Source organism: Brassica rapa, chromosome A02 (assembly GCF_000309985.2).
Source record: "Brassica rapa cultivar Chiifu-401-42 chromosome A02, CAAS_Brap_v3.01, whole genome shotgun sequence".
Classification (NCBI taxonomy): Eukaryota; Viridiplantae; Streptophyta; class Magnoliopsida; order Brassicales; family Brassicaceae; genus Brassica; species Brassica rapa.
The window spans coordinates 9,149,171-9,203,772 of record NC_024796.2 but is presented as its reverse complement, the minus strand read 5'-3'; the positions used below and the strand labels follow the sequence as shown (position 1 = coordinate 9,203,772).

The 54,602-nt window shown below is 33.7% G+C and overlaps 5 protein-coding genes across 9 annotated transcripts; 2 read left to right on the top strand and 3 right to left on the bottom strand.

The window, feature by feature from the left end:
* Positions 1-14,641: 14,641 nt before the first annotated feature.
* Positions 14,642-23,581, bottom strand: MYB3 (transcription factor MYB114-like). Of its 4 annotated transcripts, none has more exons than XM_033282894.1 (4): positions 21,104-23,581; positions 16,456-20,678; positions 15,438-15,567; positions 14,642-15,345 (listed from the first exon to the last, which is right to left on the bottom strand). In XM_033282894.1, the coding sequence occupies exons 2-4, from the start codon at positions 16,574-16,576 to the stop codon at positions 14,847-14,849; spliced, it is 750 nt and encodes a 249-aa protein (XP_033138785.1). In that variant the 5' UTR covers positions 16,577-20,678; positions 21,104-23,581; the 3' UTR covers positions 14,642-14,846. The 4 variants fall into 4 exon arrangements, with proteins under 4 accessions (XP_033138785.1, XP_033138781.1, XP_033138786.1 ...); XM_033282890.1 differs by having other exon boundaries at positions 16,456-20,957; positions 21,108-23,581; XM_033282895.1 differs by having other exon boundaries at positions 21,108-23,581.
* Positions 23,582-25,501: 1,920 nt separating this feature from the next.
* On the bottom strand, positions 25,502-27,583 carry LOC103852324 (DELLA protein RGL1). Its single transcript, XM_009129236.3, has one exon. The coding sequence runs from the start codon at positions 27,193-27,195 to the stop codon at positions 25,672-25,674; it is 1,524 nt and encodes a 507-aa protein (XP_009127484.1). The 5' UTR covers positions 27,196-27,583; the 3' UTR covers positions 25,502-25,671.
* Positions 27,584-38,827: 11,244 nt separating this feature from the next.
* On the bottom strand, positions 38,828-40,924 carry LOC103852323 (pentatricopeptide repeat-containing protein At1g66345, mitochondrial). The gene has a single exon (XM_009129235.3). It carries the CDS (start codon positions 40,621-40,623, stop codon positions 39,022-39,024), a length of 1,602 nt encoding a protein of 533 aa, XP_009127483.1. The 5' UTR covers positions 40,624-40,924; the 3' UTR covers positions 38,828-39,021.
* Positions 40,925-45,535: 4,611 nt separating this feature from the next.
* On the top strand, positions 45,536-48,404 carry LOC103852322 (senescence-associated protein AAF, chlorolplastic). 2 transcript variants are annotated; one of them, XM_033285004.1, is made up of 14 exons: positions 45,536-45,748; positions 46,037-46,163; positions 46,197-46,314; positions 46,397-46,540; positions 46,643-46,716; positions 46,803-46,879; positions 46,945-47,016; positions 47,091-47,159; positions 47,238-47,287; positions 47,368-47,476; positions 47,552-47,620; positions 47,706-47,809; positions 47,919-47,994; positions 48,071-48,301. In XM_033285004.1, exons 2-14 carry the CDS (start codon positions 46,061-46,063, stop codon positions 48,224-48,226), a joined length of 1,221 nt encoding a protein of 406 aa, XP_033140895.1. In that variant the 5' UTR covers positions 45,536-45,748; positions 46,037-46,060; the 3' UTR covers positions 48,227-48,301. The 2 variants fall into 2 exon arrangements, with proteins under 2 accessions (XP_033140895.1, XP_009127482.1); XM_009129234.3 differs by having other exon boundaries at positions 46,037-46,314; positions 48,071-48,404.
* A 56-nt stretch (positions 48,405-48,460) lies between these two features.
* LOC103852321 (psbQ-like protein 3, chloroplastic) lies at positions 48,461-49,583 on the top strand. Its single transcript, XM_009129232.3, has 3 exons — positions 48,461-48,970; positions 49,084-49,290; positions 49,372-49,583. The coding sequence occupies exons 1-3, from the start codon at positions 48,707-48,709 to the stop codon at positions 49,465-49,467; spliced, it is 567 nt and encodes a 188-aa protein (XP_009127480.1). The 5' UTR covers positions 48,461-48,706; the 3' UTR covers positions 49,468-49,583.
* Positions 49,584-54,602: the final 5,019 nt, after the last annotated feature.

The following is a 54,602-nucleotide window of genomic DNA, read 5'->3' as shown; positions in this document are numbered from 1 at the left end:
AAAATAAAATAAAAAATATATATATATTAGAGGAAAACTGTTTAGTTAATAATAATTTAATTGTTTAAGAACATTATGGCCCAACAAGATAAGATAACAAGCTGATATAACCCAAAACCTCAAATCCATAGATATGTTCGTATATGTCAAAAATTAAATGAAAAGCCCAAACTAATTCAACACGTAATGTCTAATAGAGTAGTCTGTGTTAATAAATGAAGTTAGTTAGTATCAGTTTCGTAATCCCTTTTTTTTTCCTTTTCTTTTGGTAATAATGTTAAGATTAATTACCGATTTTTCAAGTTTGATACAGAAGAATAGAGGAAACTAGAAGCAGAAAAATTAAAAGAAACTAAACAGACACAGAATCTAAGACACACAATGACATACACAATAGACAACACAGGTAACCGAGACACAGCAGAATCAGACTTTGACGCTTGCCACAAAAAAAAAGAACAATATTTAACACGAGATCCTGAGCCCGGTAGTTTTAATCTTCCCGATGATCAGGTCTTTAAGATTTGGTTCACCAAAAACAGCTTGCGACACACCTCAATCTGCAACCAGCCCATTCACACTGCAAAACCCATGGTCCAGAACACCTCAATCCCTCTTTCAATATTCAATAATAATCATTCATTTATAAAGCTAAGAAGAATACTGGTTATAATAGTGTTTTAAAAGTGGTCTAGGCGGCCGTTTAGGTGGTATTTAGGCACTAGACAATATAAGACCGTGATAATTACCTTTTAAACTCCTTCAACAATTGCAATATTGAAATAATAAATAATATATAATTTATCGTTCATAAATTATAATAATTAATAAATTGTAATATACATTCTTATAAAAATAAAATAATATACATTTTAATATATGCATATAATGATATTTACTATTTTTAGTACAAATATTACATATATTTAATATATTGATATAATTTATAAACACCTAAACTGATTAACTAATAATTTAGACGTCCGCTTAATCATTTTAGACCATATGCGTTAGGTGGATCCGTCTTGAGAACATGTCTCAAGGCACATCTGTACAGGGACCAAATATTTTTTTAAAATTTTAATTAGAATTTAGGGTTTTCTACGAAAATATTAAAACTCATTTTTACAGAATACATGTGTTATTTTTATAAATTTGCACAAGGTCCAATAAAAGAGTGAGACGGATTTTATATAAAATCCGAATCCTACTCCAAAAATTCGTTTTGATGTTTTTCACAATTCTTAAAAAAAAAAAAAAATAAAGAATAGATAATGATGTTGAGAGACTTGCTACACCCATTTGCGCCTGTGATCGAAAACCAGCCAAGACTCGACGTGTGAATTTATTCTTTGTCGGAGGAACAACTTTCTTTTTGGTCTTACCATTGACTTATTTTAGCGCATTAAAATCTGATACGAACCTGGTATTTCGAGGATCATAAGTTTCATAACTAATTTCATCAAACCGACTTTCTGTTTCCACGACATAAATCAAACCAAAACAAGTAAAGATGAAAACTCTTATTTTTTAGGTAGTGAGAGAGTTTATGATACGAGAATGTAAGTTTACAATTCTTACTGTAAAATATATAAGATAGTGACGTTACAATTATAATATTTTATTTATAGAGATATATACTTATTTACAAAATAACTAGATTAAAGTTTTACCACGTATTTAAAGTGGTTATTGTAGCCACAGTTTTGTTTTCGGTTCACGTGGTATTTTATACCCACACTGTATCCATTGTCTTTGTTTTTGTTGTGCTATTTATAGCCGCTTTTTTGTAAAAGATTTTCTTTTGATTAGTTTTAATTTGCCAATTTTATCAAATTATATTTCCATTCAAATATTAAAAACATTGCAGATTCAATGAAAACACAACTTCATATATATAAAAGAGTAGGTTCAACATTACTAAAACATAGATAATTATATCATGTAGAAGAGTTTTAAAGAGTCTAAGAAGACTCTACAAAAAGACATAGTTAAAGAGTCTAAGAAGACTCTACCAAAAGACCTAGAGTTTTATAAACCTTGTTACAAAAGAGAAGACAAGATGAACAACCTACTTCCACTTGCCATTGACAGGGTTAGGCTGAGTAGTTGGGGCTTGAGGCTGAGCAGAAGTCTGTCCAGTAGGTGCTTGTTGGAGCAGAAGTGTTTGGAGGAGCCGATTGACACTTTTGAGGCTTTTCTCAAGACTGCCTACACGCATCTTCAGCTCCAGGTTGTGGGCAAGACCATTAGGAACGCGTGAAGAAGGTACATGCTCCCTGTATTGGGCACTGCCCAGTTCAAAAACATGTCCCCTCTTACCTTTAGCATTCTCTGAGAGGAAAGGGAAAACAGTGAAAACCAACACCAACTTGAACATAACATAAAACAATTTTAATCAACTCAGGTTACAGTCAACTTTGTAAATAAACTGAACATAGCATAAGACATTTTTAACCACATTCTTAAGGAGACTAAGTCATATCTAATTCCACATACAAAACAGAACATAAAACAATTAATAGAATTGAAATCTTAAGTAAACATACCTTCAGATAAGCTTTGTTTAACATAAGGCGAGAAGGAGCCGATGATGCAATTCTACTCCCGGGTGATCTTTCAGTGTTAGAGAGCTGTGCGGCTTCCATCTCTGCTTGAGTAACCAGTTCTTCAGCATGATAGTCCACAAAAGTTCCATCTTTTCGGGTGTGTGTCTTCCTGACTAGGTCAGTGTAAGATGGCCGTTCATTAGTACCAGACTCAATCATCTGCAAAAGAATAACATATTTTACAACATATTAGAAAAAGAGCAATATTTAAAAGTATATACATGAAAAGATACCATGTTATACTCTATCTTTGCAAAAGACCTAGGTCCTGCATTATGCTTGTGGCAACCTTTACCCACAGGATCATACTTGCGGGATTTTGCAGCCTTCTTGCTCTTCTTTTTAGCTGCTTCGGTCGCTCAATGCTCCAACAGGAGTGTCTGTCAGCATCATTGATATACTTTAGCTTCTTTTGTTCACACTTCTTCTTGCTAATCCTTTCACCAATGGTTGTCCATATTTCTTTCTTCCATAGAGCGTAGACCAAGTCATTAAACTCAGAGTCCCAATAGAAATTTTGCTACAAAAGAAAACAAAAGAGTAAGTGATTTAAAAACATGTAAGCGGCATATATAATGTATACTAATATCACTCAAATTACCCTAAGGAGTGATTCGTACTCTCTCAAATAAGAAGCCGAATTGTAGCACTTAGGGATCGAATTCAGAGGGAGTGAGGGCACACACTAGATCTAAATAGTTATTGATTAAACTAGGCTAAGACATTATAAAGAAGTAAATAGCAGAACAGAGTGAACAAGGTAGTTGTTATAAAGAGATTGATTGATGAGTTGATGGAAGGATGGTTGCTAGATCTAGGGTTTCTATTCAGGCAATCAGGATTATAATAGTATAGAAACTAAGGTTGGATATTCTAGAACTCAAACTAATTTATCAACTTCCGTTTGTTTAGATTATCTATTGTCTAAATCTAAGACCTCAACTATCGTTTGTTGTTCTTGAGAAAGTGTCGATCGACGTTATCAATGGATAGTCGATCGATACACCTTTAAGTCCGTCAATCGATGCAACTATGGAGTTGTCGATCAACGTCCCTTCTAGTAAGCTTTAATGAGCGGGTTTGAACGTGTTCACCAGGTTTAACTAAATCAGCGGTCGCTTGTTTCTAGCAATCCTAGCACAATATGAATTAGTTCAGGTAAAAGACCAAGCTTCCGCTTGCACCTAATTATCTAAGATCAGGGTTCTCGTTAGCTAGTATATAACACAAGCAATAAGATCAATTCAATTGATGGATATCCGGACAACTCAGCAGTTCTATATTTTGGGCTAATCCCTCATGACTATCCGAACCCTAAATCTAACAGGTGGATATATTCAAGCATGAATTTTGTCACAGAAATCATAGATGAACAAAAATAAAATAGAGAGCAATGATAAAACCAAAGGAGTTCTAGGAGAAACTCCTTGAGAGTCCCTCCCTTCTCTCCTAACCTAAGAGAAACAATAGAATAAAGCTTAAAGAAAGTGCAGCCGTCAACAATGGCTTAGAAACACACAAAAATAGGATTTTAGATTGTCAATGGGTATTCTGGTAATTTGTGGTTCCTTTTGGGCTTAAGTCAGTCTTGAAATATACTAGGCCCGTGTTCTGGAATCACCGTTGATCGACACCAAGGGTGAACTATCGATCAACGTTCCTTCATTTCCTCGACATCTCTCTCTCTCGAGACAGACTGACCACTCTTCAGTAAAACGGACATAACTTCTCGATCTAACCGTTGGATTGACCTCAAACCGGTGGCATTGGAAATATAACGCAAAGGTCTATCATGTGTCAAAATATAAGCCCTATCGCACTGTGGGAAGGTCTCAATCCATATATAAACATCTGACACGTCTATGCAGTTCTGCATTCAAAAGGCTCCAAAAGACTCCAAAATCACCACTTTCCTCCAAAACGTACCTAAACCTAAAAATATACTAAAAAGACTCCAAAATAACTATAATGTATTTAAAAACACCTATATACCATGGCTAAAAATGGATAAAATCCATGGTATATCATATACTAGTCACTTACCACAAACATTTGCCACCATGACTCCCTCCTTTCATCAGGAACCTTCCTCCAACTCTTCCAAGGCCCCATGTAGTATCCTTGCCAAGTTGCCCGAATGAAAGCGTTGACAGATGGGCCAATACCAAACCTATAATGATAAAAAACATCAGTAACAAAAACAATACAATCCTAAAAACTAAAATATCCTAAGTAACAATCATAAACAGAAACTATCCTAAGCAATCACAGCCACAATTCAAATAGCAGAAACAATCCTAGTTTAAGAAAGAGATGGAGACCAAATGTAATCTTACCATAAAGCTCCATTGAGTTTATTTGGATGGAGATAGGGCTGTGATAGCCTAGCAGGTGAATTGAGCATGGCGTTGAGGGTCATTTGCGGGTAACTATTGGAACGATATGAGGAATCAGCATGATTCAAAGCCAGTACAGTAGCACCAGGAGGCATAGGAGGAGGCACCACAGTTGTCCCAGGGACTCTTGTTGTGTTCATTTGTTCACAACCAAAGAAAAAGAACCATTAGTTAGAATATGTATACAACCGAAGTAAAAAAGACAGAAAAAACAAAATAAGAGAGACAGAGACAAAACCGAAATAAGAGAGACATAGACAAACAAAGAAACAGAGACAAATCTAAGACATGGAAAAATCTAAGAAACTGAGACAAATATAAAATTAAACCTGCAACAAGAACATTTAAGTAGACAGATATTGAAACCCCTAAATCGAAACACTAAAAAAAAAAACGCAAACAATACAAAGAAATGGAACCCCTAAATCAGCAACGAGAAGTTAGGGAAGGAGAAATAGAGGGTTACCTTGAGAGATGAGAGTAGGAGACGAGCGATGTCGAGGCTTGGAATCGGAGACGGCAAGGCTTGGAATCAGAGACGACGAGTGCTTTCGTCGGTGGCGACTTTCTTGTTTTCTTTCTAAGTGTTGAGAAGAAAGGGGAAAAGCGGTTTTAAAACCATTTCAACAGAGCCACAGCGAAACCATAGCAAACTGTGGCTGTATTTTAATAATAACAGCAAAAAAAAAAACATTTGGAGCAAAAAAAACTAAATTGGAGCCAAACTGAATGGTTTTCCAAAATTTCGTCATAGCCGCGAACATCCCACGAATTTACAGTGGCTAAGTTTTAATATCAACCGTGAAAATGAAAAAAGTTGGTGCCAAAACTGAATAAATTGGAGCCAAACCGATTGGTTTCGTCATAGCCACTATCTAGCCACACAATAGTCGTGGCTATGTTCAAATCATGTCCACAAAACCTCTAGCCCCTAAACTATAACACCTAAACTCTTACCCATCAACCTTCTCCTCGTACAAAAAAAACATTTCTCAATCTTTATACATATTCCAAAATCTTACAATATATTTTACAACCTTACAAATTATTTTTCATCCTTACAACATATTTTACAACCTTACAACTTAATTTTTATCCTTACAACATATTATTCAACCTTAGTACATATTTTTCATTGTTGCAGCATATTTTACAAACTTACAAACATATTTTACAATCTTAGAATATATTTGACTATTCCGAATCATCATCTGAATCACCGTCTGATTCTACATCAACATCTGATACATATTCATCATTTGGAGGATTCATCGGGGCAATATCATAATCAGACACATCATCAACAATATGTGTTCCACCCGTAACAATGAACTTTCAGCAACTTGGCCACGTCTATCATCTTGCCACACAGTTAAGGCAATTTCTGACGTTTTTCGGATTCTTCGGGAATAATTTTTGTGCATGCCCACCAGTCATCGCTTGAATGTCGACGTACCCGTGGATAAGGAATAAAACATGCTTGATCAAAATTATCTGTTCATGATACAATGAAATCATAGTTTCAAATCATGGCTTTTCATCGGACATCAAATCTCAAAGAACTATATATATATATATATGTATATATATATATATATTTTTTTTTTACTTACCCAGTAATACAAAAGGATCATATTTTGCATATAGTCTTCTTGGTGAGACATCAACAAGATCAGATAGATGTCTTCTCATACCGTGATTTTCCGTGGTGTCAAACCACGAACATTTAAGGACGTATACCATTAGAGAAAATTCACCTCTATAATAGAATTATTTTATTTTAGAAAATATGCAGAGGACAAAACATAATTGGATTGGAGATGCTCTAAACAATGTTGATTTGTGATTAAATTATCTTAAATTGTCTTACAGATATTTAAGATATTTTTCTCATTTCTAAAAAATAATATAAAATAAATATAGTCGACTTTTAAATTAGAGATATTAATAACGAAAACTAGTATTTTTCAAAAACAAAAAATGAAAACTAGTAATTATAATTTTAATTCACTAGAAATGTATATGTAATTGACCATTGTAAAACTTAATATGAGCATGACATATAAAATATTATTACTAGGCATGGGCAATCAGGATCCCAATCGAGTTTTGGTTTTTTGGGTTTACCAAAATCAGTCCCATTGGGTTATATGAAAGTTTGGTTCGGGACCGGTTCGGGTTCGGGTCGGGGTTAGTAAATCTTCAAAGAACTGGTATAATTCGATGTACTTTCGGGTTCAGGTTTCAATCATTTTTTCGGTTTAAATGTACATGATTTGTATCTATTTTGTAATCAAAACATAAGTAAAATCGATTCTTTCGGTTTTAAAATACTTGATTTGTACCTATTTTGTAACCAAAACATAAGTAAAATCGATTCAAAAATAAGAAAGGAATATCAAACATGATAATTCGAAATCAAACGAGGGTAAATATAGTTATTGATAGAAAAAAACAAATTAAATAAAAAGAAAAAAACAATAACCAAGTTCTCATGTAATGAAAAACATTATTCAATGAAAAACATTATTCAATGAAAACAAAACCAAAATCTTAAAACTTCAGGCTTCAACCGCCACCTTCAACCATATCAACCTTCATGTAATAGATAATTATCTTAGATGTTCAATATATTTTGGATATATATTAGGAATTGAGATCATGTTTGGTACAAGTTTCTTTTTGGTATTTTGAATGTTCCGGATTCTATCGGGTATCCATTTAGGTTCGGATTTGGTTAGGATAATATCCATAATCCAAAATACAATAAAATAAGATCCATTCGGTATTTATGTGGGGTTCGGATTCATTTTTATCGGATCGGGTTTGGTTCGGTTTTACAGCTTCGGTTTATTTGTCAAGCCCTAATTATAACTTAACAAATAATATTAAAGATGTATTGTTTTTTTGAATATTTGATTCATAATGTTTTGTAAAATTTGAACAAAGCATCGTACTTGTACTATATTCATATTGAACGGCGACTACAGAAATGGGAAACAATAATTCGACCGAAACATCTGTCTTTGTTTGGCAATTGGCACAAAGAGAGAGAGAGAGACTGTTAACAAAACAAATCCAAGAAGAAAGGGAGACTCCTAGAAACAAAGACAGATGTTTTGTGTCCATGATAATGGACGGTGAACAGTGGTGGTAATAATATGTAGACAGTTCTTTAATTGCTTTTTGTCTTGACACCGTACGTCGACCTCTTCGGAGTTCACTTCAGTTGGTTTTTCTGTTTCCGTCACTCTCAACGTCTGTATCCGGTAACATAGAAGTTAAAGAAAAGAAACTATAACTTTGGTGAAGTATTTGATTTTACTTTCTAAACTAGGTGTTTGCGCCTTGGGCATGGTGAATTTATATAAAAATTATTTAAAAATATCGTATAGAAAAATAATATTTACATTCTTGATCGAATTCATATTTTTGGCTCTTAAACATTTTTTAAAATTTTTTTTGTTAATTACATAATTTGTTTATTGATTAACTGTTCTCATTTTTAAAAATATTTTGGTCAAAAAATCACTTATAAGAACCTAACGTTTAGGCCAAAGAATCTCAAACCTACTATTTGGTTACAATGAAACTATGTTAGCTCGATTTTATATCATGATTTAGTAATTTAAAAGTTAATTATAGTTTGAAGAGTTCACGTTCACGTGCCAATCCTATCTATCTTTAATTGTTTCTCTTTTTTTGTATTGTTTTTTTTTCATTTTGATTATTGCTTGATATAAATATTGATTTTTGAATTTATTCTCATTTTGTTCTTTTGTTTTGGTCTGAAATATAGAAAATGTCTAAGATTTAAAATGATTAAAAAGATAGATACTTAGGTTAAGATCCGCGTTTTGCGTAGAATAAATATTTTATATTTATTACTTATTTTATGCTTTCTGCATATATGAAATAATAAAATAATAATTATATATTAAATAAATAAGAATCAGTTAATATTATGTAATAAATTGGCGTGCGCATATAAATCAAACGACCACTCTTGTTTATTTGCAATCATTTTAGGGTAAATAAATCATAACAATCAATCATATCTATCGTACATGATATATAATTAAATTTAAATGATATTAACATAGATATATAGTATACTTTTAATATGAATATTTATTAAATAAGGTTTTTACTCATATGATTTTTTGATTCTTTGCATATTTGTGTAACAAAATTTTACACTAACGATTTTTTTTTTTAATGTGAAAAGTTTAGTGGTTTCAATAATTTATAACCATTAAATATTTGTTTTTTTTGCTAACATTTGGGAACCGATTTTTAAGGGCTCTACCGATTTGAACCGGTGACCTATTGATATGAGGTAAATAATTTTACACTAACGAATTTTTTTTAATGTAAAAAGTTTAGTGGTTTCAATGATTTTTGCTAACCATTAAATACTTGTTGACATGAGGTAAATAATTTTTTTTATACAAGGAGGTTTAGAGCCAAAGCATGCCCAAACTCTGAACCACATCATGTAATAATAGTTTTGTCCTATCTATTTTTGTAGTAACACACTATTAAGAGGATAACGTCCGATTCCCTATATATCAAAGTTATGTGAGGGATCATAGCATTAAACCAGTGTGCTTAAGTATGTTAGCCCAAAAAGTATTCCAGTATGTTTGTGCAAATTAGATTGTGTAGATGATGAAAAACATATATCTTGAAATGTTTGTAAAGGAAATACTAAGAGTCGTTTGTTTCATTTTTCTTGTAGAAGAAGGGAAAGGAACGTGCATGATCATCGTCCACGAGCAATTTTCCGCATGAGACATAATCTCATAAAAGCGGTGAGGTGTCAGTCAAGTCAACTTCATATAAAAGTCCCCATTTTATGTCCTTATTGATTTCTTCAAGATTTTTAGTTTGGATTCATCCCATGAAGGTAATCATACACAATAATTATTTTTCCTTTCAAAATGATTGAAATTGATTATACTTCTTAGTTCTTAAGTTTTTCTTTTTCTGACAGTTCTTTACAGCCGAAATATAATGGAATCATTTGAACGAGACTGATAGCAGTGACTTTTTGACCCAAATTTGTACTCTGAAGTAAACATCCAGTTTTGTTGCCTAGTTGGATTCAGTTATATTTTGTGGCATTCTTAATAAAGAAAAATAATTTCTTTCTATTTTAATTTAATCGACTATAGAAAGTACTCGAAGATAGAACTTTATTTTAGATAGATTTTTGTAAGAAAGCCTCAAACAAATCATTCATAGATATCTGTGAAGTTTTCTTATTTGGATGTAGACCAATTTTTAACCAAAAAAAAGAAGGTTAGGCTCCGGATGGTAACTGCGGTTTAAGCGGAGCGGAGTAAACGGTTTAACTGACGGTGCGATTTTAACAGTTATAAAAACGTATAGATATATAGTATATGCAAAGACTTTTGTTATTATTAACTGCGATGCGGGGCGGGGCGGTTTCAAACATTCGAAGCCTGATGATTCTACTTCCCTTATTATATCAAAAAATATGGGATCCATAATTGCGAGAATTTGTTTTCGTTTTTGTTTTGACATCTTATGTTTAATTGATTTCTTCTGTTAATGTAATTTAAATGCGATATGACTTGTAGGTCAGTTCTAGCTCAGAATGTTGAATGGTAATACTTGCTACCTGCGTGGAACCCTCTCCTCCTCATTTCGGGTAAAAACTGTTTCATGCTTGGAAAATGCGCGAAGATACATTTTCTAGAAAAAATAGATTTGGAAACACAATGGAAATATATAGTTTCAATTTGGCACCGTGAAAAAATCCGTAGAGATATACTCTCTTCATTCCTAAAAGATTCATATTCTAGATAAAACTTTTGTTTCAAAAAGTTACATATTTTATATTTCCATTGTAATTTTTGTCAATTAATAATGAAAAATTGTGAAGTTCAAGTAAATTAATTGTATTTTTTAAAATCTTATTGGTTTAAAAATATAGGAAATATAAAATTACAAAAAACTATGCATTTATAACTAAGTTTTAATATGATTTATTAAAAAGTGTGAAAATTCTAAAACATTGATCTTAAGGAATAGAAAGAGTATTTAATATGTTCTTTACTTCAAAATAAAAATCTAAAAGGGATATTAATCATTCAGAGAGATTGACAAAAAAAAAAAAAAATCATTCAGAGAGAAGAAGATAGTCTATAAACAAAATAACGGTGTTCTCTTCGATAACTTTATTGTTTATATTTTTATTCTTGTAGCTTAATTGATTAAAATATATAGTTATTGTATCAAAAACTATGAGTCTATGACCATCAATATATGTAAATATGAATAATCTGAGAGTCAAAATTATCAACAGAAATATAGTTTCAAAAGTATGCATAGTTAAGTTAAGAAAAAAAGTCTGTGAAACTTTGAAAATAGAATTTAGCAAAAAAAAAAACTTTGGAAGTCGAATACTGTACTACTTTTCTTTTACGTTAGTAGATATTCTAAGAGAGAAGTTTCGAGTCCTATTGTTTTTAACCAAACAAGTGACATATATAACCTTTTCATTTAGCAACCATTTTATGTTTGTTTTTCATTTTAGGAAGAGCAATCATATCATGTTACGCAATAGTGTTAACATCTCCGCCATAAAACTGTAAATGGTGACTGTTGTCGTCTAACTGATGTCATCTTCTGATCACTTGTGAAGTATTTATTTCGTCCAAGCAACTTAACTTTTGATTCCAACTTCTTTGGAAAATATCTACTCCAAGAAAATAATTTATTTACGTTGTTAAAAATGCGAATCTCAAATCTTTATGTAGCCTGAGTAGACACGGAGTGGGTACCCAAAATTTTAAATTATTTTTTATTTGCTCGGTACAGTCCGACTCACAACTTACAATTAGATCAGCTTCGCAACCATTCATATATCCTCTACCTCGGTACAGATTTGATCGAATATCCATTTTAGAATATATTTAATATTTTATTTTGTTTCATCTCTAACCAATATTAAATATTACTCCCTCTATTTCAATATATAAGTAGTTTTAGCCCAAAAAAAAATTGTTTCACAATATAAAGTGTCAACATAATGCAAAGTAATTTATGCATTTATTGGATATTGTGTGACCAATCGAATAATTCATACATTTTTGTTATTGATTAAACTTATGTCTTAAAAAAAAGATTAAACTTATATATTAAATGATATTTTTTCAAAAGTAACAATTTTCTTATATTTTACTTTTAAATAAAACTATTTACATATTGAAACAGGGAATAGTATTTCTTTTGTTTGATAAAGTTATGTATACCTTAGATTTTTTCGATAGCAATTGTTTATTCCATTTTGTTGTATCTATTATGGCGGATAAAATTGAACACTTACGCATTTCTAAATCATAATACTATTTTATTGTCAAAATCACGCCATTTTAATGTGATTTCATCACTATAAGAATTCATCTCCAACCAATTCGAAAAGACTATTTTGATGTAATTTTCACACAAAAACTCTCCAACCAAACACTAAAAATTATGGGAAATTTGCCAAACATGACTCATGACTGCAACAGAGGTAGCAAGACAAGCGATCTGGTTACAAGACCTCCTTGGAGAAATCACTGGAGTTTTATTCGACAGAAATGCCATACGAATAGACAATCGATCGGCAATTGTATTCTCTAAAAATCCTGTGTTTCATGGACGTAGTAAATATATACATTTAAGGTATCATTTTATCAGAGAGTGTGTTGAGAAATAATTGCTAGAAGTTGAGCATGTACCCAAGAGCGAACAAAAGACAGATATTCTAACTAAGGCGTTAAGAAGAATTAAGTATAGAGAGATGAAAGACATGATAGGAGTTCAAAATTTGAAAGACATGGAGTTCAAAGCTTGAGTGTCAAGCTATCTTAATCCTAAGTAGTTTAAGATTTTTACAGATAAGGATCAAAGTGTATTTAGAAGTTATCTAAATACAAGTGTTTCTCATTAGGATTAGGAAATCTATAAGCCATATATAAGGCATTGTCGAGAGATGACATTAAGGTGCGAGTGTGTGAGGTTTTGAGAGATGAAATTTTGAGTAAGATTCTTAAGCAATAAGAAGAGTTAGTTCTTATTATTTTTGAGTCTTTATACAACCATTACACAATACGAACAATTTGGTGTTGTGAATCTGGAAAACAGAAAAATATTTATATTACGATTGTATCATATTGAAAATTTTCCAAACGGTATTTTTTGTGTTGTAATTATAAAATATAACACTAGTTCTTTAACAGTATGCATAATTAAATTTACCTTCTTGTTCAGTTAGTCTTATATAGGTGTCTACAAATACAGACAAGCAATATAAAATTTAATTTGTCTGGACCTCATAATTTACGGTCAAGATATGTTATATATTTGCATATTATATATATATATATATATATATATATATATATATATATATATATATATATATATATATATATATATATTATTTCTTACTATTAATTATGTGATGTTAAATTCAGAATTGATAAAGAACACCATTTAGACAGTTATTCAGCAGATTTGAGTGATGCAAAGTAAATTATGTAGGAGTTGTTGTTATTTGATTTTCTTGATGGAATAGGGAGCTGTTGTTATTGTAATATCATACTATTATTTAATTATCATCAAGTAGATATTTCACACTTTTTATTTTAAATTAATGGGTTAATTTAGCAATGATTATTTTTGATTGAACATTAAATATAATCAGGTCTCTACTCTTTAAAATCATGCATAATATTTTCTCTATATATATAATATATAATTTCTTACATGATTGATAGAGTATAATCTATAAAATCTGAAAATTATATTAATGTCCGCATATGAGTTTTAGACCATCCATATAGTTAATTAATACTACTGAAACTATAAAATTTTATTCATAAACAAATAAAATACCATTAAAGTTTATTACAAAATATATTTAATAATGATAGAAAATGAAAAACAAATTTTTTATCAACTTTCATTTAAAAACTAAAAATAATGATTCCTCTCTAAACATCACTCATTGTAAAACAAAACTATAAACAGTTATTATTTTAGGATATTGATGGAGCTGAAATAAATTCAGAAACGAATTAAAAATTCATTTAAAAGGAAAAAAAAAGTGTTTTATCTCGTCATGGCTTTATCCTTCAAAATAAATACTAACAAATGTCAAACCAAAAGAGTAAATAGAAACGTTAAATATGATTCTGAGATATAAAACACAAGAGGAATGTCTGTCACATACTCGACTCACTTTTCTTCTAAAACTCTACTTGTTTTTCTCTTACCTTGATTCATGTAAAGTTATGAAATCATCAATAACAAAAACTATTTGCTAAATTTTTTGCTAATTTTTTTTCCGTTTTTCTTTATTTTGTAAATCTTGGCTTTAGCAACCCTATTGCATATTTATTTTGTAAAATATGACATTCATTTATATTTCACTCTATAATAGAGTAGAATACCATTAAAACAAAAGTTTACTGTATAATAGAATTATTATATTTTTACCAATGGAGATGGTGTGACAAACACAGTTACTTTTGATTTGTTAATTTTTTCAATCGTTTATTTTGTAAACTAACTCTACTTGATTTTTCTTTATTTTGTACACTAACAGACGCAGGTACCTTTGATTTAAAATTGTACCCATATACATAAAAAAGATTTGTTACGTGTAAAAAATCCAAAATTTTACAAACCATATTATCTTTTTCTTTTGCAAAGTTTAAACACGGACACAAATCATAAGCTAATTGGGTTATTAGGAAACAATTGCACACTAAATGCCCAACGTAAGTGCACACACAAAACACAAACAAACGACCTTGTAACACTAATCAAGTTCCACGGTCTCACCATCTAACAGATTCCAAAGTTGCTCAACGTCAAACGCCGAGGTTGCTAGCTTTTCTGTCTCTGTAGATTCTGGAACAATCGCAACTGGTTCTTGGCTCTCCTCTAGCAAACTCTTCCACCACATGTTCTCTCCATCCATTAAATTATTAACGAGCTCATATTTCTCCGCATCTTTTTTATATGTGATACTATTTTCACAAACATTATTAGTGTTGTTTACTCCAAGGAATAGAGGAATAACGTCAACTTTTGGCTGGCCATTGAAATGGCTGCAGCCGTTGTTAACCGTGAAGGATCGAGGTCGAGGTTTGAGAACTTCATTTTTTTGGGCGGGTTGGGTTGAAGAGCAAGGAATGTTTCTCTTTCTCATCTTGGTATTACAGCCTGGTTCATGTTTCTTACTCAAATGGGTGTTCCAGTAGTTCTTGACATCATTAGCGGTCCTACCGGGTAATCTACCAGCAATTAAAGACCACCTAACCATGCATTTGGATGAGTTGGATATATATGACTGAATATTGTTTATTTACACAGGAAATAAAGTTGAATTTATGTTTAGAATATAAACCTGTTTCCTAGAAGCCTATGAAGGCGAAGAAGAAGATCAACTTCATCAGAGCTAAGTTTTCCTTTCTTGATACTCGGCTTCAAATAGTTCAACCATCTTAGTCTACAGCTCTTCCTGCACCGATTTAGCCCTACAAAACCAAATATTTGAAACAAAAAAAAACAAATAATTGATATATATATAACTAAGCCTATTAAATGAACGAACCAAGAATGCTCTCGTGACTGCTAAAATTTTATAACGAAGAATCTACGTAGACCAATAGAAATAATCTCTTGTTTACACGTAAACACACGTGAACGCAAATATTCGTTTGTCGTAAGTAGAATAATACTCTCTACTTGATGTCTCAGGAAAAGAAATTTGTTTAAAACTAGATAATGTTTTAAATTTTATATGTAAAACTTATTAACGATTAATGTTATATAACCAATGATATTCTATTATAATTTTTATTATTGATTGAAGTGTAGTTAGTTAAATAATTAATGATGTTTTTATTTAAAAAATTATCGGTCCATACCTTGTTATTAGTCGGAAAGTATTTCAAACTCGGATCAAACAGTGTGGTACGCTTTCGGGATAGTCCACTATATATCACTATGCGTTTTTTCCAGAGCCGGCTAGATCAGCCGATAGAACATATTAAAAACAATATATATATTGTATAATTAAATATTTTCTTAATCTATATGTATAGTCCTAAAATATCTTTTATTAAAAAAAAGAGGGAATATTAAATATACATATCTTCGTTTACGTTCGACATAACTGAATATGAACACACGGATATTTTTATCTTGAACAACCTTAAAAAGCATGAATAGGGATTTGTTCATTAAAACAAAAGTAAAAACAATTTGTGCACCCTCTTTTTCAAAAAAAAAATAAACAATTTGTGCACCCCGGTTTTAAATAATATCCCGAATAATAGACAGAGAGGAAGAAAATAGTCACAGTAATTGATTACATATATTTGTGTCTGTGTGTGTGTGCGCAATAAAAAAATGTTACATACCTGCTCGCAGAGGAACTTGGTGCCATTTTCCTTCTCCATACTTATCAATGCATTGCCTTAAGAGACTATCTTCTTCAGCAGTCCATGCACCTTTTCTCAACCCTTTTGGCGAACCCTCCATGGACCAAGGATAAACACTAGAAGTATCTAACCAAATTAAAACTTATTGAGGAAGAGGGTTTGCATTTTAGTTTCACGAATCCTTGGAGGCCTTTATTTATACACCTGAGGAGCATAAGTAAGTGACGTGCATGTTTGCTATCCACATTTCATGTTTTTATTGTCGTGCTTAATTTGTTATGTTAGTTAGTCTTGCTATTGATTTAGACTAGAGATAGCACCTAGCTTTTTTCAATACTTCAAAGAAAAACACACGTCTCTCAACAAATTAGGAGAAAGTATTGTCACTGATTGGTGGCAGATATGATTACAAGAGGGGAGCGGCAGTATTTTCATGCATCAAAATTAGAACTTAATATTGAGATAGGGTGGATGCATAACAATTAGTCTTTATTAGGATTATGTTGTATATATGATTTGAATATTGTGATATAAGTATTTTGTTAATATGATTGCATAGTTGAGTTCAATTATTTTTTTGTATTTCTTCTGTAATCTCCTAAGTTTGTACATATATGTATATATCTTCTATAAATAGAATACATACAACATTGGAATTTATCGTTCATAACATTTGTAAACATTTGATTAATAATAAAATTAAGTTTGTTTTGCTTCAGATATGGTTTACTCCTAGAAAACAAATATAGGCAAAAATAAATAAATAATTATTCTATACAACATCCAGCATTGTAGGTGTATATTAGGAAAAATTTGGATAAATACATTTACTTGAGATTTTATTTTGAAAACTATAATTCCATTTATCTATTTTGAAAGCTAGACTTTTATTTAAGTTAAATGACTAAATTACCCAATCTAGATAAATATATTTATTTTACAGATTATTTTTTTGTTTTTAAATAATACTCCTAAATATGTGTATAATATCTTATTATACGATATCTTACATTTATTTTGATGAAAAAACTAAAAAGTTGACGTTTTTCCATTTTCTCTATTTCTTCATTCGTCTCTGGGCCTCCATTTATTTGCATCATCATATTTTTCCTCTAGTTCTCCATTTTTGTAGAGCTTATATGTTTGTGTTATTTTGTTACCAATATTCTTAGGTGTAATTTGATTTTGTATATTCTAGTCATCTAATCTCGTAGACATCGGCTCTTTGTATAGCCAACATCTACGGCTGCAGTAGTTTCATCATATGATTTCTTATCATGTTAAGATTATTATTACATCTTTCAAAAGAAGACCTGAATAATCTTTCTATATAGCCTGTTGCTTTTCTTTTGATTCAGAAAACATCAAAAGTAGTATCCTTTATACAGTATGATAATTTTTGTATATTGTTCGATGTGTCTCATGAGTGATAGATTTTCTACATTCAAATTCTGTATCCCACAGACACCAAAGTAAGTTCCCAAAACATGTTTTGAATGCTCAACACACACACTTTAGACCTGGGAAATTTAGACCAGTTTACTGAGATCATCATACATAAACAATTGGGATACATTTCCTCTGAAATTGACATAATGAAGTAAGCACATAAATCCACTAATTCAAAAATTCACATACTTTGATGCTGCTGTGATAGATTTTTTTTTCTCTCGCTACTGCAAAGATCTACGAGGATACATGAAATCAGGAAAATTGTATTAGCATAAACATAAACAATAATAATAGTAATTTTGAATTTGTAATTTAGTAGTAATTAGAATACGTAATTTTTTATTTAATTTTGGATAAAAATTTCTTATCACATTTCCGAAAGTGTACTTTTCAAAACTTAAAAATATAAGCATATTATTCAAATTTTAAACTATAAGTAGAGTATTTTTCAAATTATCCCTTTATATTATCTATATTAATAAATTTGATATTTATCTTCTATTTATACCACGTCAGGAACCGCAAAAAAGTTAAACACAACATGTCAGCAAAAGTTTTATTCTTTATTAGATAATATCGGATAATCCAGATAAATTTTAATATTGAAAAAAACTATTTGGATAATTCTGTTATTTCGGATAACTCAAATAATTTTAAATATTTAGGATAAATAAATATTCTGGTATTTCATATTTTAGTAATATTATATATTGGTAATTTTAAAACTAAATATAATTTATATTTTAAGTACTCATTCAGTTCTCTGTTTCGTTCTAACACGGTTTTAGTTTTCCAGTTTTAGAAATATATGAACCGCTCGGTTATTTGTGAAATTTGTTCAGTTTCAGATTCATTTTTTTCGGCTTCGATTCGGATTTTTCTTCTTAATTAATATGCTGAGGCATAGTTGAAACCATAGTGATAGCGCATGTTTTGTTATTTTCTGTTTGCACAATTTTTACTGTATTTATTTGTTGCACATATTTAGTGGTGGCACATATTTTTTTATTTCATATTTTTGGATATTTGGTTTATAAATAAGATTTTTTTTGGTAATTTTATAACTAAATAAAATTAACATCTTAGGTTCTTATTTGGTTCTATGATACGGTTTCGATTTTTCAGCTTCAAAAATATATAAACCGCTCGATTGTTTGTGAATTTCTGTTTAGTTTTGGATTGTCTTTTTTTGTTGCTTCAATTCAGTTTTCGGTTCTTAATTTATATGCACGCATAGTTGAAACGTAAGTGGTGTCACATGTTTTGTTATTTTTTGTTTGCACATTTTTTATTTGTTGTGTAATATTGTTATGGAAATAGTGTGTGTTGAGAGGCACAAAGCTTAACCCTCATTGTAAATATGTTTTGAGCAATTCTGAGTGATTGTGTTTTTTTGTGTGTTGTGCCCTCATTTTGAGAGTGAATGTTATATTGTGATATTTTGGAAGTCGTGTTGTGAAAAAAAATTTATGGGGTTGATGTTATTGTATGTGATACTTCATACTTGCCATGGTCCATGATCCGCGAGTCACCAGAGAGCCTCCTGAAATTATCAACCATCCATCTCACCTACTTTGCGTTTACCTTTCATCTACCAAGATCATGTCGAGACCCATGAGTTCACCTTCTTTCTTTGCATTACAAGCCTCCCTAGGAGCAATCGCGCCTCGACTAGTTTCGGACACCGTTCGGCTTTCAATTCAGTTAGAAGTAGGTCACTGTGGCCATTGAAGATAGCTGAACTGAAGAGAGAGGATGTAGAATTTCTTTTTTGATAAGAATAGAAAATGTGAAATGATTTGATGAGATTTGTGATTTTTAGTGAATCCAACTATGATATTTATAGTTATAGTTGTAGTTTTCAGACGTTTCCATGGCGGTGTGAGTGAGCTAATGAATGCGAGAGAGTGGAGGTAGTGATGATAATGACATTAATGAGATCATTATAGTGGTTGACTGAATTCCGGGGGAAGGCGTTATGTAAACTAACAATCTTTGTTGGCTAATTTGTTCCAACCATACATGATCGAAGAATAAAGATTTTCGGGCCGATATTTTGGAATAATGATAGGCCCAAACAAATAAATCAAATGCAACATAAGGCTCTCGTAAGTAGACAATCCATTTTTCAGAAACAAAGAGTGAAGAAACAACGTCACGTGTCACATTTTGGAATAACCTTCGCTGAGGTGGCGTATTATAGAGCCTTTCTAGTGAACTTTATTAGTATAGATATTAGATCTTATAGAAAATATCAAATACTCATAACCTTTTTATTTTTCAGTGACGTAGCATAATATATAGTATACTTAAGATTTTTAATATAGAAAATCACAGTAAAAGTTATAAAACTTAGGCATCTCCAAATGACTAGTAAAAATGATAAAACATATTTTTTCTGTTTCGCAAAAAGTGTCACTTTGACATTTTCACACAAATTAAAAAAAAAATGATTGAAATAGATTTAAGTTCTTATTAATTACATATATTCAACCATTGAGATAAAAAAAAATCTTTATAAAATCAGTGCATTTATAATTAATATTACGTTGAAAATTGCATTTAAATAATAAAATGACAAACTTCCATGTATGTTCTGTTCTGTTTCAATCTTACTGAGAAAGAACAGGTTGTTGTAGTGTAGGAATCCCATACGATCTTAACAGGAAGAATTGGATCAGTAGCAGAAAGTGTCAAGTTTTCGTTCCATTCTGGATTCAGATTCTTTTTTATCACACGGGTTCGTAGCTCTGCATCAAGGAAGAAAAACATGACACCACAAAAGATTGGGGTGTAAGTTAAAAAAAAAACATAACTAAAATCAGAATGATAAAACAAATCCTAGGAACTTTTCTTTAGCTTTACTAAACTACATTTAACATGTAAAATACCTAAAACTCGTGGTGCATCGAACCTATAACAGAAATTTGTATGTTCTGTCTCATTAATACACATAAAAGTTGAGGCCCTGGTGATTATAATGGAGATGTTCAACATAATGAGCATTCCCTTGCTAAATGTCAAGCGACCTGTTAGTGACGATCATATAAGTCAATATAATGATTTTTTACTAAAATTCTCTTATTGGATGTAGAATCTCTGAGAAGCATAGCCAGATTCACGACCAAAAAGATCCATAACCAAAACGAGAAAACATTGGATATCTGAGATATACTCACCTGTAGCAAATTAGACATGTCCTTGTTCACGCTTCACTCAAATGACAAGACATTGATACTACTAGTATACGTCAATGATATTATGCTAACAAGAAGTGATGACGCTCTGATACAAGAACTCCTTCGTGCACTACACAACATATTCTCGATGAAAGATCTTGGCAAGCCATGCTACTTCCTCGACATTGAGATATAGTCTAACGATGGATCTCTGTTTCTTCACTAGAAAGCGTATGCTGAAGACGTTGTCTATCAGGCTGCAATGTCGTACTGTAATCCCATGCCAACCCCTCTTCCTCAGAGAATAGAAGACCCTAGCACTAAGATGTTCCCTAAACCAACTTACTTCAGGAGCCTTGCTGGAAAACTTTAGTACCTAATCATCACAAGACCCGACATACAATACTCTGTTAACTACGTATGTCAACGAATGCACTCCCCTACTATGAGTGACTTTGGTTTTATGAAGCGGATTCTACGATACATAAAGGGCACGCAATGCAGATTCACAAGGACAAAGACTTGATATTCATGGGATACAGTGACAGCGACTGGGCAGGATGCAAAGAAACCGGACGCTCCACAACTGGATTTTGCATTCTTCTTGGATATAATCCCATTTTGTAGTCTGCCAAGCGACAGCCTACAGTCGCAAAATCATCTACAGAAGCTGAATACAAAGCTCTGACAGCTGCTGCTCAAGAACTCACGTGGCTCTCTGCTCTTCTCAAGGACCTCAATGTCTCTCAATTCTGTCCAATGCTTCTTCACTGCGACAATCTGTCATCCGTGCATCTCAGTGCAAACCCAGCTCTGCACAATCGATCGAAGCATTTTGACACTGACTTCCACTACATCCGTGAACAAGTTGCCTTTGGACTGATTGAGACTCAACACATCCCTGCTTCTCTTCAGCTCGCTGATATCTTCACTAAACCGCTGGCGAGGCGACTATTTTTTGACTTGAGATCCAAACTCGGAGTCATTGAAGTCACCTACCCCGAATTTGAGGGGACGTGAGTAACTCAATACAAGCCCAAGAGGATAAAACCTCAAGCCCATCTCTGAAGTCCAATAAAAGACAAAAGAGTCATTCACTTGTACCTGCAAAAACAAACGTTAGAGAAAGCAAAAAGACAATTCAGCTCAATAACATATTTGATTTCTTACAGACTGTCAAGGATGACTAGACTACTTTACAGCTAATGATGAAGATAAGACATATGGCTACACTAAACTATTGTCAAGTTTCTATATAAACTGGTTATATGTCATTTTGTAAAGCATTTGAAATAATAGTGAAAATTTCATATTGCTCAAGGTTTCTAATCTTTCATACACAAAAGAGTCCCTAGAATTTGATTGAAAATTAAGGGGCATGCCGCAAGCCGCTTGCGCCTTTTTCTCACAACGGTGTGCACGGCTCTGTCTGAAACGAGAACCAAGACGACCCTTTTATTCCGAGAATGATCTGTACCGCGAGTCTACATATTGTGTGGTTTATTACGTAGTTCTTTCCAATGAATTTTCTTACGGGATCATTTTTGTTGACCAAATTCATTGATAATGACAAGCCCAAAATAATTGGTGATTGACTCAAACAACTCCAATATTTTGCACTTTGTATTGAAAATATAGCCCAATTATGGACTAATCCATTTATTAAATGAGTCAAGTTAATCCAAGCTTTAAACCATTTGATTTGGATTGGTTCGACTTTTTTGTCTTTTTATTTGTGTGTTAAGAAAAATTTAAATAAACGTCTGTTGACAAAAAAAAATAAACTTCTTGTCTCATTTATTTAATTCACGTATTAAATATTACTCCTATATTCTAGCAAATTTCATATGTCATTGGTATGTTTTAAAGTAGATTTCAACATTAGTATAGTGTAGAAATATAAGCACTTAGATTTTGTTTTTGTTAGTTGTGAAAAAATTTCACATACAATTGTATCACATAATTTAGAAAACAAAAAGACCATCATGTATTTAAAAAAAACTTATTGTGTTAAGAAAATAGATCAGATATGTGTTTCGTTTTCGAAATCATCTTTGAGTTTTAAAAAATATGTCTTCTTATTTTATCATTCTATTTAAATTGTTTATAACATTAATTATTGTCAGCTTTGCTTCCTGAGTTTATTCCAAATCTTTGAAATCCTACAAGAAAAAGTAGAGATAAAATAATAAATTCTAGAACTTGAGGAATTATGAATCATCGGTGATCCAGATTTAACCTAGGCCGTATTCCGAGGCGCGAAGTATCCCATGCGCAACTTGTTGTGTAGACAAAGGAATCAAACTCTGTATATTAAGATTCTCAAACCATAGATTGCAACCGCTGCACTCGCAGATTAATTTTAGGATTTGATACATAATAAAATATATAAAAAGTGCCATTGCCATCCCATTTACTGATAAACTAGGTTAAGATCCGCGCCTTGCGCGGAATGAACATTATATATACAAATTATTTTATATATTATATGTTTATAACATATTACAAAATAATAAATATATATTGAATAATTAAAAAGTCATTATTTACTACTTATATAATTAAATTGGTGCGAACATATAAAAATACATAAATATAACAGAAAACGATATTGTCAATATTTTTTCAATTTTTTATCAAAAAAATGTTCAACGTAAATTTCAAAATTAAAATATTTATGTATTTTTATATGGCATATAGTTTAATTTAAAATGATACATATATTTATATATCTTTTATTTTTGATACTTATTAATGAGACTTTCAACTTATATTATTTTTTAATTATTTGTATCATGTCATAACAAAAATATTAAATCATTGATCCCAAAATTTGAATGTGAAACTTTTAACAGTTTTAGTAATTTGTATTTTTTTTTAAAATTCAAAATATAATATATATATATATATATATAATTTTTTAAATTTTTATTATATGGTTACTATGATTGTTTAATTTATTTAAATAGCTTAAAATTAAACAAATATATATATTATAATACACACTTATTTTTATCAAATCTTTATTATTCAAAATCATTAATTGTCATATATACTTTTAGCCACATTAGGCAATTCCGTAATCTTATTTAAGGAAATAATGAAGCACATTAATAATATATTTATTATGGTTTAATAAAAAGTTTATTATATATTTAGATGGACCAACCTATTTTTCTAAGGATTCTAAGAATCATTCTAGTGATGACACATGGCTACAAAAAAATGTTGCAATGCTTCTCAAATAATATATAGGGGATGGATTCGTCATTTTCGACACACGGACCAGCATTTGTTTATTGTGAACCTTATGCACATCAAATATTATTTTAATAAATATCTTGTTACCATTAGTTTTCTTCCTATTTTATCAACGGTATTCTAAATAGGATGATTTTTTTTCTAAATACTATAATTACTAGGATAAGACATGCGTCTTTGGCAATGTGATTTTATTTGTATATATTATCGATAATTGTTTTATATATTTGATCATTTTATTTATATATATATAAATTTTTTTGCTGTTATTATATAATTTCTTTCCGATAGACCGGATCAATATTTATTAAAAAATATGGAATAAACTATAATTAATATATCATGGATTAATCAGATTGGACATTAAAAAAAATTATGACATAAAAATCTTTTTTTTCCACCGAACACATTCTTGAAAAAAGTAAACAGCACTGTTTCCACAGTTGAATTATTTTGACTTTTATCTTCCATATGTTTTGAAAGGTTTCAGATCAACCATCGAATTGATACATGTAATTTTAATGCTTTTAGTCGTATGCTTAAGGAAACTTACATTTTTGTAATTTAACGTCGTTTTAAAAAATTCAAAATATAACATATAAGAAAAAATCTAACATATAAGAAATATAAAACATATAAGGTTTTCTCATTTTTGTAATTTAAAGTCGTTTTAAAATATAACATATAAGGTTTTCTCATTTTTGTATTTTAAAGTCATTTAAAAAAAATTCAAAATATAACATATAAGAAAAAATCTAATTTTTTTTATTATATGGTTAATGTGATTGTTTAATTTTTTAATAATATAAAAGTAAATAAAAATGAATTATGATGCATAAATTGTTATCAAATCTTTATTATTTATAGTAATTAATTGTCATATATATGTTAATCATATTAGGTAATTCTGTAACTTTTATTTAAGGAAAAAATACATGTTTTTTTTTATTTTGGGTTAATATAATGTTCTATAGTAATTGGATTTGCACTAACATTTTTTTCAATTGATTCTTAAGGTGTTATGTAAGCTAAATTGGTATTCTAATTAAGTAACATCTAAACATGATCTCTTTTAATTAGTACAAATTTAAAGTTACAATTTTTTAAATGATACTCAATTAATATACCGAGGATAAAAAAAACGTACCAATTTAGTGACTGATAGGTTTATTCTTGCAAAGTCAAAATTTCAAGGAAGAAAAATAAACAAGTTCATTAAAATTTGGAAAACGTGGTACCTTTAGCATTCAAATGCAATAACACTATGTAGCAAACATTTTTTCAACTTCCCATTATCTCAATTTTATTCCACACGATTGAAACGCCACGCAGATGTAGCGATTAGTGGTCGTGTTTGCCATCCAAGTAACAAACAACCTTCATTTTCTTCCACCTTATACCCATCAGCTCCAGCATAAAGGGCCAACAACATGCTCGCTTGCTTATACGCATACGAACCAATACTAACCGATTTAAATCCTCCCATAGTGAACCTGTTTCTCCACTGAGCCAGTGTCTCGTGTCTCTCAACCCGGTCCTCCCCTTCGCAGGCCACTAGGTTCAATATCTGTCGTCCTAAGTAGAGCTCAGACATCACTCGGTCTTGACTTGGAGGGCCTTCTAGTGAGTCGAATAAGCTAGAGTAGTAATGTAGCGACTCGGTAAACCGGTCGAAGAAAACGGCCCCGTTGTGGTCCGCTTCTTGCTCGACTACAGTTATGATGTCTGGTTTAATCGACTTGATGGTTAACAGAATGTTATCGATTGAACCGGGATGAGCCAAGAGGCGATGGAGCTCAAAAACCGAGTTAACCGCTATGGATTCTGAACCTGTTCGAATCTCAAGCATTTCCTGTTTAAGATCAGATAAACTATTCAAGACAATGCTCTTGAATTCGAAATTCACACCAACTGCATTAGCAAGCTGGCCAAGTTTCCATCCAACTTCTTGAATCGACTGGCCGGTTAACGAAGAACCAATTCCGGTTAACCGAAAATCTGGTGGACCACCTGGACGGAGAGCTAGAGCTTGAATAAGAGCCGGCCATTGCAAGCCTTGGTTAATCCCTAAATCAATAACGTGGACCTTCTCAGCCGTAGCAAACGCCTCAAGTATCGCTTGGTTCGCCGTGAAGTGAGCGAACTTGAGATACGGACAACACTCGTAGAAATGTATCTGAAGAGTGTCCGAAAATGACGATAAACCGACGTCATCACGAGGGTAAATCCGGTAAATCCTCCTCGCCAGCCCTTCAGCGAAGTACGTCGCGACTTTCCTCATCGCACCGGCTTGTGACGAGGCGAGCAAGCCCACGTGCTTAACGAGCACGTCAGCTAGCTTCAGGTTGTTCTGTTGAACCGCCTCCGCGCAAGCCAAAAGCGCGTGTACTAAACGCACGCCCGTTTCTTGAGAATCCAAAACAACCATAGACCTTGTTGTCGAAGAATCGGATCCTGTTCTCGTCCTTTTGCCACGTGGATACGCTGCAGAGCCAGGAATGGCACTGAGTTCGTACTCAGAATCTTGGTCGGGTATGACTTGATCACAGGTAGGGTTAAGATCAAAGAGCAAGCTATCGACCCATCCAGAGAGATCAGAAGGATTGTAATGAACAGTATCGTCGGAAAGATGCGAGTTTCCATCGTCAAGAACCATCTCTAACTGCTCAAGCTTATGTGCCACGTCAGCCATGTCGGAAGATCGGACTTTGTAACCCAAAACCACAAGAAGCTCGTCGAATCCGCCGGCTTCTTCTTTATTGGCCGTCATTGATGAGCTCCCGGCTTTTACAGATGAGGTTTCCCGGTGACCATGCTCTCTCTTCATCGTATAGAGATTAAATTTTTAATTTAAACTTCTTGAATAATATATAGCTTAAAAAAGTTTATATATTTAGATTTGAGACAGAGAGCTAGAAGAAAGAGAGAAGGAAAGAACACGGGAGTGTCATAATAATTGAAGGGAAAAAGAAAATTATAAACTGTTTAAATAATGATTATTATTTTCTGAATAGTATTATTTTATGGAGAAAATGTTATTAAATTGTTTTGGGGTCTCGGGCCTGCTTTTTATTGGAGTATATGAGATTTTAGTACCGGCAAGTTCTTAAAAGCAAGAGCAGAGCCGTGGTACAACCGCAATCTATAGCAATTATAAAAGGAAATTTATTTACCTCTTTCATTTTCCTGTTTTTAACTGTGATATTGATAACTCCATAGTAATTCGTAGTCCTCTCTTCTTTTTGTACCAATAAACTTTTATATCAAAATATGCCCCGTCGAAAAAAATGCAGTTTAATTGATGTAAACCCGGCATCATGAGTTTAACGTGGTATTCACATTTATTTAATATATTATTAGAAAATAAACATTTCTGGTGTTGATTTGTAAGGTTTCTACGTCAATTCATAAGAGTATGTATAAATTATAATCAAGTGAACTACAACTAAAAGATTCAATTTAATTGGGGTTTAAAAGTCCAATTTATAAAGCCAACCACCACCTTTTGTCAACTATAGCGACATCCATTTGCTACTAATTATTGTCCGAGTTATCCTTATAGTTACTAAACCAATTAATATGAAAATTTTAATCATTGGCGATTACGAAAGTTTCTGATTATAATTTATAATATGTTGTGGTTATTGTTTTTATTTTTTTGTATGTCCATATTTGCATGTTTTGTTTAGTTTGTTAATTATTAATTTTTATCTTTATTATCATTGTACATCGTTTGTTATTCTTTAATTCAGAATCCAAGTAATAGAGACATTTATTCGTAGTTAGTAAAAAATGTTACATACATAGGATACAAAATGTTGCATTTTCATGAATGCATAAATTGGTAGGACTGGATTTTTTTATAGCCCAAGATATCTGGCGGACGAGCTCCAACCAACTAAAAATTTGGAAACATGTTTATCGAAGTCAGATAAACCCACCCGGTTGATCACAATGGAATTTAGATATACATGTCGTCTGGTCACATAAACGGATATATCCGAAATGGTAGGTTGCTTCGCCATACAAGCGGATGTATCTGAGAGTAAATTTTGAATCCATAATGCTTATCATCTTTCCAAACTCAACTACTCGACACGCTTGTTTGGTTGATTGGATATTTAGTCCGACCAAATAAATTGATTCGATACAAGAATAAATAAAATATACATGTTATATGACGCACTCTGGCTTAAGCAAATTGCCATGATAAAATCAATAGTTTTTTACTATCTTTAATCAAAAATGATTTTGTTGACTATACTGCATGGGAATGATCATCTTAAGCACCTTTTCTTCCGGGTTGAAATAAACTTCATTTTGAAGTAAAAAGTAAATATATTGAAATGCTTTATAAACCAATTGTCAGATAAAATTTACATGCTGCATCCTAAGGTTTCATCAATTTAGACCCCCATCACATGGTTTTTACTTTTAAATAAAACAAACACTATATAAATTGTATATGGAACTATAAAACAATATACGTTCCCTGGTTCCACCAGTTTCTTATTGACACATCTGACATCACTATTCATCTTATAAAATGTTTAATAGTTTAAAGAGTTCTAGTAAACATTATCAACAGTGATATCCGTTATGTTTTTTTTTTAATACCCGTTATGTTCTGGTTCAGAGAACCATTCTCCATCTTGAAATACAAACAAAATGTGATACAACTCTGTAAAGGCATTATCGCAGTTTTGATGGATTTGATCCATCGTCCCTGCTTCGTGAATTAGGATCCAAATACATAAACCACATGTTATATACTTATATATTGTGACAATTATTTGATAATTCAGTATTTAACTCTCGGAAGAAACGCAAAGCAAGTGAATATATAGGGAGAGAGATATTAAAGGCGGAAACCTTTGTGAGTTTGTGTTATTCACAGAAACGAATCTAGAACATTTATCTAATGGGTGCACAATTGTTAATAAAAAAACAAAAATGCTAATGAAAAAGTTTCGAACCTAGGAATGAATGGGTGCACAAGCTCCCTTTTACCACCTAAGCTAATTAATTTCTAACGGTTTTACACACAAACTTTAGGTTTTTAAAATAATTATGGATGCACTTGCCCCCATACCTTATAGGGTGGCTTCACCACTGGTTATTCATGCATGTTTCCACCAAAACAACGTATCAACAACACTCATTGAACTGCTTCCAAGAACGCGCTTTCAAGAATGGTCAAAAAGATTGGAGTCTCATATACACCTTCATTTTGTGGGACGTGTCAAAAATATTCACACGCATATCCTTCAAAATCATATAAAAGACTTGATTTACAAAACGGGTATTTAAGGGTCTTCCGTAATAAATTTACGTCAGCTACCTGCTAGAATTCTAATAAAAAAATTCTTTTTATAAAGAAACCTGTTTTTTAGTTTACAAAAAAAAAGACCTGTTTTAATCTCTGTGTGTAACAAGAGACTCAATGTTGATGGATTTGAAACCCGAGCTACACGTCTAGCAAGTGAATTAATATTCTCATATCGTAGTAAATGATTTCCTAAACGATGATGGAAAAAAATGTTTCCTAAACAAGTGGTTATAAGACGATGCCAATATTAATATCTCAAGCCTTCTTGTTCTTAGATATTATCCCAGCGACGTGGTTGGGATTAACAAACTTATATTATATGTGCGATAACAACATGGTTAATCTGGATTCACAAGTGGTCATATAAGGCTTTGTCATAATTTTGACTTGAAATAGAAAAAGGCTAGACAATGTTAAAGTGAAGTAGCCGTTGCTGTACTAAGAAGGAATTAAAGTGGTTGGATTGTTATGGTGGGGCAAAAAAAGAGGCCAATAATTTCATAACCAGTTTCGGAAAATTTAATTCGAGGGTGGCATAAAAATATAAATAGAAAGAAAATATATTACGAATTTACCCTTAATCGAGGTCCACCATGAGTCCATGACACGATACTTTCTTTTTGATGATTTTGGCCCTTGCATTCATACATGATATGACACCAATTCATGTTCGTGTGGGGACTTTCGTTTGCTGTACAAATGATCCGTCGTCCCATGTGACTCACGTTCCTTGTCGCTCTCACATTTTGCCCCATCTTCAATTGATTATTATCACTCACAAGCTTTTCAAGTTTTTTTTTCTCCCCAAAAGAGTTCATAAAGTTGTGGTCCTATACGTGATAATTATTTATATACCTGAAGTGAATTAGACGTTGTTATTTCGGGTGAATGCAATGAAAATACTAATTAAGTCTGTTTTTGACCCAAAAAATGTGTTTGTTAATAACCATATGATAGAAATTGTTACGACCAACACATACAAGTTACAATTGTTGGATAATCCGATAAGAAGTGACTAAAAATGGTTCAAGATACGGGTTTACAAACAGTTATCAGAACCGGTAATGAACATAAGTCTATGAGATAATCGTATATAACCCACTTCAAAGGATATATATATATATATAAAAAATAGAGTGTGTTTATATAATCTTTTGGTACCTTTGTTGCTAAAAAAAATCTTTTGATAACTTTCGTTCTTTCTTAATACGATCATGTAATTTTACATACATTGTAATTTTGTTAATCGCTTTCTTTTCAATCTATGGATAGATTTTGAACTTTAAAAATCATTGTTTCATTAAAAGAAAAGCAAATATATAGCTAAAAACTAATTATATTGATATAGAAAATTGATGACATTTGACATTTGATTTATGTGAGAGATTTGAATTACGGCATCAAACATTATCCAAGTTAACATATTTCAAAAACTCAACATTTGTATATAGTATAGTTTCTTGTTTTTGAAATTATTAAATAACATGTATACTAATATAGTTTTGGTTTGTTATAAAATTTTGTTTATTTCCTATGTTTTAACAAAAATCTGGGGACTCCCTTAAAATTTTTACATGATATGATTTTTTTTTCTAACGCTGGATAATTATGCTATTACAGACTATGAAAAGTATTATAGACAATTCTACATATCTCTTACGAAGATTCACATCTAACTCTAGCATCACATAAGCCGCCTTATAGATCCATTGTCTATTGATTAGGTTTTGATATGATTATTGTTGTGACATTGGTATAGACATTTTTCAGTTTAATTAATTAAAACGTATTCGTCCCTATTTAAAGAGAGGGTAACTATGAATAGAATGTGATTTTATTGACATTAATACGCTTTCAGTACCCTCCTAATTATGATGATTAAATAAAAATGTCGATACGTCCATCAACCATCGAAGATCTGCTGATCTGGTTAATTAGTAGTCAAAAGGTTTTACATAACAAACATAAACTTACTAACTTAAAATAAGTATTTACATGTTGTAAACTATTGGAAAGAATTGAAGATCAAAAATCTTGAAACAAATGAAAACAAGACATCAGTGTCACAGTGTGTCACCCATAAAACATAATTTTGAGGTATTAATGGAGTTTGGTATAGTAAGCAGTAAATCGCTTTTCACCAATATAACGGAAATATTCAAACAATCATGATACATAGATTTATTAGAAGACCCTACATATTTCAGAATGCTCATCACAAAACTGCATGACTTACAATCACAAGATCCATAAATATATTTTGTAATAAGCAAGTTGAGCCACTAGGTATCTCCACCAAAGACAGGACACTTCCACGTAAACATATATCGAGCTTTTTCGTAATTAAAAGGGAACCCATCACATTTACTTCTTTTTATTGAGTTTCATTTACAAATAATTGGATATGTTATTAAGGCTGGCCTGGTGATCTTTCACTCTCCTCTATCGTTCTCGATGGACTTTTTTAGCAGACTATTGCTCCAGTGTGTTCAAGTGGAGCTTCAGCTAGTTTTCCGACAAAGACTTTCAAGTCGGTGAAGAGGTGACGCCTATGCTCAATATATGCTCCTCCTATCACTCTGGATTCGATACGTATTTTACATCAAAGCGCCAAAATAACAATAGTAGAACACATGTGGTGACACACGTTCATCATGCAAGGATAGAGTTCCTCGCCTCCTACCATCGTTCTTCCATCTCCGTTCTTCACCGCCGTCTTTCTACCAAGTCAAATCTCGCGTCGCACCTCGCTGTTATTAAATATATACTCCCAAACTTTGATAGAACCTGTAAACATCTTTTGCAGCTGTGTTGCGACTGACAAACTTCACATCTACACTCAAATACTTCCAAACAGATCTAACCCTCTCATATTTAACGTTATGAAAATGGTAAATCATGTTAATCTTTTACCAACCGCTTGTGTTACACAACGATCACAATGTGTTACACACGAGTTCGAGAGAAAGAATAAGATAGACGTTTCAGGCTTATAAACTTTTCTGAAAATACTTTTGTATTATTGAGATTCGGTTATAATGTTTACAACAGATGATTGATCTTTATATAGAGATCGAATCAATACAAGTATAAGAGACACAACTCTTTATACTAAAGGACACAACATGAAGAGTTACAACTCTTTGTGTAATAACATAAATAACTAACTTATGTAAATGTATCAAGGAGAGATTAGATTATATAGTTTAACACTCCTCCTTAATCATATCTCGACTTGACTCCAAGCTGCTTCCTTAAATCTTCAAATCTTGAACCACCCAATGCCTTTGTGAGAATGTCTGCGAGTTGATCATCCCCTTTGCAATACTTCAGTTCAATGATTCCCTTTTGCTCAGCTTCCCTCACGAAATGGTACTTGATCTCTATGTGCTTCGTCCTTCTGTGTTGCACCGGATTCTTCCCAATTGCTATTGCTGATTTGTTGTCACATAAGATCGGAATGCCTCCTTCAAACTTCTGACCAAAGTCTTCAAATAGTCTTTGTAACCACACTGCTTGATTTGCTGCTGCACACACGGCTATGTACTCTGCCTCAGCCGTTGATTGCGCCACTGTTTGTTGCTTGCTTGACTGCCAACAAAACATGGCTGATCCAAGAGTAAACACATAACCTGAAGTGCTTTTCTTGTCTTCCTTAGAACCACCCCAATCGCTGTCCGTGTAGCCTAGAAGTCTTGGTTCTTTCACGCTTGTGAAGTACACTCCAAAGTTTGATGTTCCTTTGACATATCTTAACACCCTCTTGGCTTCTTGGTAGTGCTTCATGCGAGGTGATGACATGTATCTTGAGAGATAGGCGCTTGCATACATCACATCAGGTCTTGATGCACACAAGTACAAAAGCCCTCCAATGATGCTTCTATACTTAGTCGGATCTCCATACTCCTTGTCATCCTCAACTCTTTTCCTTGTGGTGTAAGTGGGTTGCTTACACTCTTGCTGTCTCGCATCCCAAACTTGTCTACAAGTTTGTTTGCATACTTTTCTTGTGAAAGAAATATGCCTCCATTGTCTTGAATTACTTCCATTCCAAGAAAGTAGTTCAACAATCCAAGATCCACCATCTCGAATTCTTTCTTCATGTTCTCCTTGAATGTGTTGATGCTCTGAATGTTGCTTCCTGTGATGATTATATCATCCACATATAGACTCACGATCAACACATCTCCTCCTTGCTTCATGATGTATAAAGCCGCATCATTCATACTCCTCTCAAAACCGTTTTGAAGAAAGTATGAATCTATCCTTCAATATCATGCCCTTGGGGCTTGCTTTAAACCATATAAAGCTTTGTGTAGCCTTAACACTTTGTGTTCCTTCCCGTGTGTCACATATCCAGGCGGTTGTGTGACATACACTTCTTCCTTGAGGTCGCCATTGAGAAAGGCTGACTTCACATCCATCTGATACAATCGCCACTTCATCTGAGCCGCATAGGCAAGTATGGCTCGTATTGTATCATGTCTTGAGACAGGAGCAAACGTCTCAAGGTAGTCAACACCATACTCTTGAGAGAACCCTCTTGCAACTAGCCGCGCCTTGTGCTTGATGTGATTGCCGTTTGCATCGGTCTTGATCTTGTAGATCCACTTCACACTTATCACATTCTTCTTCTTTGGCTTGTCCACTAGTTCCCACGTCTTGTTCTTCTCAATCATGGCTATCTCCTCATTCATTGCTTCTCTCCATTTCTTGGTACCACACGCTTCATCATAAGTGTATGGTTCTTCATTTGCATGAAGACAAGCTTCTATAGCTTGAGCCGCTTCATCAAGCTCTACTCTCGGTGCCCTTTCCATGATATCAACCATGGACTTGAACTTCCTTGGTGCCTCAGAAGTTTCTTCATCTCCACTACTAGTATCATGATCATTTTGAAAAGAAATAGGACTGAAAGTACCTCCAAATTGTTCCTCAGGACTGGATGCACCTTCGGTTTATTCCTCAGGACTGGATGCACCTTCGGTTTGATCCTCAGGCGAGTGAGAGTCTTCCATAGACAACTCCAATGTCTTCCTCACTTCTTCTTGCCTTTTCCAATCCCATTTCTTTCCTTCTTCAAACTCGACATCTCTTGATACTTCAATCTTCTCATTCTCCAAAATGAGAACTCTATAGCCTTTGGATTGGTTGCTATATCCAACAAAGACTCCACGCTTTGCCTTGACGTCTAGCTTCCTCCTCTTTTGATTTGGGATATGTATGTAGCATATGCTACCAAACATTCTCATGTGTGACACATCTGGTTTGTGTCCACACCACTTCTCTATAGGAGTGACATCTTCTTCTATTGCCTTTGATGGCAGACGGTTTTGAAGATATGAGGCAGTGTATACCGCTTCTGCCCATAACTTGAGCGGTAAGTCTTGTTCTGCCAACATCGATCTAGCCATCTCCACCAAGGTCCTATTCATGCGCTCCGCTGCACCATTTTGTTGTGGTGAATAAGGCAAGGTGACTTGCTTATTGATTCCTTCTTCTTCACAGAACCGGTTGAATTCTCGTGAAGTGAACTCACCACCTCCATGATCTCAGTGTCTTGATGGTACAATCCGACTGCTTCTCCACCATTGCTTTGAACTTCTTGAACAGTGAGAATGTCTCTGACTTTTGCTTCATGAAGTATACCCAACACATGTGAGTATGATCATCCAAGAATAGTAAAAAGTATCGGCTTCCATCAACAGACTGGTGCTGCATCGGCCCACATACATCCGTATGTACAATCTCAAGCTTCTCTCTTGTCTTAGTTTGAGATTCCTTTGGGAAGCTTTTGCGTGATTGCTTTCCAAGTCTACACGCCTCACATGCTTCCTTCTTGACTTTAAACTTTGGTAATCCCTTTACCAAGTTTTTGTCCTGCATTTGTTGCAACCTTTTGTCGCCTACATGACCAAGTCTTTTGTGCCATGTCTCCATCTTTCCTTGCTCACTAGCGCTCAAGGCTTCTTCTACCTGAGCCGAACTCATCCTGATTCGATAGCTTTTGTGAGTCATTGGGATATCCATTATCCTCCTTCCTTTTGCATCATCTATGATGCATCTCTTCTCTTGGAAACTCACCCGGTATCCGCTTGAAACAATTTGTGGAACACTCAATAAATTTTTTGCCAAACCCGGAACCAAGAATACATTTCTGATGGTCTTCTTGCCACCTTTGGTCATGACGGTAATGTCTCCTTTACCGGCTGTCATGACTGTGCTTCCATTTCCAATTTTTATTGGAACCTTGATACTCCTATCAAGCTTTGAGAAGTAACTCTCCTCCTTTGTCATATGATTAGTTGCTCTACTGTCTACTAACCAGACATCTTCCATCACTGTTGTTGCTGCTTCGCTCGCACTGAACAACATGTGATCTTCATTTGAATCTTCTTCGAACTCACATGTGCCTTCTCTTTCTTCTTTGAGTAGCACTGATTTGCAAAGTGGCCTAACTTGCCACAATTGTAACACTCCTTGTTACTTATGTGATCCTTCTTTGGATCATCCTTCTTCTGTTTCCTCCAACACTCGCTCTCATTGTGGTTGTTTCTCTTGCAGAAACCGCACCACTTCTTGCCTCCTTGGCGCTTTGAGTTGTCTTGTGTAACACCAGAATTTTTGTGTTTAACACGAGCATCGAATGCTCCTTCACTGGTGCTTTCTTCTCTTGCAGCCAGCCTTGCTTCATGAGCCTTCAAATCCCGATCAACTCTGTCATCTTTGTTGAAGTCAAATCGCTTGTTTGCTCCAACACACTGACTATGCTATCGAACTTGGCTGGGAGAGAGATGAGTATCTTTTGTATGAGTTGAACATCTGACTTCTGTTCACCATGATAAGTTAATTGATTTGCCAATTCAACTATCTTATCTGTGAAGACCTTAATGTCTTCATTCTCATACATCTTCAGATTCTCATACTCCCTTCGCAATGTTTGAAGTTTAATCAAACGAACTTGAGGAGAGCCTTCATACTCCTCCTTCAATGCATCCCACGCCTCTTTGGATGTTGATGCTGCTGCAATCCGTGAGAATATATGATCCGATACAGCAGTTTGCAAGATTTGCAAAGCCAATGTATCGTTCATCATCGCTTCTTCTCTAAGCGATCTTGCCCTTGCTGTTTCAGGGGTTTCATCCACTTGTGCTGGTGGGGCTGCTACGCCTTCTTCAACCACATACCATAACTTCCTGGTCTTGAGAATGGTTGTCATCTTGATGCTCCAGAAGTCGTACTTCTCTCCATCAAATATGGGGATTACTTGATTCTTCCTTGTTTCGAGTGATTCCGAAATCGTATGACAAAATCCTCTAGCCTCCTTTTCTCCACGCCAAGTGTTTCTCTTACTAGTGCTTTGTTCTTTGTCCTCTCAAACGTGAAGCTCTGATACCATGTTAATCTTTTACCAACCGCTTGTGTTACACAACGATCACAATGTGTTACACACGAGTTCGAGAGAAAGAATAAGATAGACGTTTCAGGCTTATAAACTTTTCTGAAAATACTTTTGTATTATTGAGATTCGGTTATAATGTTTACAACAGATGATTGATCTTTATATAGAGATCGAATCAATACAAGTATAAGAGACACAACTCTTTATACTAAAGGACACAACATGAAGAGTTACAACTCTTTGTGTAATAACATAAATAACTAACTTATGTAAATGTATCAAGGAGAGATTAGATTATATAGTTTAACAAATCATGTTAAATGATACGCTTCGCTATCATCTGATGAAAACAGTGTGATCAATCTTCCTTACTTGCAGTTTTGCTTATGCATTGAGCACTATTTGACGAATATCACATTCTTAGCCATGAGATTAAATTTCAATAGATGGCGTCTCATACAATTAGTCTCATTCCTGTCAGAGTCATGTTCATATTCAAATTTTCAGTGCTTGCATTGTGCTTTTTGAGAGCCATTTTTCTTAGTAATCACTGCAGAATGTTCCCACACAGGTGAGTATTACCTCTTCTGTTTCTGAGCCAATGACTTTCTTTCATCACCTGACTCATTTTCAGAATCATCAGTCTTCTGTTTCTTCTTTCATCACCCTTTTCTTTCTGTTTCTTTCTCTCCTATCAGCATCCTCAGCCTGAACCTGCTGTTTCTTTCTCTTATTTAGATCACCATCAGCATTGACAGAAACCCTCACTCTTAACCAGTTCATAATCAGCTTCCATAATATTACATCATCATCTTATTCTTCTTCTTCTACATCAATGATTCTCTTTCTACGAGATTGAAAAGGCTGAGATCCATCACATCTGGTACATTCTTGTCCAGCATTTGCAGCATCAACAACTCCTTGAGACTCAAAGTCTATCGACATCAAGTTTGAGAAGCCACTTGAATCAATAGTTGATACACCAACTTGCCGTTATCACAAGAGGTTATTAAAGATAGCATATAAATTTCAGGGTTTGTACTTTGTAGTTAAATGAATGAAATTATGATTAGCTATTAATTTATAGTAAATAATAGTAATAAGTCAATGACTAGTTAACACAAAAGGTTTCAAGACTAGAAAGTCTTGAATTTAATAGTAAATGCAGAAATTGTAACTACCAACTAAGCACAAAGACATACTAATTCTAACTAGTCTACGGAAGCCATTTAATCGTCTAAGAACTAAGCGAGATGTAAGTTTAAAACAGCAAATAACGAGCTTGGAGTCTTTCCTTGAGCTGGATGGTGACACGGTGGAGCATCCGAGTCAACTCGATGAGCCCGTCTCCGAGTTGGATATGTGGATGATTGATGATGACATCGTGCCTGAGCAGTAAAATAAAATTTGTAATATAACTGCCGTTACGTTCTACGGTTTGTAATGTGATGATGACATGAGCGACTGATGTTATTATTCAAACTAATTTCAATTTGATGGAGAGTGAACTTTTGAAAGGTTTATCAAAACTCAATTCAAATGTAGTTTTCAGTTGTGATATTTGAACATATAATACACCTGTAATGAAACTGTCCATCTAAACAAAATCTGACTACAATAGAGGACTTAGGTGCGTGAGACGCAGCTTAACCACATATGCAAATACTTTCAAAATCTGCATATATAGCTAATTATCGAGTATGTTTTGTATATTCATCTGAGTAGTCATTTTAAAATCACAATTACAAATTTTATAGACAAAATGTGTAATAGCTTTATGCCTTTATCTATGCGTGTAACAATCAAAACTTATTACACGATAGTTGGATAAGTGGCGCATGATTAAACGCATGATTAAACTTGCAAAAATTCAATGATAATTCGAAATGAAGCTACAAACAAGCTTAACCACCGAGTTTGAATCATCTTATTGATATCATTTCATCATAAACCCTATCCGCATTCGTTTTATTGTCTGTTTTTCGGAATGCCTTAATCAACGCCTCATATATCTCTGCATTAGGCTGTATCAGCCTCCTCTTCATAATTCTGAAGTACTTCTCGCCGGCTTCCACTTTTCCACCAGAGCAAAGCCCCACTATCAGTGACCTAAACACCTCGAAACCCGGTGAGATGTTTCGGTACTCCATCTCGTAGAACATCTTGAGAGCTTGTTCGATGTCGTTTCCTTTAACAAACCCTTCAATCAGATGAGAGTATGTATGTTCATCAGGCACAAACCCTTTCTCAATCGACTTTGTCAGGATTTCGTTTGCACGATTCACGTTCTCAATCTTGCTTAGTCTCTCAACCATCTCATTGAACGCCCAACAACTAGGAAGAAGTCCTCTCGCGACCATCATCTCGCAATACTTCAAGCTTTCTCCTTCTCTTCCGAATTTCGCGCAACCAACGATGAGAGAGTTAAAAGTTTCTTCATACGGATCGACTCCAGAGCTCTCCATCTCAGCGATCAACTTCTCTGCTTCGTCGATATCACCCATATGGCAATACACTTTGACGAAAGCCGTGTAAACGAAAGCATTCGCGTCGAAACCTCTTTGAAGCATTTCATCGAACACTTGCCGTGCAGACACCAAATCACCTTCCTTTATTCTCGCGTACACAACGAGAGAGTAACCAATCGTATCTAAAACCATATTCTTCTGCAGCAATCTCTTCAACAAACTCATACCTTCATCGATCCGATTCTCATCTAAAACCTTGAGAGCCAAGCTCGTGTTAACAATCACTGGAGGAGAACATCTCTCACCATGAATCTTATCCAACAAACCTACAATCTCTTTTAACTTCCCTTCTTTGCACAACGCACTGATCATGATCCGAATCGTCGTCTCGTTGGGATACACTCTCTTATCCACCGCCGCCTCGTAGATTCTCCAAACGAGATCGATCCGATTCGATTTCGAAGCAACATGGATCAAAGTGTTGAGAGTGATTACACTCAGCGAGAATCCACGATCCGTTAGGTTCTTGAAAACGTCGAATCCAGATTCCAGCAATCGAAGCTTAGCGTAGCCCTGAACGAGCAGATCGAACGCGAGAGGAGTAGAGCAAGAGACCTCGTAGGTGTCTAGCAAGGAATCGAGCAGATCGGAATCGGGGGATGAGTTTAAGAGAGAAGATTCGATTAGAGCTCGAGCGTCGATGAGTAATCGAGCTTTGACGAGGATGTGAATCGCGAGGGCGTAAGAGGAGACGCCGTGGCGGAGGTTTCGAGCGTGGGAGGACCAGTGGAAGAAGGTTAGGGCGCGTTTGGCGGTTTCGGGGTGTTTGAAGCGGAGGAGGATTTGATCGACGAGGGAGTTGGAGAGATTGGCGGAGGAGAATTTGGTGGAGAGAGTGTCGAAGTTATCGCGGTTTTGTAGCGATTCGGAGATGGCGTCGACGAGGAGCTGTTGTTGGTCTTTGGAGTGGGAGGAGAAGAAGCCAAGGGTGCGTCTTGGAGATCGTTTCGAGATCAGTGTGAAGAAACGGCATTGCTTTTCTCCTAAGTGACGCATGAGAGGAGATGAGGAAAGACTGATGTCGATGTTTCTTCTTCAGTCGAAGAGATTTCTTTCACTTCAAAAAAACTCTGAACACAGATGACACATCGTAAAGAAAAAAAAAGAGATAGATGAATTTCAAAGAGAGACGATGAACGAGAAGGGTGAGGGTGTTCAAGAAGCTATTTAGGGTTCTTGCGATGATTGGCTGTGACGGTTGTATTTGTGGGTGATTGTATGATCTGCAAGGTGTTTGGTTTGTTGGGTTGGAGATAGTGATGAAAAAGCAGATGATGGATTGAATTGTGGAAGATGAACAGAATTGTTATGTAATATATTCTATTCCGTTTTATAATTACAGTATGAGACATTTACACTCAGAGGCAGTTTCTGAGTTTTTATTACACTATTAGGCAATGTCAACTCCTATGACACTTTTTCTTAATCTATTTCATTCAATACTAACTAAATTGTAACTAGAGCATAATGGATCCACTGCTTTTTCATCTTTTTTCTTTCTCAATCGTGTTATTTTTTCAGATCTTGTTTCTTTTTCAGTTGACTAATTTCATAAAATAAAAACACAATTCTTCAAGAACTTCCATGGTGCATCAGGTCATCTATGTCACAGCTTCTCTTCATCGTGAAGGACTGGCTCTGCTCGTCTGTGACTCTGATGAACCTCAACGAATCTTAATTGCGTTTCATCTTCTCCTTCGCCATGGATCAACACGACCAAGCTTCCTCTTCTACACCGTGCTCTGCAACTCATCCACCTCGCACTGTGACAGTAATTAAAAAAAAGCAAGATTTACGTTTTTGTTGTAGAAAAAAGTAATTTAAAGCTTGAAATCGTGTCTTATATGATATTTTTACAAGTTTAAAAGTATAATAAGCAAGAAAAATAAAAAAACTGATGATTAAGGTGAGAATAATGGCTGGCGGCCATAGAGAAAAATTGCAAAAAACCCTAATTGATTTTGGGGAAGATGAAGTTGGAATTACAAAAATGCCACTCATTAAAAATGAAAAAAATAAATGATTTATATGTACATGATATGTAGCACATACAATTACAATATCCACATGTACAACGAATCACATATACACTATTTTTTTTTGTAAAAAGAGAAATCAGTTTGAGTTTGTGGTTATCACTTATTCAACTAAGTGAAAAGAAATTGATGGTCTTTGTGAGCAGTTTGGTTTTGTACACCATATGATTCATACATGTGTACATCAATATAAATCGATGGTGAATAAAAAATAGTAGTTGTATGTGATAAGTGATGAACTCATCAAATTGGGATGTCTACACCATATGTGATAAGTGATGAACTCATCAAATTGGGATGTATACATCATGTTCGCTTAAATTTTGATTCATTCAGATAAAGTAAACAACCTCCATGTTGCATTTTTGTTGTTATATACATCATGTTCATGTACACAAGTATATTGAGTACACGTGGATTTTTGTTCATTTAGTGGATTTGTCACTTATCACTGACTGGATCTATTTTTGTGATTCACATTCGAGGTAGGCGTGTACACGTCAAAAGCGCACACCATTTTAAAATATTATAAGTAGCTCAATAATAAATTCAACTATTTATGAATTTGTAACATACATTTATAAGTTTCAACATTGTATGTCGAAGGTGTACACTGTTAATGTCCACATGAAGTTTATGTACACTGGTAATGTCCACATGGATCATTCGAAGATGTGGTGCAACGATATGTGGTGTCATTATACACATATAGATTGATTGAAAATACCAAAATATGTGGTGTCATTATGCACATATAGATGGATTGACTGTTGCTTACTAAAAATGCCAAAATAAATATATACATATGTACATGTTAACTAAAAAATCTTAAACTGTAACAACATATAGGTGTGAAAAATGATATTTGGGTTCAGTCAAATTTCAAGGATGTCCCGACCCTGTGTGTACATGGTTAAATCGCAGAAGCTTAGTTATTTAAATTAAAAACCTACAAAAAGTCAAAAATGGGTACATAATCACTTTGATGTATAATACAAAATTAAGTGTACACATGTATAGTTTGAATGTAATGTACACACAATTGTTTTCACAAAATAAGAAAGAACTGTTTCTCCAACAAGAGAAATGTATCATATGTCCATTCTGATTTTTTTTGTCCTTATATATGCATACATATAAATTTATGTACAATGTGACTTTGTAAATGTACATTGTGATTTTGTACACCCATGTCGTGTACACTACCACATTTGTTGGACACATGTACGCCACCAACCTTTAATTTACACATGTACACTAACGAATGTACACAACTTTACAACATGTTGAACATGTAACATGTGTCTCAAACATATGTGTATATGTAAATATTCGTTAAAAGATAATATGTATATTGTATACGTATGTACTTGTCGATTTTGTACATTTATGTCGTGTACATATTATTAAAGAAATGTACATTTGCATAATGTAAAATATATTTTTGAGATTTGTTGCAATATTACTGATGTGGGATAAGTCTAATCCTTTAGTAGTTGTAGTACTTAAGGTGTCAATCCAAACTTTAGGGGATTTCAAGCACCAAGAAAACATGTCATTTGGCTCAATCTAAATGCAACCAATTGGTTGTTTGTTGGTAACAGGTGACAATATGAAACAAGACAGTAACCGAAAGATGAAAGTGGTGTACATAATATATTGGTGATTTTAATGGTTTTCACAAACATCAACATGTACACTTAGAATGTACATATGTACACATCTCTACATGTACGCGATTTTTTAAATAATTAATTCATTAATGGCATAACCGTAATTATGTCATTTTCTTTCCAAGTTTTTTAGGGTTACGAATTTTGCAGAAATTGGGGATTTTTAGCTCATTGGCATCTTGGACGGAGGAGCTGAGGACAGAGAAGAGGAGGAGAACTAGAGCTCTCGGACTGTAACTCGTTTTTGACCCGTCAACTACAAACACCAAAAGAATCAATTTTTCTTTAGCTTTCATCATCCAAAGTTTCACAGTTCTTGAATCCAGAACTCAAATTCATCAATATTTGTGTCTTCGACAACAATTTGCTCTTACTTTTCTTTGATTTTCTTCCCTGCAAATTGTACGCCTCTTAGTATTGTTCGCTGTCATTTCGCCTAATCGAACGCCGCCGTTGGGTTATCGATTAGTGATATAGATGTGAAGCTACTTGAAAAATTAAAAGCATCTCGTATGAGATTTAAAAAAGAGAATGTCAAGAGTAAAATTGAAAAGGGAGAGAGAAAGATGCTAGAACCCACTTGCCTTTTAAAAGTTTAGTTGGTTAACTTTATGGTTAGTTAGCTTATTTAATTAGTATATAAGTAGAAAGTGGGGTTTAGTTAGAAAAAACTGCTCTAGTAGCAAGAACTGTCCTATAGTGTTATAGAAAACTTAAAACTGCCCTATGGTGTAATATTCTCTTACAGTATAGTATACTACAATGCTTCTCTTCCTCTTTGGCAAAGTGTATCTCCTTCGCTTTCTGATTCTTTTCTTTCACTATCAGCTCCATTGTCTTATTCTTCACCACCGTCACCACTAATAACCATCCCTGAATTAGATGGTGGATTGCATTGGAGCAAAAAAAAAACAATACTCTTTGTTAATATGTTTTATTCTATTGTGTTGTAACAAATATGGCAAAATTCAGATTTATGGTACTAAAGGTTGTATGCTACTGAAATGAATATGACGATTAGAGTTTTGTAAAGACAACATTTAATATATAATGCATCCACCATTTTTTCGCGAACAATACATTTACATTAAGAATATACACAAATTTTTGCGACAATTCTTGTTAATATTATAATATACTATTCCATATTATCGTCAAAGTATAAGTTAGTACAATATTTGTTCTTCATGTTTGTTTCTTATTTTTCATTCTTCTCCTCAACCTTCTCTTCTCTTAGCTCATTTTCTTTCTTCTTTTTTCTTTCTTCTTCATTCATGTCAAGCATTCCATTATCACCATTAATACTATTGATTGTTTCGGCACTGTCACTATCTTCTCTTCTTCCACCACAGTCACCAATATATCATAACTATTTGTTTATCAAACCTCTCTCTATAAGATCTGTTCTTGGTTTCTTTTCGATCACCGGCTCCGGCTGCTCTCTTAGAGCCAGAGTCAGGTTTTCTTTTGTTTTCCGTGATTGAGAGTAACTTTTGACCGGCACAAGCTTCTTCTAGACGTATTCGGTTAGATCTTTGATCTATCTACGCGGATCTGATCTTGTATCTAGTATCTTTAGCCTTTTGTTGTTGCATGTATGTCTTGAGATCTCTTGGTTTCTTCTCTGGTTTCGATCTTCTGTCTCCTTGTCCTCTGCATGCGACATAATCCGGAGTGATTTCAACTGCTTCTTGTCATTTACCATTTGATCTGATCGAGGTCTGCTATTTCATCAAGCTTCAAGTTGGTGTTTCAAGTCGTTTCCTCATCGACATCATCTTATCCGGTTTGATAAGACTATGGATATAGATTGTCTTGTTGTCTCCCGGGTCTTGAAGCTTTGTTCTCTATCTTGGTTGGGCTATTCTCTATAGGAAGTTGCGGTGGTTTGATCAAGCTTTGTCTCCATGTCTATTCCCAAGTTTCTCTCTTTTAAAGTCTACATGCAAAATAGTTCTTAATTTGTTATGGATTTAGTTGATTGTCCCTTGATGTTCGAGAAGTTTCTTTGTGCTATGTTTGTCTCTTAGTTTATGTTTGTCTCTTGGTGAAATCATTTTGTTCATCTTTAGTTTCCTTCTAACTTTTTCTGTCTCCCAGACTAACTCAATTGTTGTTTTATTTATTTGTAACAATAGTATCTTAATTTTTATAAGAAATCTAACCTGCTTAACCGAGTAATTCGTTGTACCGACCGGTCAGAGGATGTCCCATAGATGAACGAGTTCATGGTGGGTCCCATACCTGAAGAGCAAGAGATATGGTTGGCTCACACTGGGCCACAAGGTAACCCTTGTGGTTACAATTTTCACTCTCATCCATAATTGATAATCCTCCTCCTTCTCCGTTTCTCCTACCTATCCCTGTTTGGATTTTCTCTTTTCCACTTCTCTCCTTCGTATATTTCACGAGGTTAGTCTATCTCTTTTGCTCCCTCTGCATCAAAATTTAGTCTTTACGACGATCCTGTATCGTTAATGATGGAGTCTTCAGATTTCCTTTACAATCAAGAACTTGAGTTTTATTTTCTCTTGATGGATGGATTTTCCCTTCCTAGAATTTAAACAATTTCAAAGTTGTCTCGCTAAAGTGAACACTTAAAATTTTTATAAAACTGGATGCCTAGAGTTTATGTAAATCAATTTTGATATCTAGTTGAAATTCCTAGGTAACAAGGCTTTGTACTTTCGATATCTACAGAGACGTGTTAGGTCCATAATCTCAATGGCTCTTAACGTGAGCAAAGTGGTCCCTAGGAGTTCCATTTTAGCGAAGAGGGCTAATGTCTCAAGATCTCAAAGAGTTCTGTTAACGCTTCCCGCCATAAAGGGTTCGTCTGCTGAAGAATTACAAGGCCTCTGTTGTACAAAGCCTCTCACTTTTGTTACTTCTCGTAGATCTTCATCTACAGTGTGTTTTCTTGGCAAGTCTCAAGACACGGAAACTAAACCTCATGAGGATTGTCTTGATTTACCCAAGTAAGTTTGGCCCATTTGCTCTTACCTTTCAATAGTTCTGGTTTTTGTTTAGCTGATAAGTTTCTTGGTGATGTTTCTTCAGCTCCAAAACTGTTCAAAAAGAAGGTGAGAAGGAAGTGATGCCAAGGAGTAAAAGCAACTCAACCCAGGTTCTGGTGGAGTATGTGTCCAATGATGCCAAGTTTGTTAATGAAAGAGCTCGTAGTGACTTTGTTCTTCTTTCTCGGTATTTTTTTATTATCATACAAAAGGAGCTAAATAATTTATTTATTACATGACATCTTAAAGGTTTCTTATGTGTTGAGATCCATGTTCCTGTTCTTTTCAGTGGCATTGTGAGACTTGATGCTCGTGCACGTCAGGACGTTGCAATTCTTGGGTCTGGGTTCCTTAAACTGGATGGTAAACTGAAAGGGACCATTCTTAGACAAAGTTATCTATATAGGATGTTTCTATTTGTAATCCTGCCTTGTGCGTTTATTATGTAGCTCGGGCAAGAGAAGATACAGAGAAAATTGATCGGGATGTCAAGAGAAAGGCCGAGCGCCTTCATCATATTGCCACTGTATGCCTCATTTAAATATTTATCGACCATTCTTGGGCCTTTTCTTATTTGGTTTACGTGCCTAGATATTAAAAAACATAGCCCAGTCTAAGTTGAAAAATGCTGCTGATAAGCATTGGAGTGACGGCGCCTTAGAGGTTTGCGTTTCATCTTCTGTATGCTTTTGGTAAGTTATATGCAAAATGGTTGAGAGATTTACGCTTGTTTCCAGGCTGATCTAAGGCGAGCGGACTTCCGCGCTAAACAACGGGCAATGGAAGATGCATTAATGGCTTTAGAGGTAATATCAAAGTCTTATCTGTTACAGTATTGATGTATTTTCCATGCTTACACTTCCTGTGTCCTGTTTTGGTTGCAGTTTATCAAGAACATTCATGATATGATGGTGCAAAAAATGGTTGATAGCTTGTAAGAAAGAAGCATACATCCTTGACACCTTTTTTTTTGTTTTATTTTATGATCTAAAGTAAAAGTTGTCATTTTAATAGGGTAACATCCGAGACTGGTACCACGGACCGCATATCGCTTGAGAAGAATGGAAAAGCTCTAGAGTTTTTCCTAGGGGAAGTTTCATCTGATAGCATATCTGCTATTGAGGTCCTGACTTACTAGAAAACACATTGTCTTGTTCTAAAAATACAATTCTCTCTGATGATTCTTCCTTTGAAACAGGAAGCTTACAAGAGTATGGCATCAGCTCTCTCAGAAGCCGATGGAATTGACTACACTGATCCTGAAGAGGTCGGTCCATAGATCTATGATACCTTTCTGTTACAATTTACTAACCTTTTTATAAATTGTTGTTTTTCTTTTGGGTTTTTGACAGCTTGAACTGTTAGTAACTACTCTGATCGACCTCGATGCAATGGATGGTAAAAGTAGTGCATCACTATTGGCTGAATGCTCTAGCTCTCCAGACGTCAATACAAGGTAAACAAGTTAAATAAATACACAACATTCAAGTAGGGAAACATGGATAGTGTTTAGGTTGCATCATTTTTTTTTTATTCAAAGAACATTGACATGCTCTCTGGTGTAGGAAAGCGTTGGCTAATGCCTTAGCAGCTGCGCCATCGATGTGGACGTTGGGAAATGCAGGCATGGGAGCGTTACAGGTAATAAGATAAATGATATTGATTATGATCATTCGTGCAACATTTTTTATGGGACTTTTAAATAATATAAAAACAGAGACTCGCGGAAGACAGTAATCCGGCGATTGCAGCTGCTGCTTCCAGAGCGATCAGTGCGCTGAAGGAGCAATGGGAAGTCGAAGAAGGTGACGCACTTAGGTTTACGAACCCAAATGATGATGAAGATGGAGACAGTGACCATGACGAAATCTGAAAATAGTTTTTTTTTTGTTTCATGTAAAAGAATAGATAATTTAGAGTTAATGATAATTTAGTTGGCCAAGAATATGTATATTATTTGAAATTTTAAAAAGTATTTAGAATAAATAATAAGTTTTTAACTTTACTTTTGGTGTATCTTGAGTTCTTACGTATATTTTATGTTTTTTGAATTATTTTTACATATTAACATCCACATGAATTCTAGTTTTTTTTCTTTGGCAGATTTTTATGGCTAAAGATTCATATAGTTGAATATCATCATTACATCAACAAGTAAATATGTAGAAAAATTCATACTTTCTACAAGTTGAAAAAAACATTCGAGGCATTTTCCTTTTATTATTCAATTTGCAAAAATACCATCTTGCATAAAACCTACAAAATGACATTCCATTATTTCTTACAATTTTAGCCTCAACACTATCTTCTTCTCCTCTACAATCCTGATTTGTGCTCACTCAAACAGAAAGACATGGCACTCTCAAAGCCACCACCACAACATTTTAGTCCCTTTAACAATCCAAATCCTCATCTAGAAACTGCGGCTTCTACCTTGACATTCTCTACTGATTCATCAAGAAGAATACGAAGAGACGTTCTTCTCTCAGTCTCAGGAACAATAATCCCTCAACTGTTTCTCCTTGACCTCAAACGCTCTTCCTCCGCAAGTGCTGCTGACCTTTTCAGCTTCCTGGCACCACAACCCGAGCCCGTACGCACTGTCGAGATGGCTAAGGTCCAGTGATTATAACATACTAACATAATATTTATACTTGTGGGTTTTAAAAGTTTAATTTCTTAGCATTTGGGATGTGAAGTTTTCATAATATTTTGAATTATCTTTGATAGGAAGGATTAAGAAAAAATGGGGAAAATATAAAAAAGATAAAAGAGATAATGATAGAAAATAAGAGGTGGAAAGAAGGAGGGAAAGAGATAAGAAGAAGTGCATCAAACATGAAACAAGATTTGTATTTAATCATCCAAGCAAAGCCTCCCAAGGATAGACCTCTTCTTAGGTCGTTCTATTCATCTCTGTTCAGTACTATCACCAAGGTAGATTTCTTCATTTCGCTCTAACTAATAAATACATACTCCTTTTTTTAAATGAAAAACTTTTCAATTGTAAATTTGTAGCTGGATTATGCAGCAAGAGATGGGGATGCAACTAAAGTAATGGAGTACTACAAGAGCATTGCTGCGATACTCGATAATATTTTTACTCGAATTTAAATGCAATCAACATATTAATGAAGAAATTGTCTGAAATGCCTCACTTTGAAATGTCACTGTGAAATCAGTTTGTAAATTAATCCCATTATTTTGAAATACCAGCATTATTATTAAGTATTGGCAAACAAAGAGAAAAGTGGTAAGCTAATGGAAGTGTTACGGAATGACAGGTTAACGACACGACTTTAAGTGGCAAAACTAACGGTAATAATATGAAACGGCAATTTAATGGCAAGGCTTTAAGAAAATATATCTTCAATTTGGAATTTGTTTAGATGTCTTAAAGACAAAGTTTCGCAACTTAATCACTCTTTGTTCACAAAACATTTTGTTCTCTTTGTTCATCAGATTAATAACTTTGCTAGCAATACACTTTCTTCTCAGGTCATGCAAACTGAAAGATAGATTTCTATATTCAAAAGAAAAGACTGCATTAGTTGTGATAAAACCTCAAAATTATTCTAGGTGTTTGAATAATGGCAAAGAGGCATTACCAATTAAACATGGTGAAGGGTTCGTAGTTAAAAAGTTTATTTAATTAATAAGTTTTCATTGGTTTATGAAAAAAATAATAATAAGAATTTTTTTATGAAAAACTGGAATTGAAAATCTATAGTCTCAGGTCATGCAAACTTTTTCGACTCAGGAGATCAAAGATAGGTTTATATATTCAAAAAAATACCACTTATAGAAGTTTTGTTTTGGAGACACCTCACAGATCATGACTAGATTCACAGAACCCTATCATGCAACCTATCAAGAGTGTATATATAAGCAGTCTCTGTAGCGTCTAACATATCAGATGCAAATCCGCAAACACCTCTTTTCTTTCAAAATTCTCCACTTTCTCTTGATTACCACAATGGATTCGAGTGATCAAGCAGACAGAATATCAAATCTACCTTATGTTCTTTTGGTCCTCATAGTTTCATGCTTGTCTTTCAAGGAATGTGTTCAAACATGTGCCCTCTCCAAGCGGTGAAGATTTGTCTACCTTGAGACGAGGAATGTTTCTTTCAAGGAAACCGACTTCTTGAGCCATTCTGTCAACACAAATCCCATAAAAAATGCTTTGGATAGGATTGTGTCGTTGATTACGTGCGTCGTTGGGTCGCTAGAATCCATGAGCAAAGGTTCGAGATATCTATCTCGTATCCAAAGACTTACTTGGATGTGATCGAGTCCCTGATAGCGTTCGCGGTCCATAAAAGGGTCAAGAACTTGGTTCTTGATTTCTCAAACCCGGCGTGGAGAACCTTTCATGATGTAAACCTTGATGAGTTGGTTGTTGAAATCCCACAAAGCGTCTATGATCTAGCAACTCTTGAGTCGTTGAAAGTTGGCGCATGCAAGAAGTTTGACCCCGCAAAACTGTCAAACCTAGGGAAGCTCAAAACCGTCTCTTTCGGCTGGATGGAACTGAAAAATCCTGAACTTTTTCTAAAGACTTCAAGGGTTGAGTGTTTAACTATCAATGACTGCTGGGAACTTGATTTCAATATGATAAAAGGAAATATGAGAGAATCATAAACTGCGTCTTTCTCCTTAACTGCATCTTTAACCTCCCTAGAGTTGACATACTCAAGTACTCGGGAGATCTTTCCCGATTCGAATTCGATAACATGAATATCATCATACGAAGTTGAATTTGATTTCCAGGTACTGGACAATAACAATGATGAATCAAAGGATTCCAACACCGCAGAAGGAGGAATGCTTTGTCATCTCCTTAATAATCTCCTTGATGATGGTGGTCGATCTGCTACGACCTTAACGGTCTGTCCGTTTCTACTCAAGGTATGTCTTTAGATTAACATTACATTTTCACACATTAGGTCATTCAGTGTAGGTTCATTTTAATTCATGGTTCTTTAAAATTTTTGAATACTTTTCCATGTGGTAGTAAATGTACCTAGTGAAAAGAAATTATGTTGAATATTTAGACATTGTATAAACAGATTAGATATTAGTAGTTTTTGAAATTTATTAGGTTAAGTGTGTGTGTGTGTCACAGTGTTTACGAAATATAGTATTGAGAGTTTTGTAGAAATGATATTTTAAGCAAAAAAAACAATGAAATTTTTTCTGTTAAATAGAAAATATTTTTGATTAATTTTTTTTTTAAATATTTTCTATACTTTTGTATATATTTTAAATATTATATTTTAAAAAGTAACAATTCCTATAAACACAAACAAAATTCGTTTTTAATTAAAATATCACATAAGTTGATTTTTGGTTTTTGTTCATAAATGATCAAACAAAATTGAAACTAGTTTTCCTAAAATTTAGGAAATCTATTTAATAAAAATTTGGTTGGCTAATAAAGTGTTTTAGAAAAAAAAGTAAAACCAAAATCTGAATCTTGAATAGTTTTGAAAAGTGTTTTTGAAAACCTAAAACCCAAATATGTTTTAGAATCTATAAAATAAGCAATGCCTATATTTTGCATTACATAGGAGACAATACTTCCTTCCATAGTTTTAATTAAAGTAATTTCTTAGTGAACAAAGAGCTATACCCTAAAATTTTAGCGTTAAATTATTGTATATATTGACTGTTCAGAATAAAATAATGACATAGTGAAATATTTTTTCTTATGTAAGATGATTCTAAGATCTGAGCATCCACATTTTCTTGGCTCATGGAAACAAAACATTTAGTGCTGAAGACGGAATTGCATCCGAGATAGTTCAATGGAATTAGGTTTCTTCTCATTAATTTCCCAAACTTGGAAACACTCACTATTTGTGTTCAAAAAAAAAAAAAAAAATGGAAACACTCACTATAGATTTGCTTCCTCGAAGCCCCAATGCGGTAAGTTTTCTTAATGTAAATTATATATACATGTGCTCTTGTTATGAAAAATGTTTATATAGTATATATGATTAATTGACATCCTGTCTCGTTCATATAACTTGAACTTTCTCCAAAAAAAAAAATTTATGGCATCATTTGAACTTGTATCAGTTGCAAATGATAATATATCCTGTGCTTTCATATGGCCAAAAGGCTCTTCACGTACAAATGATCCTAGATGCCTAATCATTTGTCCTTTTTCCATGAGAGTCAGCTTGTTTTCTGTCTAGCATAAATCAATTACAGCCTCCCATATAAGAAAAAAGAACCCAGATTTTCCGTTGTTGTGATCTCCTTACTGCTTCTGCACACATTGGTATGTAACAGCCAATACAGCCAAGGATCTTTTTGCATTTGTATGTAGTTTTCCAAGACAAACATTACACGCAAATATATATTGTCTCATAGCTTAGCTCTAATTCCTTCCCCCCATGAGCTGCCTCAAGCCGCTGGTGTAATTCTCAACACTACCCAAACATATCCACTTTCATATTTTTTTCATGAAAATGTGAGTGAAACTCTTTTCTAGAAAGAAGCTTGATACATGCAGCTGAAATCATGGGGTTCTTCAATATTTTATTCTATAAAAAGACAACGATTACTCGGAATTGTAAAGAGAATGCCAATGTCTTGTACGTAGATAGGCTTCGACTTGTCAAATTATCTGCAGAGTCATTGGATGCTCAGTATCATCTACTCATTATTAAAAGAATGTACCTCTTCACTACAAGAAAACTTCATGAACTCCGACAATATTTCCCGAGAACACGAGTAGTCAGAATTACGTACGCATATATAATATATGCATACACATACATACACATATATGAAAGTTTAGAACTCCAATGAGTAGAACCTCCAATTGGAGGTGCTCTAAGAAGTTGAAATTAACCTCATCGTCAAGACAGAAAAAGAAAATGAATGTCGGAATGGGTAGGAAAAAAAAGCATATTATAATAAGTATATATCTGGCAGATCTAAAGATTGCCGAGAAAAAAACAAGAAAGGAAGAGATTTATTGATGATCGGAAGAAGCTGTTCTGTCTGAATTCCTCGCAATAAGAAGAAGATGATACATTGGTTTAAGCAGCTGCGATATGATCAGCGTTTGGCATCGCGTTTCTATGGCTCGTTTGTCTTATTTACTTCACTCAGGTCTACTTCAATCTCTCTAACTCAATCTGAAAAATGGCGATTCTAGTTAACCCAAAATAGAGAATGTAACTGATTCCTCAGTATTAGCTATATATAGAAACTGCATTGCGTGACACTCAAGTTGATTTACCGGTTTTACATATATGTAGGGTTTTAGATCTTTCGTGTGGACAGCTGTTTCCAGCTCAAAGACAGGATTCACGTGCTCTCTCTTGTCCCATTGCTCTTGCTTGGTCTAGGCTAGACCTCCCGTAGTTCAAGCCTGTATCTGATGTTTTTCTTGAGCGTTCAGAATGTTGGATCAGCCATGGCTGATGTTTTCATAGATGCCATGATAGCTGAGGCACTAAGAGCTGAGAAGTAAGACTGTATGTGAAGATTGTAGTTGAATTCTTATTCACTAGTTGAGTTTTCCTATTTGATTGGCTTATCAGAGCCTCGTTTAGTGATCTTCAGTCGTTTCAGGGTGTGCTATGACTGTTGGTGCAATATGCGGTAGTTTATTAGGAGGCTATGCGTTGAACAATTTAAAGACGGAAACAATCTGCCTCCTCTTCATGGTACTACCTGCGTTACAACTACTGTCAAGTATTTTTAATACGATGCCCTTGATAAAACATTAAAAATAAAATAGTTTTATTATAAAGTCATCTATTATTAAATCTGTATAAGTTTCAATACAATTTTGCATTTTTAGTCTAAAATATTTTATTATTTTATTTTAAGTATATTATATTTATTTAGTTTGTTTGACTTAATTGTTTAAATAATTTTTTTTTTGTAAATTGAATATTTTTAATAAATCATTTTATTATTGATAACTTAGTATTCAACCAACCTAAAATTGATTCTTATTCAAAATTACTTTCCAAATAAACGAACAACATAATATACTGTATGTTGTAACTCCAATTGAACCTCGATCTTGACTTTAGGATCTGATTGGTTTTAACTTTTAGCGCAGCAGTAATAATGAGTGCGGTTGTAATTGAATCTTATTTCAAGTATTATTAAACGATTTGTAAGACTGATACTTAGTTAGAAATGAGTACATATTTAAAATACTTATGACTGATTACATATAAGATAATGTAGCAGTTTAATAATTTATCAATGTTAAA

Bases quoted from the DNA above. Each gene is read 5' to 3' on its own strand.
- MYB3 (XM_033282894.1), bottom strand. From the start codon at position 16,576: ATGGAGGGTTCGCCAAAAGGGTTGAGAAAAGGTGCATGGACTGCTGAA. The intron at 15,568-16,455 runs GTATGTAACATT...TTGGTTTTGTAG, and splicing joins CCAAGTTCCTCTGCGAGCAG to GGCTAAATCGGTGCAGGAAG. The intron at 15,346-15,437 runs GTTTATATTCTA...ATGCATGGTTAG, and splicing joins CATAGGCTTCTAGGAAACAG to GTGGTCTTTAATTGCTGGTA.
- LOC103852324 (XM_009129236.3), bottom strand. From the start codon at position 27,195: ATGAAGAGAGAGCATGGTCACCGGGAAACCTCATCTGTAAAAGCCGGG.
- LOC103852323 (XM_009129235.3), bottom strand. From the start codon at position 40,623: ATGCGTCACTTAGGAGAAAAGCAATGCCGTTTCTTCACACTGATCTCG.
- LOC103852322 (XM_009129234.3), top strand. From the start codon at position 46,061: ATGGCTCTTAACGTGAGCAAAGTGGTCCCTAGGAGTTCCATTTTAGCG. The intron at 46,315-46,396 runs GTAAGTTTGGCC...ATGTTTCTTCAG, and splicing joins GATTGTCTTGATTTACCCAA to CTCCAAAACTGTTCAAAAAG. The intron at 46,541-46,642 runs GTATTTTTTTAT...TGTTCTTTTCAG, and splicing joins GACTTTGTTCTTCTTTCTCG to TGGCATTGTGAGACTTGATG.
- LOC103852321 (XM_009129232.3), top strand. From the start codon at position 48,707: ATGGCACTCTCAAAGCCACCACCACAACATTTTAGTCCCTTTAACAAT. The intron at 48,971-49,083 runs GTCCAGTGATTA...TATCTTTGATAG, and splicing joins GCACTGTCGAGATGGCTAAG to GAAGGATTAAGAAAAAATGG. The intron at 49,291-49,371 runs GTAGATTTCTTC...GTAAATTTGTAG, and splicing joins TGTTCAGTACTATCACCAAG to CTGGATTATGCAGCAAGAGA.